This window comes from Leuresthes tenuis, unplaced genomic scaffold, assembly GCF_036924035.1.
Source record: "Leuresthes tenuis unplaced genomic scaffold, fLeuTen1.0.hap1 SCAF_15, whole genome shotgun sequence".
NCBI classification, from domain to species: domain Eukaryota; kingdom Metazoa; phylum Chordata; class Actinopteri; order Atheriniformes; family Atherinopsidae; genus Leuresthes; species Leuresthes tenuis.
Window position 1 is genome coordinate 2204095 of NW_027325369.1, and position 72089 is coordinate 2276183.

The 72089-nt window shown below is 39.6% G+C and overlaps 1 pseudogene; it reads right to left on the bottom strand.

Moving 5' to 3' along the window:
- Positions 1-22083: 22083 nt before the first annotated feature.
- Positions 22084-22759, bottom strand: LOC140270680 (uncharacterized; annotated as a pseudogene).
- Positions 22760-72089: the final 49330 nt, after the last annotated feature.

The following is a 72089-nucleotide window of genomic DNA, read 5'->3' on the forward strand; positions in this document are numbered from 1 at the left end:
ACAACTTTTCTTTTTATTCATTTATTTATTTTCTTGTTAAAATAAGATTTATTAGGCAAACTACAAGACAAAGACATTTAAAAAATATTGCACATTTTACTGGGTCTTACACATTTCCTCTTGTTTTTCAGTTACTTTCAGTGGTTTGCTGTCTTGGATGTATTTAGTTTGTAATCATTTTAAAAAAGAGACATTCGTCTATTTGATGATTTCTTATTTGTTAGATCATTGCAATAAAGACAATGACAGAATAATCAGCAGTTAAAGTTCGTGTTCAAGTTCGTCCACTCGTTGCAAGGGAAAAAAGAGCAGGATCTGAGAAGGTAGAACCAGTCCAGTTGTTTTGGAAAGCTGATGAGAAATCAGTTTATCCGATAGATGATGGAAATTCCAGCAAGAGCTTTAGTTTTAACCGTGTGTTCACTGCTGAAGAGACATCCTACCTCCTCAGCTCGCCCAAAAAGTTTCTGGTCACTCCCAATAAGATCATTGACACCCTGAGAAAGGTTTTAGAATCTCCCGTGAAGCAGCTGAACCCACTAAAAGTCTCACTTCTCGACTCCCCCAAGAGCAGATTCTTTGATGCATGCGGGAGCTCAGCTGCTGTTCAGAACCTGTCTCAAACAGTTTTTCGATATCTCTGGCTGGACAAAACAAAAAGCCTGACTATCTTATTTACAAAAGTGTCAAAAAGAAATAGAAATACATCGGTGTCAACAACCCATAGCCTATTGCAGTAACAATCATCTCTGAGTGTATAAATGTGCAGGGTACTCCAGCCTTACCTCAGTACCACTTCCCCACCACAAACCTTAAAGGACAATAAGAGAGAGAGCCAGAGCAAACAGGGAGAGAGACTTTAAATAGCATCCTCCATCTCTGATTGACTGAAATGGCTGGAGTGTGAGCCAATCCACAAGATGCTCTGGAGGCAGGGCCAGCCAATCCTCCACCTCTCACCTGCAGGACAAAGGGAGGAGAGAGCAAGAGAGACCACACCTTCATACATCTCTCTAAATGTAACACTGACCTTCCACTGCTCATCCATCTAGAGCCTGCTGACATACTGTATCACAGTATGGTACGGCAGCTGCACCAAGGCAGACAGGGAGAGGCTTCAGAGAGTAGTGAAGACAGCGCAGAGGATCATCGGCTGCCCTCTCCCCTCCCTGATGGACATTTACACCTCCCGCTGCCTCAGCAGAGCAAAAGACATCGCCAAGGACAGCTCCCACCCTGGCTTTGATCTGTTTGACCTGTTGCCCTCAGGGAGCTGTTACAGGTGGATCAGAATAAAGACAAACATACTCAAAAACAGCTTCTTCCCAAAAGCCATAACCACTCACACATACACTGATTTCCCAGCCTAACCCCCTCAACCCCCACACTTCTTCTACCCACGTACTGTGCAACATTTGAATATTTAATATTTGATATTCAATAACACTTGAAAATAATGTGAACCCATTTACTGTGAAATATCTGTATATAAAAATTTCTGTACAATATCGAAATACGAGCAGTTTTTATGTTGCATACATCTTTGCACTACTGAAGTTGATATGTATATTTTTTTGCCTACATGTTTGCACTACTGAAGTTGATATGTATATTTTTTTGCCTACATGTTTGCACTGAATGAGGAGTTGCTTTCAATCTCATTGAACTGTGTATAGTGACAATAAAGGCATTCTATTCTATTCTATATGCACTCCTGAAAGAAGAAAAGGTTCTGTGTGTGTCATGTAATACTGAAACCTTATACTAGAGGCACAATTCCATAGGCTGTGAGTGCAACCAGGTTTTGAGTTTTCTTTCTGGCATTAGTTAAAATTTGGAAAGCTCAATTAGCTACTAGTTTTATTCATATAGCAAATATAGCAACTAATGTCATCTCAAAGCACTTCAAAGATACAGTCCAATTCAAGCCAAGATTCAGGGAGAGCAGCCATCTGCCTCAAACGATTAGGGGTTGAGAGGACAGGCAATAGGGGACAACAAGCACCATAACACCAGGCCAGGGATACTTGCTGGGAAAGAATAAACACAAGTTAATGACAACAACAGTCTAGGCCTGCAGCAGCATCTTGGATGTTTCAGGGATCACCTGAGTCATCCTTAACTATTAGCTTTGTCAAAAAGGAAGGTTCTAGGAACTGTCTAGACTCTGTAGTGGCGTGAGATGCTGTGAGACTTTTGGCAGAATCAAACATTTTAACCACAGAATAACTTTGCCACCTTAAACTTAAAGTTAAGAAAATACGTTCTCAGAAAAGGTGCGCAATCTAACAAAAGAATTAGCTATGTATTAACCAGTTTAGAAGTCTCCTGTCAGACACATCAGTTTTGAAACATAGCCTGCTTCCTCGAAATATCATTTGACTGAATTTCATTCTCTCTGGGCTCTGGTGATTAGCTTCATCACTTAGTGTGTGGGTTGCTGTCTCACCACTCTGGGTGGTTGGGAGTTCGCTGGGGATGGCTTTGGGGCTGCAGGTTTCTGGTGATTTCTTGGGGGTGGTAGGCTGGGTAGGTCACTAGGAGAGATATGTATCTGACTTAGTTGAGGACTCTGGTGGCCTGCGAAGGGTGCTGTCTTGCAGTAGTGGGTGGGGTCACTGGAGAGGCCTTGGCCGATGACTGCTGGCTCTGGGCAGGGCGGCTGGGCTGCAGTAACATTGTTACTGTTTAATGATAGTAACAATTAATCAAATCAAATAAGAAATAGTTTGAATTTAAATAATAAATAAAGTTTTTTTTTTCATTTCTGTTCATTTAATTTCATAAAGTTGGCATTCAGTTTGAAGTTTAAAGCTGAAACATAAAAAAAAACAAATGTACCAAAACTAGAGTGGGATTCAATCAAACCATTTATCTACAAAATGTCTTGTGTAAATGAACCGGAAGCACTATACAACAGAAAAACTTTTCGTAACAAAGACAAATACTTTTTATTCCAAACTCTGTTTTGGAAATGGGATATGTATTTTTTTTTTTATCTTTATCAGCGTGACCCTAACACAATTTTGTAGATTTATAAGATCATATTAATCTACTTTCAATGAGCTACCGAATGTGGGAGGAGGTGGTGCAACATCATACATATTTCTTTAGTTAAATTCTAACTATTCATCAATAAAAAAAATGTAATGCTGGAAACACTTATAGAAAACATAGCAGATATTTTCAAACTGTCAGATCAGGCGAATTTTCCTCTGAGTATCAATGGATCCATCAGATGTATCCTATCTGAAGAGAGTATGCATTTCTTTTCCACCACCACTGTGACAGCTTCAGTCTCGGGTGTAGGGACTTGAAACAATAACTTCCTTGATCTATAATCTCCTTATTTTTACTTTTTGTCTTCTATAGCTAATCTGGACTGCAGAATGAGATTTATTTCACCTGTAATTTCACTGAATCAGCCAGTAAGAAGCAGGCAGATATCAAAGCCAACAACTAATAAAAATAATCATTTTAATAAAAGTGATGAAAGTAACTTCCTTATGAAGCTGTGGAGGAGAAGTAAGAGGAGGAATAAAAAGGAAGAGAGATGTAACTCGAGAGACTGATGTGTGAGCTAACATGTCCATCTCTTGAGTGAGTGTGTGTGGTCTAGGTATCCATCAGAGAATGTGTGTGTGAAAGAAGATTACAGATCTGGAAGCTTTGGTTACATTCTCCTCTCTCATCCTGCCATCCTGCCAGACCAAACGGCAATGGATTTGATGGTTTTAGTGCTTTTCCGCTCGATGCAAATCTCATCAACACATTTTAGACATGAAAACTGGGAAGCGACAAACAGAAACCAGAGTGAGGCAGCATTAACACTGTCCGTGACTCCTTCAAGAAAAGAAAAGAAAACCAGAGGCTGAAAATATGGCGTCGGGTTTCACCCGTTAAGAAAATATCCTCAATTTGATCAAAAATTTATAATGTGACTTTTAGAGCAGCTTGAGTTTCCCGGAGCCTGCTGCAGCACTTTATACAGATCTTTTAATGTGGTTAACCCACATTTACACGCTATGCTCTCCACTTTGTGTTCATGTGTGTGAGTGCAGTATGACTTTTGCTCTTCTGCATTAAAAACAAAGCATAATCAAGTATCTGAAAATGGTAATAAATATTCCACTCGGCGAGTCAGGTTTTCAGATTTCAGTTCCATAAAGATGTCATTTTTGCCTCTGTGCTATTTCATGCATCATATTAATAATAATATAGTAAATCAATCTTAAGATTTCAGACAGATCAGAACCAGACTGACTTCTCACAGTCTTCTCACATGGTATATTTCTTACTAATTTAATTTCAGACTTACACAGGCTGTTGGGATCAAACTGCACATTACATGTAGTTCTTGATGACGTCAATCTGTGATATGTCAGATTGCTTGACCTCAAAAAAACAAATGAGAAAAGGGAGAGAAATCGTCAGTTCTGTAGGAAATTGAGTAAGAAAATATTGTAATTGTAAAGATTTGCAGGCTTTATTCTTAACATGCAACGTTTTACAATGTTCACCAATGTGCCCAATACATTTTCTGAATGGTTTACTGGATAAATTTAGCAATTTAATTCATTAGATAATGACACCTAGCCAGGTCTCCACTAATTTTCCTTGGAGCACAAGTACATTTTTGGCTGTTGGCCATTTCTCCTAATCATTGTTTTTTCCTGGTATATTTGAAGACTAGTAAGCTCAAAACTATAAAGCTGTGATATGTTGTGTCTGTGTGTGTGTGTGCATGCATCTACATTTTTTTTTTCCTGTGTGTCTCCGTATTTCTGAAACCCTTTCCACACATGTACTGGTCCTAAAATGTTCTGGAGATGGTCTGGAGCAGTGGCATTTGAGAACACAAGTGTTAATTGGATTTGCTTTATAATTCTTGTGGAGATTTTTCAACCAGTTCGTTAAAATCTCTGGAAAATCAGCAGTTGCTGCAATGTACAAATATATCAGCACATATTCAAGAACATTTGCTGCTGCTGTGCGACTGAAATGTGTTTGCCTTTTCTGCTGACCTGTACGGTGCTTTCAGATTGCTTCCTTCTTCTGTGGATACATACCAGTACATACCATACTCACATCAGGTCAATGAGGGCTTCATCTGCTACTCTCAGTGAGTTGTGTTGTAATGAAAACACAGATTTTTAGTGTAATTCACATATCATATGCTGCCTCCCGCATACTCTGGCTGTTCCCCACATTCCCCTACATTTCCAGTCAGGAGACCCCATCTCCACAAAAAGCCCCAGGCCAAGATGTGGGAACAGGACAATGTGGATAAAAACTAAATTTGTCGACTCTTCCTCCTACAAATATCCAGTGTTCATGTGTGAAAATGGCTCAATTGTTAAACTTGTCTTAGCTTGGCCATGCTTGAATGCTTATTTAGGAATGTTTATTCTTACAACAAAGTCATAACATAAGACATTATGACTTTGCTTTGCTAATAAATAATAACTAAAATATAAAAACCTGATATCTAACAAATCAAAAATGTATTTTAACCACATACAACAAACATGCATGTGCTTAAACATAACCTCCTGTTTACAAACTCAACAGCTGCAGCATGTCACCAGGAAAACCTGACTCTGGTAACATGATAATAATCAGTCAATTAATCAATGCACATATTTACCCAGGAACACCCACACTCTTTAACCATCCCCCTTCTCTATCTGTGTTTACAGATGAGTTATTGATAGCTGCTCTAGGACCTTCTTGTCATCACTACTATCAGTCAGTAGATATTAGCTTCATCTGACCACACACACACACACACACACACACACACAAAGTGTTTGTGATATATATAATCCCTGCAGCCTGAGCCTCATGTTTTAGAGTTGTATTAACAAGAGACGAGTGTTTACTGTGGAGTCTAAGTGTCTTCCACTAAAACACACAAACATACAAGCTCTCGTCTCATCTAACCCATGGTGCATTAATGCTTAAATTTATATCAAAGTCTGAATATACATTAAAGCCTTTGAAAAGCTGGAATTAGATTTTTTTTGCGGTTTGCTGTGAAAACATATTAAAAGTACACTTGTATTATGAATACGGTGCAAACTCATAGCTTTAATTTGAGGGAAATTGGAATTGGGGAAAGTACTGTTCTTAATACATTGAACCCAGTTTTTGCAGGCTACAAGTATTTGGACAATTTATTCCAGCTTTTTTGTGGGCAGGGGTAGGTTATTCTTTTTCTTTCTTCTGTATCAGTGAAGCAGGTAAATGGTCTTAAAAGTGATTCCAGATGTGGCATTTAGACGTGTCATCTATGGCTGTGAACCCAAATCAAGAGGTCAAATGAGCTCTCGGTGCAAGTAAGATAAGTCATCCTGGGAAAGTGTTAAGCCCCTAAGAATTAGGTTAGCTGAGAAATAAGGAGAAATATTCATTAGAGTGGTATGGTGATGCTTTCTCAGTAGGGCATTCACTCAGATCAAATATAAAACAAAGAATATTAAAGAAATTTATTTTTTAAATGAAATAAAAAAAATACTTTATATATCCATCCCTCCATTTTCTATACTTCTAAACCTGCTTAATCCAATCCAGGGTCACTGGGGGGCTGGAGCCTATCCCAGCTGTCATTGGGCAAGAGACAGGGTACACCCTGGATGTGTCGCCAGTCCATCACAGTACTTCATTTATCTGAGTGGGAAAATTATTTTAAATGGTGAAAAGCTTAGCTACATTGTGACATAAAATATAACAGCATCCAGTGTTTCCTTCAGCCATTAACAGAAATAATATTTACGATATAAAAATAAATACTAAATAAAATGATCAAGTCTAATTTGCTGGAAAAAAAAAACATCAAGATTAAAACGTTCAGTTCAATTTATGTAGTAATTTGTTGTCAATAAAAGTCTTTAAAAAATTGGTTAACCACTTTGTTGATTAATTGCAGAACTGCTTTCCAAACATTGAGATAATATGTGAAATCACCTTTTTAGAACGATAAAGTAATTTTGAGCGAACATAAAAAGCGAATATACATTTGTGAAAGTTTCACAGTACTAGTGGCTGCAATGAGACGGTTTTCTGGTGCAGATATTTTCAAAAAATAAAGTTAAATTTGTACTAAAAACAAAACACATGTTATGAGGTCACCTTTCTCTACAATAACAAGTAAAGTTCATTATTTTGTCGGATTTTTATTGACAGTGAGTTAGGCTTCTTCTAGTCCGTTTGTCCATTTTTCCAACTCATCTTGATTGTCAGTGATTGTTGGATGCAGTTACAGGCTCTCTTTCTACTGAGAATGGAATGGAAGATGTTGCAAAGACTAGGTTATAGGAACTTTTTCTATACTTTGACAGCTTGCCTAACAGCAGTAAGAGTGTTTGAGGGCTTTTCTATATAAAACTCACAGTGGCTCTACATCTGAAGGTATTGGTGAAAAAGCATCTGCATTACTGTTCTTGTTCAAAATCAGCCAACCCAGCAATCCACCTGGATGTGGTCAAATTCAGGCTTATACTATCACTGTACACACTAAAATGTAAAAAATAGATAGATAGTCACGAAACGTATCAGTGATCACCACTAACTAGCCTGCAAGAGCCATATACACTAACTATAAGCTTACCATCTTACAGTCTTCTGATATAATACACCTCCAAGGCCTTGGTGTGATGCATCAGTGTATACAGTGAGTGTCAGAGTAAAACTCAAATCAAGTATTGGTGGATTTGAAGAAGACAGAAGACAGAAAGGAGGGGACAACAAACACCATTCAAAGCATACCTGCTGAGACAGAGAAACACAAGTTAATGACAACAATAGTGCCATATGTACATAATGTCATATGTGGAAAACATTCCAGCCGTCACCATTAAGTCATGCAGATGACTTTTTTTGGCACATTGGTCAAGGCACAAACATATATGTGCACTTGTCTAGTACTGAATCTTTGAGGGAGATAATCATTTTCGTTTCTTAAATGCAGCCATCTGACTTTGAGATGGAGTGACACTCTTCCCTCAGCATCTGTTTCATGATATGCCTCTGATCTTTAGTAAGGTGACTTATGGAAACAGTTGTGTCTCACTCTTCACTGACATTACTAGTGAGCTATTGCTTATTTTGCTTGTGTGACTCACTGTGCTCCATTACTCTCAAAAATTTGGAGTGGCAGGACTGTCATAATAGTCAGTCCAGTTATGAATAAATTATCCTATAACAAAACCATGTCATTATCACTCAGAATGAAAACATCAATGGCAGTGACTGATATTACACCTTTCCTGACAAGTGTGTCATAAAACTCAAGAACTCTGCATGCTGTGGGTCCATATCTGCCAGAAACAGCATGGTCATGTCCAATTTGAAGGGCCATGCAAAAGAAAACTAATTTCAACATTACCTTGTTTTGAAACTGCAACGTCTTCTTTATTTGATTCACTGCTTGCTCGTCAACATTCATCCGCACTAACAGCCTGTATAATTGTTCATACCTGTGCTGTTTGGATGTGTTGAATAACACTGAAATGTATGATGGGACTGGTACACTCCCTCCTTACTAGTATGGGAATAATCAGATCTCCTGCTTGCTCATGTTCAGAGGTCAACCAGACAGTTGTTTTAACCCATCCTAAGTATGGCATACCAGTTCCATTGTCAGCAGTCAATGTCAAAGCATCAGTCTCAGAAACATCTCTCAGAGTAGTGACTGGGAAGCATACCTCTTTTCATCTTTCATCAATTATTGACATCTGGGAACTTATGCCCCAGAATTGCAGTTTGCATTTATTCAGGTATAATGTACAAAGACACTGCTTGACCTCTATCAAGGTGACGTTGTGGCTCTGGTGGACTTTAACTAGGGGAGTGTTAACACTATTCTTGACATACAAGTTTTTTTGTTTCTTAAGTTCAAGCCAGTTATGTTGTTGGCATGCTTCGGAATAATGTAATGTCCCCTTCTAGAATAAGCATTGCTTCAGTTCATCAGGTAAGTTAAAACCACATTTTGCAGATTTCAACGACTCTTTGTTAGTTATCGTAGACACCTGTGGTAATCATTTCCTGTTTCAGGGAGCATCTCTGTCTAATATGGGGCAGCTGTAGCTCAGGTGGAAGAGCAGTAGCCCACCAATCGTAAGGTCAGTGGTCGACTCTGGCTTCCCCAGGCAACATGTCGAAGCGTCCTTGGACAAGACACTGAACCCCACGTTGCCTACCTAGTGTAGTGTATGGATGTGTGAATGAGTAGAAAGCATGTTGTTATAGACTAAGATGTGCTGTATGAGTATGAGTGAATGTGGCATGTAGTGTTGAAGCGCTTTGAGTGGTCAGTCAGACTAGAAAAGTGCTATACAAGTACAGTTTATTTGTTTGATTTTGTGCAAATGGAATGCACTTGCTCCAGTTTGTTGGCATACAAAACATTTTCTTGGAGCACAGACAATATGGTTAGTGTGCTGATTGGGTCCGGGCTGAAGCAACATTGGAGCAGATGTCTGAGGCTGACTGGGCCTGGGATATAACTGTTGTATTTAGGTGGGTCATTGAAAGTTTTTTTTTTCTTGTCTAGCATTAGGCAAGGCATAGAGCTGTGGTTGGAACTAAAGTAAATTGTTTGTTTAAACTGAGCTATTCAAACCTTTTAGGGAAGCTATACCTGACTAAGCACCTGCAACCCTGTTATCAGTTAAACATTCCATTTGGCTTCTTTCACTGGGCACATAGTTAATGTCATATCGTCTGATTGCATCTCATTTACACTTGCTGTAATTTTCATTTACAAGAAACAGAACAGAAATAGAAAGAAACAATCAGAGAAAACAATGAAAAACCAGACAACCAGCTGCTACACCTGTAAAAACAAAACAGACGGCATTCCACGGCCTCTGTGTCTGGGGAATCCAGCCTTAGAGCCACCAGGAGCACCTGAAAGCAGACAAGCAGAGAAAAAACAAACCCACAAAAAAGGGCACAAGTAGCAGCAATCACATACAACACAACTGTGGATATAGATGACCTCAAACCACAGGATAACACATCAAATGTCTAGCGAGCATGCTACTGGACTAATGAATGTGTGTGTGTGTGCATGCCACAGGTCCCACATGATAACCATGCTCAGTTATGAGTGTATAATTGTACCGCAGGGACATCCCCCCATCCACCCAGAAGACTGCAGAGGAAGCTCCGGGACAGAGCCCCCACAACCATAGGGCAGAGGCCCCCGGGAACCAGGGGCAACAGCCACCCAGACACGGGCCGTACGCTGTACCAGTCCCAGCACCAGTCACCGCCAACCAAGTACACCCACACTCCCACATAAACCAGATAAGGAAAAAACATGTTCATTCCAGTTATTCATCAGAGACTGAAATGTAAGTTATTAACTTATCATTATTGTCTCGCAGATAAAGGCTCAGTCACCCAATTCAATCCTGTTTCAGACTCACTTCCAAATAAGTTCTTCACATGTAAAAATGTTTGGTCAGTCTTTGGAAATTTCACACAAAATCTTGGAAGTCTGTGGCCTTTCTTACATGCAGTAAATGGCACTGTAATACACATAGACTATGCCGTCAGAATCGTTTCATATTGCGTGCGCAACTATCAACTGAACGTGTCACTCTCGCGTGCTTTGACGCCTGTGTAGCAAACCGTGCCTGACTGTAATGTAGTTTCCTCATTGACTTATAATGGTCCCCCGCTCATGCCACATTCACGCGAGCACTGCTGCACGCCTGTAATCACAGATGCGTAGTGACTACGTGTAACATTCATGCGTTTTTTGGCTAACGCACGCATTAACGCTCGCATGAAGATAATTGGAATCTTTTGTCACGCGCTCACCCGTACGCGGTATTGACGTGCGCAAACTCTGTCGCGCATGACAAAAAGCCGCGTACGTCTATCTATCATTGTGACAGACAGACGTGCACACGCTGCTTCATACTACGCAGCTTCTTGTCACGCGTGAAATACAATCTGCACGTAACAACGCACTCATACTTTGCTGCCTATCTCTATGGTTGTTTAGAAATCAATATCACTTCATACATACACACCCAAGCACACACCCCCATATGCACACACGCACACACACACACATACATATATGTATACAAATCACATTTCCCTGTATTGTTTTCACACATACACCCAATTCAAATGCAAACATCTAAATCAGAAAAATAATTACAGATAAACTAGATTTAAAAAAAAATTGTTTTACATTTTTGTGCATGTTTGTCCATCACCTATATGGGTGGCAACACCCATTCCAAAATCCCACCATTCCAACATCCTGCTATTCCGACATTCAAACGTCCCACCATTCCGACAAGTCTTTCCGTATAAGGAAATGTGCGTTACTCAACAGGTGAGTCCCTTCTTTCTGTTCATGCAATTTATATGTTTAACACATGTTTACAGATAAGCGTTATTAAAAACACAAAGTCTGGGCAACTGGAGGAGGAGAAGCAGACCGCGGTGGTTTTCAATCACACACTCCAATGCCACTTGTTTCAACTTCCGAAGATTTAATCCAGGAAAAAAAAGGCTTACAAACATGGACCGAAATGGCTCCATAACACGCACAAGAATCCAAAAGAAACGAAAGTTAACTAAAAGAAAGCAAATAAACAGCATGAAGTGGTCAAAATTGGTTTTACGCATGCCTATGTGCGTCTGGCACATGCGTCTTCGGGCTCTCTCACGTTGGTTTGTGGATGAAAGCTATATGTTCAGCTGTAATGTCATGTAAAAACAATCTCTACATGACATCTACTCCCAGGTGTGACCAGTTAGGTCCTTAAGATATCAACAGGCTATATAAAGCCTTGCGCAACGGCTGTGTGTTTGTGAGAAAATGCGCAAAGCCCATCCGCGCTTCCCAAAATTGGAGCGAGTACTCATAAATCACGTGAATAACATGAATAAACATTTTTATTGCATTTTGTTGTGTTTTATAGTTTTATGCTGTCATGTCTCTCCTCTCCTATTGACAAGGCAAGGCAGAGTGCTCGCAACTGTGTCCTGTGCAGTAGCCGTGATATCTGTAATTACAATTATTACTTTTGCATACGATGAAAGCGTGCAAAAGACGCATGGGCTCTGTGGAGAGCTCCGCTCCAGCTGGCTGCTGTGACAGCTCACTGACACTGTATTTCTGCTTAATCAGCTTCAGTCTCGCCAGAGTTACATTAATATCTTTATTTTTATAGTTGAAATTTCAGGGGATTTTGATAATAGATTATTAAAGTTTGTTTGCAAGGCTGTGGCCTCTGCATGTGCAGAGTTTGTGCACCAAACTTTAGGGTGTATTTGCACCGACAATTCCGACAATTGGAGGCCAATGTCGGAATGGCAGCATGTAACCCACATATATAACAGTGTATAAAAAATAGCCTGTCGTACTTTTGTTTGGTTTTGTAACATTACATTACATTGCCGCTTGAAATCTTGCCTCTGAAGGTCTGCTTTTTAAGCATGACAACAAATGAATGTGCATGGCTGTCCATATGCAGGGCTCAGACTAAGATACACTATACTGCCAAAAGTATTCACTCACCCATCCAAATAATTAAATTCAGGTGTTCCAATCACTTCCATGGCCACAGGTGTATAAATTCAAGCACCTAGGCATGCAGACTACTTCTACAAACATTCGTGAAAGAATGGCTCTCTCTCAGGAGCTCAGTGAATTCCAGCATGGTACCGTGACAGGATGCCACCTGTGCAACAAGTCCAGTCGTGAAATGTCCTCTCGATTAAATATTCCACAGTCAACTGTCAGTGGTATTATAACAAAGTGGAAGCGATTGGGAATGACAGCAACTCAGCCACGGGTAAAACATCAAGATTGCAAGTAGACATCCTAGCCAAAGGTTTACAAGTAACTAATAAAAAAAAAATACCAATACTAATAAAAGTCCTAATAGCTTGTGGTTCATAGTTTATCAGAAATGACAGACTGACCACATATAATATAGATATTTTTATTAAGTGTAATTCTTCAGTATACAGGTATATGCACACTATAAACTACAAAGCAAATTATTCTTGACAGACTGTTAAAAATTAGCTTTCTTTTGATGGTCATGTTGACTTATTCGTTTACGTTTAAGCCCTCATAATACAGAGCTATGATTCTAAGACCAGTTCTCCAGTTTAGATGTGAGTACGCCTAAATCATAGCTCAGAGATTGCATCTTAATAGCATGTTCCTTCTATCTGTAAATTTAAAAAGTTCTGCTAAACAGCTAAAATAAGTAAATGTTTCCAGCATTTGCTGATTCATTGTGTAATTTATAATAGTATTATATACTTTTATTGTACAATAAGTATAACCGAAAATAATTTTAAAACAAATTCAGTCTCCTCTGAGCCAGCCTCCTTTGAGTAGATAATCTGTACAGATGGCTATTGACAAATAAGTTGCTTTACACGCTGACATAATACAGTATGAATAACTGATGCAATAGATATCACTCCTCATTTAATCAAATAGGTCTTACAGACAATATAATTTTTACATTGTAAATTTGATTAAAATCATAATGTTGTTATGTTTTCTGAAAACAGCCAAGTCTTCAAACCTTTCTTGCCTTTATATGCATCAGTAAATAATTTTGCAGTTTTCACTAAAGTCAGTTCAGTCAGCACAAATGCATGCACACACACAAGCACCCACCCACACTTGTGTGTTTAAGGCATTACTGTGGTTCCAGTCTGGTTAGGATTGATTTCCTACTCTTCACTTTAATAAATGTCTTCCTGAGTCATTAAAGGAAAAGAATGCATCGGCTGCATCGATCTTACACAGTTCATCAAACACTGTATTCACTTTGTAGTCCAAACTTAAGGTTGAGAGTCCATTACAATTATTACAACAGGAGAAACATAGAGAGCATCAGTCAACTCAGTACTGGAATGTTCATTTATTTGTTTGCTGACTGTCAGCTATTTGTCTTTTTCCAATTCCTATTACAGAGCCTCTCTGATTGGGCACTATTTATAAAGTACATGAATTAAAGCAGTTTCATTGATCAATTACAGGCTACTAATATAAAACAATGTTTAGATTGCCACATGGCAGTAAATCCCTTTCCAGCACAATTCACCAGGGACACTCTCTAGAGTTGCAGGACATCTGAATTTTTTGCCACTCCATAATGTCATGATGTGATGCATTGTTTTATGCCAGTGCTACCAACACCTGGGTGAGAAGTGGATTTTACCAGGTACCAACACACACAACAGTACTGTAGTATTGTAGACCATGTGTAATTTTTGACTCCTCAGTACACCCAACCCATAGTTGCTCTTGTGACACCCACCATGTTGACCAAGGCACCTTGACTCCATATTTGAAATACACTGCCACCAATCAGGAGGTGAAAATAGATGGAGACCGTAAATTTGATTCACAGATCAGCTCCATAGTAAAAACCTGCATTTTCCAACTGCAACAAATTGCCAAAATAAAGTCCATTTTGTCCTGGCAGGACTATGAAGAGATTATACACGCTTTCATTACTACTCATCTCGATTATTGTAACGCGCTGTATTTCGCGGTCAGCCAGGCTTTCATTTGTTGTCTTCAGCTGGTCCCAAATGCAGCTGCTCATCTTTTAACCAAACCACGCAGGTGAAAACATATCATTCCTATTCTGGCTGCCTTTCATTGGATCCCTGTGTGCTACAGAATAGATTTTTAAGATTCTATTATTTGTTTTTAAATGTCTTAATGGCCTTTCTCCACCCTGTCTCTCAGACTTGCTTCACCCGTACTCTCATTCACGGTCTCTAAGGTCAACTGGGTATTCCAGAAAGGAGGTTCAACGAACTCTGAGTCTATCCCTGAACTCTGAGTTGACTTACTCTGAGATTGGAAACTCTAAGTATTCGGTTACAGAACAGCTGATCTGCGTTAGTTCAATCAACTCTGAGTATGTTCACCCTGAGTTAAGCGCGTGCATGTCAATTATAAAAAGCCATCATCAATGGAGCCTGATACCATGAGTCACCATGACAAGAGAAAATAAAAGAGCAACTTATTTCACTGCGATTGAGTTGGAGGTCATTCTGCAGGCCTACGGTGAGTTTGAGCATGTATTTCGCCGCAAATGCAATACAGTTGCAGCAGAGAAGGAGAGAGAGACGGCATGGGAAAAAATTGCTGTCCGAGTCAACGCATAAGCTTGAATGTACTATTCCACTGACTTAACATTTAACCGTAAGATCGTAGCAGCCGATAGTTATGAATATAAGTAGGAATGACATCTGATTTTTATTTAGGTGCAATCCAATAGGGGAAAGAAGGACCTGGAAGCAGCTAAAAATTAAATATAAAAACATAATTCAAAAAGGTAAGGCATATATTGCTAGGGTATGATTGTGCCTCACTTTAATTTTAATTACATTTTTTTAATTGACTTAGGCTATTAAACAAAGTTAATATTAATTCAGTGGCTACTTGAAATAGTAAATTAAACCCCTAATAAAATGTTGTTTTTACACATCTTGTCACTTAATACCCCACTTTTTATTCTATACCTATTGAAGTCATTTAAAATGTGACGCTGTAGCCTACACCAGCACTCAATAAAATACTAATCAAAAAACAAAGAAACATTGAGTTCTGCTCGTCCAATAGAAACAAGGCAGAGGCCCGAAAAACAGGTGGTGAGCCACCTCCACCACCTCTGACAGAGGCTGAGGCGCTGGCCCTCAGCCAAAACAGTGGCCGCCCGGTGGCTGAAGGCATCCCTGGGTGAAGCTCATCTGAGCCTGTCACCCCCCCAGGACACAAGTGCCTACATCAGATGCAAGTATACACTTCTTTAAAAAAAAAATAAAACTAATATATATATATATATATATATATATATATATATATATATATATTCCAAGCCTACTTTTAAATAAATATATAACCACCCACCCAACAGTTGTAGATAGTGTGATCTGCCTAGTTCAGCCTCCGACTGAAACAGTTGTAAACCCTGCAGCTGTAAGTATTCCATACTCAGATCTTGGCTCAGATGATAGTTAAAAGTATTCTGAAACAGTATCTTTTCCTGCATCACAGGATGATGATGATGATGATGATAAGTAGGAGGAGGAGGAAACACTCTCTGCTGCCACAGGGAGAGATCCGGACGGTCCTACTGAAGTGTGTCTTAATATTATCTACTGGCAGTGCTCTACCCATTCACATTCTAGAGTGGAATTTGGAGTTTGAAATGTACAATGAAGTGATGAGCACAGATAATGGCTAACTGGGATATTCTTGTCCTTGAACAGAACATGGTTGGGCATCACCAGGAGGAGGGTTCATCAACGTCCAGTTGACGTCCAAGCACAGCTTGACACAGTGAGATTTTCGGGAAATGCCATGTTAAATCTGTATGTGGAACTGTAGGCATTAAATGTCGTCCATATGTTTCCCAGTTACCGGTAAAGGAGTTGTACAGGGTGCACCTGATTAAAAGAAAAAAAAAATAGAAAGAAAAGATTCAAAAAGCCAACCTTGAAATTCTATTATTGGAACGCCAGTTGAGGTGGGTGCATTGTCATGGTGAAACAGGTGAATATGTTAATGTTTGCAACTATATTACAAATCCTAACTGTTGCTTTTGTACTTTTAGGGAATAAAAAAAAATGTGAATTTGTCTGTATTTTATTTTTGACTCAAAAGTAATTTCGGGTGATTAGGTCCCTTACAGCCCTTCCATTCTGGACATCTGCAGGGTGGATGGGATGGTCATCCTATGGGTCATTAGTTTGTATGGCAGAGTGTTGCTCTCCTCTAATAATTGCCATATTATGGAGAACAATGCATGCCACAATCTGGCCATCTCAATCCGGGCTCTAGTCCTGCAGTGGGCCATATTAAAACGTTGTTGGGGCCCCGACTCAGGGTCAGAGTAAGGTGTCAACAGAGAGGGCTGGCATGGATAGCCTCGATTCCCCCAGCAGGTAGCCATTAAACTCTCCTGTAATTATAGAGGACACATTTGAGTGCATTTTAAAATGGAGACATAGAACATTTGTACAAAGCTTTAGCTTCCTTACCACGTGCAAATCTGTTGCTCAGACTACACTCCCGGTAGATCCAGGAATCATGCACAGAGCCAGGTCACTTGGCTTCTACATTTGTGATAATGTAAGCTGCATCACATGATCTTCAGTGCAGAGAATGACATGAGTTAGTTGTATTGTAATGTACATATTTTTTAAGATGGTAGATCACATATCTGGATATTGAGGCTGTGAAAGGATTTTCTATTCACATAGTCCCCTTCATCTAGTGCAGGCACAGTAATAGGAATATGTGTCCCATCTATGCATCCTATCACATTTGGAAGCCCTGCAAAATGACAGCTAATTAAGCTACTGACCCCACTCTGAGGTCGCAGCAGAATGTATGTCATAATTTAAAATAATAGAATATATCATTTCTACATCGGTCACCTGCAATCCTGTGGAATTCCTCTTTGATGTTTCTAAGAGGTTTGTGTCTGGGAAACACCACCATCACAGGCAACAGGCGTTTCAGTGCGATGGTTATTTTCCTCACAGTTGTACAAACTGTTGCCTTTCCGAAGTGCTCTGTCATGTTGTAAAGAAAGCTACGATTTGCAAAAAAACGCAGTGCAATGCATAAAATTTGCTCTGATGTAAGTGCATGTGCTTGGTGTGTGAGGTTGGTGATATATGGCCGGAGAATGTTATTGACATTAATGATCACTTGTGAGGAAAAGCGGTAGCGTTCCAACACATATTCCTCTAGAAATGATAAAACGTCTAATCTGGGTCGGAAGACTCTCTCGTGACGTAAAGCATTTCGAATCACTAAGGCTTCGATGTAAATTGTATTTGGTAGCAATGGGCAATCCCTGTCTACCAGATTTCTTTATGTGGGAGGAGACACGTAGAAACTCTAGGTCTCTTATAGGAAACCTGCCAGCGACCAGGTTATGTTCACAGAGTCTGTTACCATGGTGATTGACTTAGAGTTTCAGTTACCTCTCTTTCTGGAACTCAGTTTCCCTTGTCTCAGGGTTGACTTACTCTGAGTTTTCACATAACCTGCTTTCTGGAATACCCCCCTGATCAGCTGCTTTTGGTTGTTCCAAAGACGAGGCTGAAGCTCATAGGGGATTGGGCTTTTGCGGTTGCAGCCCCAAATTTATGGAACCGGTTGCCTATACATGTTAGGCAGGCTTCTTCACTATCTTCTTTTAAATACTATTTAAAGAGTCTTATTTTCTCCCTGACGTTCAACACAGCATGAGTTGTTGGTTTTGTGTCTGAGTTGTTGTGATGTCTGCCAGTGTTTTATGTATGTTTCACTTGATTATGTTTTATTGTACTAATGTACAGTACTTTAGTCAACCGTTGTTGTTTTTAAACATGCTTTATGAATTAATTTGGCTTGGATTGGATTTGATTGGATTGGACTGCCCACATTAACTGGTAGAAGGACAGTAAGTGTGTGGAAACCAAAATCATTTTGTTGGAAGTGTGATCATTTTGTTGCACTTCATAGCCATTTCAACCCCGCAAATGCCAATTTCCTACATCATTTCAGCTCAGGCCTTGGGTGGCCGTAGCTCAGGTGGAAGAAGAGTAGTAAATCGGAAGGTCAGTGATTGATTCTCAGCTTCGCCAGACCGCATGTAAATGTTAAATGGACTATACTTGTATAGCGCTTGTATTCACACACTCATACAGCACGTCTTAGTCTATGTATAACTATTTGCTTCCTACTCATTCACATACATTCATACACCAATGGATGCATAGGTTGGCAACATGGGGTTCAGTCTTGCCCAAGGACGATTTGACATGTGGCCCGGAGTCAGGCCCGAAGCCCCGACCTTCAGATTGTTGCGTGTATGTATATATATATATATATATATATATATATATATATATATATATATATATGTATATATATATATGTATATATATATATATATATATATATATATATATGTATATATATATATATATATATATATATATATATATATATATATATATATATATACACATACACGTACATACGCTATATATAGCAAGGACTCATCCCCATCCCTATTTCATTATTTTTATTTTTTTAAATAATTATGTTAATCAACATTTCAAAAGTAATGGCTGATTTTGATTATTTAATTTTCAATGAATTTTTATTTATTGTTACTTTTGTAGGTTTCAAGTGCTTTCAGTGAGAATTGTGGGTTTTTCCTTCTTTAACTGAGGGGTACCAACAATTTTGTCCTCGTGTGTATATATATATATATATATATATATATGGACGGAACTTGTTAATCCGGCATTGAGGTGCAGGCTGTGCAAAGAGGCCTCTGAGACAGTCCAGCACATAATAGCGGGCTGTAAGATGCAGGCAGGCATGGCATACATTGAACTCCATAACATAGTGGCAGGAATAGTGTTCAGGAAAATCTGTGCTGAGTATGGATTGGAAGCCCCAAAGTCAACTTCCAGATCCAGATTGATAAGCAAGTGACGGCTAACCAACTGGGCATTGTGATGGTAGACAAAATACAGAAAAAGGCAGTAGTGATAGATGTAATAATTCCAAGTGACAGTAATATCAAGAAGAAAGATTACAAGAAACTCAAAAAAAAATATGATGGGCTGAAGTAGGAAGATGAAAAGATTGGGAATTTAATGCAGCTGTGGTACAAGTGGTGATTAGAACACTTGGCGCCATGATCCAAAAACTAGAAGGGTAGTTACAACAGATCCCAGGAACAATATCAGAGCTCTCTGGTGGGGAACAGGAACAGCCAAGATACTGTATAGAACCCTCAAGTTCCCAGGCCTCTGGTAGAGGACCTGAAGGGAGAGTGAGGAGTTTATTTTATTCATATTGCTATACGTGTGTTTGTGTGTTAAGTTCTTGTTTTCAGACGGGATCTAACAGTAAATGTTGAGACTTTAATTGATTTCCCTGTGATGTGGTTGACTTGGCTTGTATTCTAATGATGGTGATAAATGGTGGCGATGCAGAGTGGCTTTCCAGCTGAGAATGGTTCGGTGAAACAAAAGCAGATTAGGTGCAGACTTCCTTGAAGACAGGCAAAAGGGAGATCATGAAAAGGTACTTGAAAACTTGACTTAACTAGGATACAAGATAAGCTTGGCTGAAGTTGAACCACTTGGGAGAAAAAACTATCTGGCAGCAGGAGGGGAGATGACTAAGGCTTTTGAACATTTGACACCAGATGAGCCACCTCTGAAGACAATTTGGAATCAAGGTACTGTCGGTCACCATGTCCACCAGGAAACAGGATCCAAAAACACACCCTGACAGTTGTCTCAGAGTGAAGGCAGCACGTTAGGCTTCATTTAGGAACAACACAGATTCATTTCTATTAGAAATTAGGGCTCTGGAGGCGTGGGGGGCTGGTCGGGTTCAGCGGCTGGGTTCTTGGAGAGGAGGGTTAGGATCTGCTCCACCTGGGTGCTGAGGAGACCCACCTGGGTTGTCATGGTGGCCTTAAACCGCTCATGGCCTCGTGCGAGTCCCCTGACTCCCTGACCGAGGTCAGGTCGGTCACCTGCTCCTCATGCTGCGCAAGCCGGGATTCTTGAGCGCACAGTGCCATACTCAGCTTGTCCGTGTCTGCTGAGTCCATTCTGGCCAGTGTGTACTGTCACGAAGGGAACTCTCGAAGAGCACTTGGACACAGAGTACAGGTTCAGCTGACAAACTTTATTCTTCAACAAAAAAAACGGAAATCCCAAAGAACAAAAAACACCTCAAAAGAGGGATGACCGGGAAAGGCTCTATCTATACTGTAGGAGCTATGGAAATACGAAACGGCAAAAGGCCAACCTAAAAATCTCTCTGAGTGAGAAAATCTGAAAATTATAACAAAACAAGAAAATGTCTGATTTATGTCAAAGAGCTATTAAATACTAAATGGCAAAAGGCCAACCAAAAATCTCTCTTGATGAGGAACTAGAAAATGACAACAAAACTCGTCTCTGAGAAACAAAAATGGCAAGAAGCCAACCAAAAATCACTCTTACGAGGTACTAGACAGACTTGACGTAACAGCTGCGCCGCGGTCACAGTTGCTGATCGCTGCCACTCTAGTCAATGAGAGTGCACCCACCGGGTGCAGTGTCTCAGCAGAGTCTCAGCAGTGGCTGTCGCTATCATTCGGTTACACTTCTATTCTTGACGGAGCCGTTGCTGAACAAGCTCAACAGAGCAGATTGCACAAGCACAGGAAATCCGAGACAGAATCAACAAAATAAACTTCCGTCTTCTTTCAAAATTAAACATAATACATAGTTCATGTAGCCGATCGCAACTTTACATCTACATTACGTCATGTCCAGTGGCACCAGGGCAGCAGTCAATCGATCAAAGATCAGTGTGGCAACATAGACGACGAAAGACTGATAGTTGAAGTTGAACAACACACAATCATATATGATATAACACATCCTTTTTATAAGGACAATGGAAGGAAGTACAAAGCCTGGCATTTGTGGGAGTTGTGGGAGTGGACTACTACCTAAGATTATAAAAATGTGAATTTAAATTAACTTTACAGAAATTACCTCTGGGTAGTGGTAAAATGTTTAATTATTCATCAAATTAATTACACATTGAAATTACAATTACTTACATATGTATTGACATTTTTAATGACGTTAAAGTATTACTTTCCTTTAGAAGTACTTGACTGAATAACTTTGACACTTTTGTACTTTCAACCATGTTTTTATTCTAAGCTTTCTGGAAAAAAGAAATGCATAGAAAAGATTTCACACAGCTATGGTATCAAAGGTGTTTACAAATATGTACTACTATTATCACTACCTATTGAAAATGTTACTACCCATTGTTAAATACTCCTGGTATAGTCAGGTGTGGGGTAAGTGCATGAACTTTCAGTCTCTACCTTATGCTAATGTTAATTGCTGACAGGTCATTGTATCTACCACCCCCCACTGAGTTCACAGTCAATGTCACTTACCCTTTTGTGAGGGAGCTGAAAATAATACAACACAAGACTAATTTTTAAATGTTTTATTTACAGTAAATGATTACATCTTTTTGGTGTCAACATTTTGTGGGTGGAGGTTGATCCTGCAATGCAGCACGCTCCACCTGGAGGACAGAATGCCAAAAGCATTCTCAACCACCATCCTTCCCCTTGACGGTCTGTAGTTGAAATAATCTTTTGGTGAGTGAGGTTCTGTCCATGATCTCAGAAGGTATGGCTTCAGTGGGAAGGCTGCATCACCCACCATCATATGTGGCACATCACCCAAGTTAGCAGTGCCAGGCAGAGAGGTATTGGGTGGGACATTCAGTGTGTTTCCCGGCATTCCTCTCCCCAGAGCTGACCCAGCATATACGCCACCATCACTTGTCCTTCCAAAATCCCCCACTTGAATGACCCTGAACCTGTAGTTCGAGTCCACAAGTGCCAAAAGTACTATGGAGAAAGTGTTCCTAAAGTTGAAATACTGACTCCCAGTCAGTGGTGGGGTTTGGATGGTCACTTGTTTCCCATCTATAGCTCCCAGGTAGTTTGGAAAGTTCGACTTCTTTCAGAAGCTGTCAGCCACTTCCTCCCATGTCTGTTGTGTTCGCCTGGGTAGGAAACTCTCCATCATTTTCTCAATGGCAGCACACACCATGTGGACTGAGTTCATGACCGTAGTGTGCACCAGGCGGTATATATGTCAGACTCAGCAGTGAATCTCCAGAAGCCATGTACGTGTGAAGGAAGAAGCAAATAAATATGTTCATATATATATATATATATATATATTAAGAATTTAGTTAGAAACAAGCTATTGGCCCAGTTGGATTAATAGAAACTTGACAATTATTTTATTTATTTTTTTATTTATTTATGCACAAGCTTATCATTTAAAATAATGTAAACAACTATAACCCGAAAGGCCTTATATAAATAACCTCATCCATAAAATCAATAATCAAACACCACATTTGTTACAAACAAAGGCAAAAAAAATGGGAAACAATTAAATGGAAAAAGGAAAGAAACAAAATCAACTATATATATATGTATGTAAAAAAGACATGTACATACAAATGAATAATGTAAAATAATAAATATACAATAAATGTGGGAAACAGAGTGGATTAAGACAATAAATAAACAAACAATATAACTATAGATAACTTATTATGTTTGATGGCAGGTAGTTTGACTGAGGCTTTTTAAATTATGTTAAATGGATACATTCTTTCAGATAGCCAGGTAGCTGATTCCAGAGACGTGGACCTTGATAACGTATTGCAAACTGCTCAAGAGCAGTTCTAAAAATTTCTAGCAGCTATGAACTTGGTTATTAGACACAAATATATGACAGAAACTTGGAGGTAAGAGATTCATTCTTTGCTGGAACACAAATGAGCAGATCTGATGCACATTTATATCATAAACATTCAAAATTGAAAGTTTTTGAAACAGAGGGCCTGAGCTCCCAAGTGGTTCAGAGAATGTAACTATTCTAACAAATCGTTTCTGTAAACGAACAAGGTGTCTGAGGTTTGTTCTGTTAGTGCTTGCCCATACAAGACTGCAGTAGGAAAGAAAAAGATATATTAAAGTGCAGTAGAGCGATATAAGAATCTTTCTAGGTAAAACAGCAACGTTATTACAAATAAAAAAAAAATAGATTTTTCATCAATGTAGACACCTAAAAGTTTTTTTTTGATATTGAGGGATATTTTTGAGTATATTGAGTTCGACATTTGTTTGAATAATTAGGTCTTCATCATTTGGATTCAACATAAACATATTCGTATCATCAACAAAAATAATAAAAAACATATTTTTTTAAACCAGATGTAAATCATCTACATAAATAATAAAAAGCAAAGGACTAAGAATAGAACATTGCAGTACACCACATGATAACTTCCTATTGCTATATTCAGAACCATTCCAAGAAACAAACTGTTTACAGTTGTTGAGATAGTCACAGAACCATTGGAGCTCAATACCTGTGATTCCATCCAACTGCATTTTTTTAACCAGAAGGCCATGATAAACCGTTTCGAATGCTTTGGACAGGTCTATAAAAACCCCTATAATAAATTCATTATCATCCAAAGCCCTTGAAAATCGATATAAATTAGTTGAACAGTAGAGTGTTTTTCTCTAAATCCATATTGATGAGAGTAGAGGAGATTGTTTTAATTTACATACTCATATAGTTTGCTGTACACAATTCTTTGAAGTATTTTGCCAAAACAAGGCAGAATAGATATTGGTCTATAATTTGAGAATTTAGCCCTTTCATCAGATTTATATACCGGGATGAGTCTGGCCCATTTGAATTGCCTGTAGCAAGTGAACAATTCAATATGTGAAGAAGAGGTTTCAATATAGCAGGCACGCATTTCCTGAGAAGACTTCAGTCCATCATGACCAGCTCCCTTAGGTTTGAGTTTGGTCACAGTGTCAACAAGCTTAGCTGACTCAATCATCCTAAACCTGCATTGTTTGGGAAGAGTCTCTATTTCAGGAAATGTCATAGAGCTGTAAGGCATACTGGCAGCAAGAGAGGGTCCAGTATTAACAAAAAAATCATTAAATCCATCAGCACTTTCTACAGGGTCAGTTACTAACTTACTTTCCGGTCCCCCATGAAATTGATCACATGATATTTTCACATATAAGAGTCTTTTTCATAATCTCATTAATAGTTGACCAAATTGACTTCATATTATTACCAGACTCATTAAATTTAGTTTCATAGTGTTGTCGCTTAGCAATTCAGAGGAGATGATGAAGTTTATTCCTATAAGAGGAATAAAACTTAAAGTTCACTGAGGACGGGCTGGTAAGGTATGTTTTATGTTTATGCTTTTCTCAAAAGCAACTTACAGGTAAGCAGATAGGGTTAGGGGGTCTTGCCTAAGGACCCCTACTGGAGGTAGTACCTTTCATGCAGGGGATTTGAATCCAGGTCTCCTACACGGAAGGTGGCAATCATACCACTACACTATCCAGTTATAAAGTTTATGCTTTTTCCTTATAGATTTCTTTAGCTCCTTAGTGAGTCAATATGTAGATTTATTGGAGCACATTTTTGCATTCTGGTAGAGGAAAGCAATATCAAAGAATTTAGAAAGTAATTCAAGGAGTAACAGTGCGTGCTAAGTGGAACAGGGGGAGGTGGTCAGAAAGATCAGCAATTAGGACACCAGATATCCCATGTCATCAACTGAATTAGTTAGTATGTTATCAATAAGAGTTCTATTTGTAGCAGTAATTTATGTAGGTTTGGTGATCAGAGGGTAAAAGGCAGAGGCATTCAGATGGTCAACAAAAACACATGATTGGGGGTGGATAAGGTTTATATTAAAGTCGCCCAACAGATAACACAGTTTCTTATCTGATGATATTTTACTCATGATAGTAATCAAACAATTTATAAATAAATTATCGTTAAGATCTGGGGGCCTATAAATGCAACCAATAATAACTTTGGTCTTCAACACGTCAGTAGTAAATTCAATAAATACAGCTTCAGCTTCCTTCCCAAGGGAAGTTGTAAGATCAGGACGAAGAGAGAATTTAAGTTCCTAGTGCAAAAACAAAGATACACCACCACCTCCTGTCTTGTCTGAAACAAGGAATGTGATTGTAACCCTAGATGTTCAACTGGGACTCTTTCTCACTTGTCAACCAGGTTTCTGTTAAGGAAGGTATCTTTAACTAAATAGAAAATAAAGAAAAATAATCAGTAAGCTCATTGAAATGTTTACTGGAACTATTACTGAGGGTCAGCATTAACAAATGATAAAGATGTTGATTAGAAAAGGTAATAAAATCAGGTTTCTCATCACATAAATATGAAGCATTCAGCATTTCATCCATAGAAGTCATAATGTAAAAAGTAAAAAATAAGTTTGAACCGACAATTAATTAACAGTTTGTTAATTAATTGTCAAACTGTTGCTATCGCCGAATATCTCTAATAAATGCAGACCTCAAAATAATTTGTATAGCCCTCGCCAAAAGAATAGAAAAAAATAACTAACCTTATAATACATCCTGACCAGACAGGTTTTATAAAGGGTTGACACTCATCCACTTACACACAAGGTCTCATAGTCTCATAGACTATTCTACAACTACAACTTGGAAACCACAATCATCTCTCCAGATGCAGAAAAAGCATTTGATCGAGTTAATAGAAAATTTTTATTTGCAGCATTACACAAATTCAGGTTTGGTTCAGACTTCATCAACTGGATAAGGATATCATATAGCTTCCCAAATGCATGTGTCAGGACAAATTATCAAATTTCTCCAAGTTTTAGTCTGCTGAGAGGTACAAGACAGGGTTGCCCACTTTCCCTCACTTTTTGCTATTTTCATCAAACCTTTAGGAGCTGCTATCAGACAAGATAGAAATATTAAAGGCATCCAACCCCAAAATATTGAGCATAAAATAAGTCTTTATGCTGATGATGTATTACTTTTCCTTCAGAACTCACAGACGCCTCTCACTCACACGATCACACTCATAAATAAATTCTCTGCACTTTCCGACTAATCTATCAACTGGTCTAAGACCACAGTTCTGCCCATTAACTGTAGGTTCTACAATATACCTGCGATCACTTTACAGTCAGGAAATATTAGATATTTAGGCATAAACATTTCCTCCAGGCTCTCAGAGCTAACAAAGCTAAATTATGTACAACTATTAAAGACAGTAGAGGACGATCTCACTAGTTGGAAGTCATTACCCATATCACTTATGGGGAGAGTTGCATCCATTAAAATGATGATACTACCAAAAGTTAACTATTTGTTCTCAATGATCCCCATAAAACCATCTGCTACTTGGTTTAAGTCACTAGCAGTTGATGTGTTATCCTGTGGTTTGAGGTCATCTTTATCCACAGTTGTGTTGTATGCGATTGCCGCTACTTGTGCTTGTTTTTGTTTGTTTGTGTGTTTGTTTTTTCTCTGCTTGTCTGCTTTCAGGTGCTCCTGGTGTAGCTAAGGCTGGATTCCCCACAGAGATTGTGTATTGTCTTCTGTTTTGTTTCGTAGCAGCTGGGTGTCTTTCTATTTTTTCTTTCTATTTCTGTTCTGTTTCTTCTTCTTTGCGCTTCCTCTTTCCCTGTCCCCCGGTTCGGTTTGGCTCTATTACATCTCAAATATTGTCACGTAAAATAAATAAATATGCAGTTGATGGGCACCCTTGGCAAAGCAAATCTGTTTGGCATAAAAGGTATTCAGATTACAATTCTGCTGCCATAATGCTGAACAGGACAAGGGGGAAAACATTTTTATTTTATTTGTGATGACCACCTTTTTTCCATCCAATTTTATTTGTAATGCATGTATGTCCTTTTTTTCTTGAACACTTTACCTATTATAGTGAAAGTGCGTTTTTATCTAGTTGCTCGTCCGTGACGTAGTACTGTAAGCAAAACTGTGGACCAAGTTCTGAAGTGTGGTATTTCTACACAAAGGTGGATGTACCTCAAAACGAGTCAGAAGAACAAGGTTTAAAAACTTCTCTGGTTTTGCTTGAAATATGAACATAATTCTCATATGAACCTATGTAAGTACATAGCTATGCTGATTACCTTATGGGCTGCACGGTGGTGTGGTGACTAGCACTGTGGCCTAACAGCAAAAAGACTTCAGGTTTGAACATCTGTACAGAGTTTAGCAAGTTACTTGACCTTTTTCGTTCAGCCCCAAAACATGCATGTTTAGTTAATTGGTGATTCTAAATTGACGAGTGTAACAAAGGTTGTTTTTTGATGGTTGTTTTTTCTTGTATGTCCTTTGTGTTGGACCTGCTATAGACTGGTGCTCTTTCCAGAGTACCCCGACTCTCACCCCGTGGCAGCTGACTCTCACCCCACCCGACCCTGAATAGATGAATAATGATGGTAAGTTTGGAAAGGTGGATAATTACCTTACATTGATAGCTACTTCCAACTTCTGCCTCACTCTGCAGAAAAGGGACCAGTCCAAGTTCAAGTCCTAAAATTTGAATAATGTTATTCAAAAAACCAAAAGCTGATTTAATTTGCTTAAAAAAAAACAAGTCATTAATAATGGGTACCACATGTGTATTTATTTCCCTTTAAGGTGTAATTCTACAGTTGTATTTATACCTTTCAGAAATGATGCAAGACATTTATGAATATCATCATTTCTTTCATATCACCAGACACAACTGGCTAAAGCTGTCCATTTTTATTACATTTTTTCATGTTACAATGTGCAACAGAGGCTGAAAAATAAAGATTTTAGTGAACATAGATCATTCAGTCAGATATGTTTTTCAGATACTCTCAGGTTTCAAAATCGTACTTACACTCAGAGATAAAGGGCCTTGCAACAGTGATTATGATCTTTGTTTGTAGACTCAGGCTTAAATAGTTTTTCTTCAGCATGATTAAAATCGAGTGCTAGTCAAAGGGCTCGTATTTTAGCGGGGATTAGAATCCATGTTCAATCAAATATTTAGTAAATTGAATACGGACAATATGTAACTTAATCAGGATTAAGCTAGTTTGTTGTAGAACATGTACAAAAGAGGAACTTTCTCTAAATCAAATGCAACCTTCAGTAATAGACTAACATTTGTTCCATTTAAAATCAGAATGTCTTTGCAATTTTGATATTACACGTTTCATTTTCAGAATATTGTGCAGCCTTACTTATTTCACAGCCACAACATTTAATAAATATCAGCTAAGCACTTAGATTTTTTTTACAATGTCAACATCAACTGTCAAAATTCTGCCTGACATTATTTAAATATTGTTTCAGTCAGATTTTTCTGCATGGGATACAATCAGGAAATGATTTATAGAAACAATGTTATCTTTTTTTTCCTAACAATCTAATCTGAAAACAACATTGTATCAACTGGAGCCTTTTACTGTTTCACAAAGAATCATAAAGTGAATGTATGCAGTTCTGACTAAAATTTCAATTTAAAATATTTTGTTTAAGTTATTTAAGTGGTTTAGCTTGAGGGCTGAACAGTGGTGTGGTGGTTAGCACTGTCGCCTCACAGCAAGAGGGTTCAACTTCCGGCTGAGGCCTTTCTGTGTATGCGTGGGTTCTCTCCAGGTACTCCAGCTTCCTCCCACCATCCAAAAACATGCATGTTAGGTTAGTTGGTGACTCTAAAACTGTCCTTAGGAGTGAGTGTGAGCGTGTGTGTGGTTGTTTGTCTCATTTGTCTCTGTGTGGCCCTGTGATGGACTGGCGACCTGTTCAGGGTGTACCCCGCCTCTCGCCCAATGACTGCTGGGATAGGCTCCAGCCCCCCCATGACCCGACCGACGGCTTAAGCGGTTATAGAAACTGGATGGATGGTTTAGCTTGAATAATGCATACATATTATTATAATACAGAATGGCTTATAGATACGAAGTCAGATCAATCAGATTAACCAGAACAAATCTTCTGAATTGGCCTTTCTAAAGTCAAATCTGTCTAAATGTGAATTGAAGTGAATACTTACGCCTCTCCAATTGAAGAGCAAAAAATATAAAACAATCATAATACTTCCACATGCCATGGGAAAACGAGTGAAAGAATAATTCCATACAAAAATCTTATAATTCCCCTTAAAGGTCCTATATCCATAGTGGGAGCATGAACAGAAAAAAATGAGAATTCCAAAAGATAAACCACAGCTGTTTGGCAAATAATTAGCTCTTTAATTGCTCCAGGTTATTTAAGACAAACCCATGGATGGATGAATGGACGGATGGCACAAACTAGATTTGAGGTATACCATGGCAAATTGTCCACATTTAGTGAGAACATTATTGATCACATCAAATCATGTAATTTCTCCGATGCCCTCTTCTGAGCACAACTAGATAAATAGGGATTCATACATGATAGCAAAGAAAAGTGGAGAAAGCATGGGCTGCAGTTCAAACAAACAACATGCTATCGGGTATGAAGTTAGTAGCCTCACCCAGTGCACAACGTAACAGTCAAGGCCAAACCTGCTTAGAATCTCATAAAAGTACCTTCATTCAAACCTATCAAATTAATTTTTGGCATAGGAGGATACTCTATGCACAGACCTGTGAGACTCCAATTCTTTATTTTTCTGTGTCATTCATGTATTTATTTATTTGAGGCCTGTTTTGTTATCATTACTTAGGGGTACTTATTACATTGTTGTTATTGTAATTTGTTCATTGTTCAAAAGCTACATTTTTAAATCACAAAAAAAAGAGAACTTCCCACAGGAGGTTTTGACCTCTAGCATTTAGAATGAAGATTTTATCATTTAGGTGACACTGACATGGTTGCAGACCAAAAATAGCATAACCTTCTATACCCTCTGAGCATGAGCAAATCATTCATTCATGGAAAAACATTACAACAAGCAAATCAAACTTGCAGACATAATTATTTTTTGTTATTTAACCCCTTGGTGTCTTCCAGTGAAATTAGTCCATGAATCAGCAGATATATTGGAATCTGTCAACCTCCCACAGACAAATAGGGGTTGGAAAAACAATTTTGTTGCATTGAAATGATCCACCTGTAAGCTCAAGTCAATTTAATTAATTTAGAAGCAGCTAGAAAGCATGTGTGCACGTGTGTGTGGTGTGAGAGTGTGTTGTTCAGTTGATGGTTCACCCTTGTTTTTGCTTTGTGTGTGTGGCCTGTGTAAAATAAAAAGCAGCCTCTGTTACCTTTGACCCCAGTCGAACCAGATGCTGACCCTTTACATTTAAAACTTCTTAAAGGCTCTTACTTATCCCTCTGTATTATTGTTTGTCTTGTCATTTATGGTTTTATTTATATTCTTATTTTCTTCTCAACAGAAAGATTTAACTTACAAGCACACTCAAAAATGTAAGACAGTTTTCCTTTTTCTTAGTTGCTTTGCTTTAATGCTGGCTTTTGTCAACTTTTGTCAGGTCATATTGTGATTGTGATCTTTTCTTCTTTTTTCATTAATTATTAATTTTTTGTTGGTTGCTTTGAATCTATTTGTTGTTGTTAATTTTGTACAGTTTAGTTGGACATAAACATCCAGATGATGAAAAAAAAACTATGAAAACGTGTTTGCCTTCAACAGGTGCACAAGGTGAGTTTATCATCAAATACACAAACGCACGGTATCCAGGAATCTCTGCCATACCTACTGTAATTGTTGCCTGGTAACAGGTTGGTACCCTTTGTTATGTTTACTAGAAATGTTTGTGGTAAATAAGGACAAAAGGGAGTTAGGGGAGGAGAGGAGACTGAAGGGGTAATGGACAAGAAGAAGGAGGTGATCAAACAGAGAGCAATTGACAAGTGAGCTAATGTCATGAGGTGATCTTGGGGAAAAGTGACCTGCAGCTAAAATCTATCATTATCTAAAACAAAGTGCTCAGTAGCCGCCGGCCATCCCCTTTCATAACTCTGAGGAGTCATTCTCCCTCTAATTTTTCCAACCCCCAAGGCTGGAGTTAGCATTTGCCAACCAGTTTGTGATAATTACTACTTTGAAATGTCAGCACACCAAAAGGTGAATTGGGTGCCATTCTGGGGCATTGTGCCAGCATCTAGCATGCTAATAGGTAGACAACATAAGTCCGTCAAATGAAGCAAGGACTGCTACTTCTAATCACTGGCTAGTTGTTAACTGTTAGTTTGAGGTGATGGGTCACAGTATGACTAGAAATATAGCTATATTTAGCTAATAACTCACAGCTGAGTGCGTGTAATAGTCTTTTGAGACAGTAATTAGCAGCTGGTAATTACAAATTCAATTCTAAGAGGTTTTTCGTCGGTAGTTTGTGAGATTTTAGCAAATATAAGGCTTTGCAGATTTTAAGTTAAAAACTCAATTTCAACACACGAAAGGAACTTTAAGAAAGTAGCCAAGGCTTAGATTAAAAACGTCTGCACGAGAGGGGACATGTCGAAAATGCAGAGAAAAGCTAATAGAAAACTTGACCTGGGGCTGCACGATGGTGTGGTGGTTAGCACCGATGTTCACAACAAGAGGATTCTTGGTTTGACTCATACCTGGAGCTTTTCTGTGTTTGCATGTTCTCCTCGTGTATGCATGGGTTCTCTCCGGGTATTCAGGCTTCCTCCCAGCCCAAAAATGAATTGACTCTAAATTGTCCCTAGGTGTGAGTGTAAGTGTGGATGGTTGTTTGTCTTGTTGTGTGGCCCTGTGATCGACTGGCGATATGTCCAGGGTGTACCTTGCCTCTTGGACAATGACAGCTGGGATAGGCTACAGCCCCTCATGACCCTGAGTTGGATTAAGCTGGCATAGAAAATTGATAGTTGGATGGAACTTGACCTGAATGAGGAGTCAGGTCAACAAGCCTCAGGTTCGACTACAGTAGCAAGAGCAAAGTGAGAGCGCCCAGCAAGCAGATAATAACTGGGGCTAACTGGGCTGAGGGCTATATCATTACTCAACTCACTCAGACACTTGTCAAGTTGGAGATCAACAAGATCGAGACAGATCTTTCATAGGTAACTACCACCTTTAGAGGGGAGATAGCAGAGCTGAAAGCTGAATATAACAAAGCAATATCAGTGCTTAAAGGCCAAATGGGCAGAGTAAGAGGAACAGATATGAAAACTAGACCAGAAAATGATGCTCAGCTTTATGCAGAAAAGTACAATAAAATTTCACTTGCCAAATATCAGAACAATACAGTACTCTGAAAAAAACTCTAAAGTAATAAAGTGAGAGGGCTATTCATAAGAATAGCAGGACATAAAATCAGACACTGGCACCCCTGTTACTTCACACAACAATATTAACACATCTTGCCAGTATTATGAAGACTTGCACAGCTCTCAGACAAGAGGGCTGCATTGGGATTGGGTCCTACTGGGTCCAACTCAAATCCGGTGGGAGCGGGCAGTATGAACTTTGCTGCGGGCAGGAGCGGGCAGCTAAAAAAAAAAAAAAATGATGTGGAATGACAGCCTGGCCTGGATAGTGTAGTGGTAAGATTGCCACCTTCTGTGTGGGAGACCTGAGTTCAAACCTCCTGCATCAAAGGTACTTCCTCCAGTAAGCAAGGATTAGGATCAATTGTCCATCAATGTCTTTATTAACAGCCTATAAGATTACATGTTTTCTCCTGCAGTATGGGAGAAGACACAAAATCAATGCATTTCTATTATTGGGCGGGCATAAATTCTCAAAGTTTTGCGGGTAAGGGCAGGAGTGTAACACACATGTAATAGTCAGAAATTCAGCGGGCGCGGGCGGAAGCGGGATGAAGTCCCGCGCAGGGCTCTACCTCAGGCTATGAAACAGTTCCTCAGTGCATGCCAATTACAAACATTATCAGAGAGTAATCAGAGTTCTGTAGAAATGGAAATTACAGAGGGAGATGTGATTAACGATTAGATTAACTTCCTAAAAAATGGCAAATAGACCAGATGAGAAAAAGATATTAAGTTTGGCAATATAATTATCACTATAATTATCACTACTCAATATAAAAAGCTTGGTTCAAACTCTAGCTTTAAGACTCAGTCCTCTTGTAACCAAGCTATTACATCCTGATCAACCCAGGTTTATCCAAAACAGGCACTTGTTTAATAATTTCAGACGCCTCTTTAATACTCTTTCAGTATTACCCCAGACATACAAAGAAAGACTTGAGTCTAGGTGCCTAAAGGCACATTCCTATGCCGACTTGCTAGGTGCTTGCTCAGATTTGAGGTGGAATTTTTTTGCTTTAGATAAAAAAAAATGTATTCCCATGCCGAGTGTACAGCGGTCGCTAATGCTGCTCTCTCCCGCGCTCCATATTATCTCTTGTTGATCCACAGTTGCAGGCAAAGTCTCAGTCTTAGTTCTGCTGGACCTGAGTGCTGCCTGTGACACAGTTGACCATGAGATCTTATTACAGAGGTTAGAAGACTGGGTGGGAATCTCTGGTAGTGCTTTAAACTGGTTCAAGTCATATCTCGAGGACAGGAAGAATTTTGTTGAAATTGGTAACTGTCTCAAACCAAATAGCTTTGACCTGTGGGGTTCCTCAGGGGTCTATCCTGGGACCCCTATTGTTCAATTTGTACATGCTCGCATGAGGCCAGCTAATACGCAGCTACAATGTGTCCTACCACAACTATGCAGATGACACTCAGATCTATGTGTCATTGATGGCAGGAGAACATGGGCTTGTAGATACATTGTGTCACTGCATCGAACAGATCAGTGTGTGGATGCAAAACAATTTTCTCCAGCTAAACTCAGACAAAACTGTGACCCACAGAAACGAAAAGAAAGTGTCATCAGTCACCTTGATACTCTCTCTAAAACCTAATAATCAGGTTAGAAATCTAGGGGTAATATTGGACTCAGACCTGAACTTTAACAGACACATTAAATCAGTTTCATCAGCAGCTTTTTACCATCTGAAAAACATTGCCAGAATCAAAGGAATAGTGTCTAAACCAGACCTAGAAAGACTAATCCATGCATTTGTCTCCAGCAGGTTAGACTACTGTAACGCCTGCTCACTGGGCTCTAAACGGGCTGTAAGACAGCTGCAGTACATCCAGAACACTGCTGCTCGAGTCCTGACCAGAACCAGGAAATGAGACCATATTAGTCCAGTGCTCAGGTCTCTGCACTGGCTTCCTGTCGCTCAGAAAATAGACTTTAAAACAGTTTTGCTTGTGTACAAGTCTCTTCATGGTCTAGCGCCAAAGTACATCTCTGACATGTTAGAGCCATATGAACCAACTCGGTTTCTGAGAACGTCAGGGAGGGGTCTCCTGCCAGTACCCAGAGTCAGGACTAAACAAGGTGAAGCTGTGTTTCAGTTTCATGCTCCTAAAATCTTTAACAGTCTTCCAGAAGATGTGAGACAGGCCTCAACTCTGACAATGATTAAATCCAGGATGAAAACAGTTCTATTTAACTGAGCATATTAAAACTGAAAGTATTTTATCTGCAACTTTTCACTTTTAAATGAATTAATTGATTATTTTTTATATTCATGGAATGATTTTATTTGCCTTCTTCTGATTTTATGTAGCTGTAAAGCACTTTGAATTGCCTTGTGTACAAATTGTGCTCTACAAATAAACTTGCCTTTCTTGATGGCAATGTTAAAAGTGACGATGCATAACTTGGTACATAATTGCACTGAGCTTGTTTACACTGACTGAGAATTTTGTTAACACATAGTTCTGTTTTAAAGATGTCAAGTTGAAACTACAATCTGGGCTGTCTTTTTCTTAGATTTTCTTTTAGTAGATCTTGCCTCTCACCAAGGTTGAGGTCAGGGATCTTTGGGTTAAATAGGTTGGAGACCTCTGCTGTAGCATCTTGGCCCAATTGTCACCATTTTGTTGGCTAGCAAAGGACGTTGGGCTGGGCGAAATGAAAAATAGTATTATCACTATTTTATTTTCTACAATGATCAATCTCAGTCTTGATTGATTATGAAATAGAGTTTAATAATAATGACTGCAACATAAAACAAATACAGTTAAGCTTTAGAACAGTTTATCACCTAAAGTTAAGTGACACCATCTTAACACTGATTTGTATTGTCCTTGAGAGTGTTCTCTCATTTCATACCCACATTAATAACATTACCCGGACAGCCTAATACTATCTACGCAACATCAACCGTGTCCGTCCATCCCTTACTCCCAACTCCACTGCTATCCTGGTACACACTCTGGTCACATCCCATGTGGATTATTGCAACTCCCTGCTCTTTGGTCTCCCCCACAAGTCCATCCATAAGCTCCAATTGGTCAAGAACTCCATCAATCACTTTACGCCTGTTCTCCAACAGCTTCACTGACTTCCAGTCAAATTTCGCATGGGCTTTAAGATTCTGCTTCATAATTTCAAGGACATCCATAACCTTTCTCCCTCATACCGCTCTGACCTCATCCATATCAACACCCCTTCCCGGACACTTAGGTCAAGGTCTTCTATCAACCTCATTGTCCCTCAGCTACTCTGCCCGCACATCTCCAGATTTTTTTAATTATTTCAAATTATTTTTGTTGTTTTGTAAGGTGACCTTGAGCGCCATGAAAGGCGCCTCTAAATAAAAATGTATTATTATCTATGCAATTGATATTGGATAAACACGAAGAACAGGAATCTGCCCGATTACCACGGAGGATAGTGAGACAATCAAGGCTGTCTGGTCCTACTGCTCCTTAAGAGGGAGTCCTGATGAGGTGTAATGTCGAACAAGTGTGAAAGCAGGAGCCAACAAGACTCCGCCCAAGCCTTCCACGGAACTTGCTCAGCCCATAGTAAAACTAAGAAACCAACACAACACCACATCCAAGCATGATCATGACAAGTTGTCTCTGTAGATGGATAAACTAAAAAGGTCTGATGCTGATCATAAAGATCAATGTAAATTTAAACTAGATCTAATTTTGCGATCATTTCATCGCCCAGCCTTAGAAGGACACCATATACAATATGCTTCACTTTGCCCTCAATCACATAGAGAATGGCAAAACTTATTTTAGAATGGTATTTATTGACTTCAGTTTAAATTTCAATCCAACAATTCTTACCGACTTAACTTCAGGAACTCTGCTTCAGGTCCTCCCTCGGTAACTGGATGTAGGAATTCTGATTAAAAAAAATCCCAATCTGTGAAGTTAAACAATTTCACCTCATCCACACTGACTCTGAACACACAAGAGTGTGTACACCAGTGTGTACTCTATTCATTCATAACTAGCTTCAAGATGATTAATTCCACATTCTAGTTTAAAACTGAAGAAGTGATGAGATGAAACGTCGAGTGAGAGGTCAAACTTCAACATGTCCAGTCAGATAACATAAAAGGCAGAAAATGCCTGCCTTTTTATTAGAATATTAAAAAAAAGCCTGCTTGTTTTCTTAGATCTTGCACAGCTTCTACCACTGCACTATGGAGAGTGTCTTATCAAAGTGTAGTATGTGAACTGCACCCTTAACCTGACAGGAAAGCCCTGCAGCAAGTCCTAAAAACAGCTCAACATATCATTGGTGTCCTGGTATCTGCCTTCACAGACATTCAGTTTTTACAGTGTCTATGACAGTCACAAAATCATCAAGGGCCCAACACAGCCTAACAATAGAGCTTTTTTTTTTGTCTTCCCTTCAGAGACACATGACAGGAACCTTAGGCCCTGCACCAGCAGGCTTAGAAAAATGCTTCTACCACAAAATCATACCCTTCTTTCAAGTTTTTTATGTTTATGCATTTTTGTGGGTACTAGTGACTTTTATTCAACAGTAGATGGACAGAAAAGGGGTCAGAGAGATCGGGAAGACATGCAGCAAAGGACCCCAGGTCAGAACTCAAACCCGGGCCAGCTTCATCGAGGGACACCCACCTTCTTCAACCATGGCTCTTACGTGCTCTAGCCTGTCACTCCCTACGTCGGATCTAAGCGTCCTCCTTCCCATCCCACCCAATACATAAACACATGGACTGTGACAACCTTGGGTCTCAAAATTGTTCCACGTGTGTGCAGTTTTTGCATAGTATTTATCCATTTTTTTTGCTGTAAATGTGGTTTGAACATCACTTTATCTAGGATTTGCACCAATGGGTGGATGGAAAATGTATTTTGTCATTCTTGTTTTTTGTATTTATATGTGCAGTGACAGTAAAGAACTTAATCTAATCTAAAATAAAAGAAACTAAGAAAGTAGACCACCAGGGGTGTTACAAAATCTGGTGGGGGTACATGACAGCAGATGTAATCATACTTAGTAACACAGGTGACTGTGTTGATAAACATGCAGCTGTCTGCACCAAGGTCAAAACAAAAGTTCAATTTACAGTACATTATAGATGCTTTACTCTGGCTTTTTGCTTTGCAAAGTTATCTAGTCCATCCTTCAGATTCATCTTGCAGGGCTCACTTTGTTTTCACTTGTTAATAGTTCTCTCTGGAAAACTTTTGATTTCATATGCAACCATTCCAATGTTTGTGTCTTCTGCAGGAGTGCGCACCCACAGGATGTTCAGTCAAACCTCCCTAAGTAACATTCAGTGTGAACCAAGTCATAAGAAAGAATAGATGCTGTCATTTTTATGAATGTGAGTCATTAGTGAGTTTGTTCAGATGTGTGTGTGTGTGTGTGTGTGTGAATTGAAAGACAGCTTTGACCAGATGGGCTCTGTAGATCAGGTTACCTGTTTCTAACATAGCATCTGTCCACCCTGTCAAACAGAGAGAGGTGGGAAAAATCCCTGAAGAACAATTAACAAATGAGGGGAGGAAACAGGTCAAAAGGGAGGGTTAAATCTTTTATACACAGTTTTCTGTAGGTTTGTGATGTCTCAAGCATGTTAGTACATCACTTTGCATGCTGATGATTAAAAAGAAGTTTAATTCCAGCTGTTTACGTGTACCATTGGAAAAAACATTTCTTTGTGAAATTCACTATGTATAGAGGCACTTGAGAATTTCACATCATTTAAGATTTCTCTTCAACTCTTGTAAATCTACAAACATAAATGTTACGCAGAAATTTAAGCTTTGAAATTTCAGTCAAAGTTAGAGCCCAAGCCGTCGGGAAAAGAGACTCCAAAGCAGACCAGAGGGAATAAAGGAAAAAAATATTTATTTAACAAGAAATGCAAGTGGTGGAGTCTTCCAGGCACGGGAAGATTCAGCAGAGGGGAGGAGATGGTTAGACCGGTCTTCCTGAGCTGAGATGACTAATTCGAGAGAGAGGAGTAAATAGTCCTTACTTGGTTGGAGTAGGAGTCCGGGATGGAGGAGAGGGTACAGGCTGTGTCGGTTGGGGTCAGAGCAGAGGCTCGGTGGGCAGGCAGGTGTGGAAATGTGGCTGACGGGGTATCCAGACAGAGAGTCAGGTACAGGTTGGAATCAGAAAACCAAGGCATAGGAGCAATGGGTCGAGACAGGCAGAAGCTGTGAGAACAAGGGTTAGTCAAATAACTATGAGAAACATTATGGCAGAGCATAGGGTGATCCAATTTACCACTTAGTAAGTGAGATGACCTGGCAAAGCCTGGTTGCTCCTGCAGCTCTTATAAGGCAGTCTTAATGAGGGATGATGAGGAGCAGGTGTGGTGGCAGGAGCAAACCAGGCTCTGCCCCAGGCACTCCAGAACACCTGCTCCGCCCACTTTAAGACTCAAAACACAACACAGCCATGCATGATTGTGACAATTTCCAAGCATTGTCGTAAAGCCATAGAAAATATATTGTCAATTCTAATATTGCACCATGCGTCCTGAATTTTTGTCTGCTGCCCCTTGGTTGTCAGTGTCGGGGGTCTGCTTTAGTACTCAGCTGAGGTGTGGACTTAAGTCACATGACTTAGACGTGAGCCAAACTCCAGTCACAAATTTGATGACTTCAGATTCTACTTGATAAAAACGAAACAGACTCGCAAGTCATCTTGGACTTCAAATTTAATGATTTGTGACTTCACTTAGACTTCTGCTTCCAGTACCAGCCCACAAGTGCTTTGGAAATTATTTAATCAAATAAATATCTTGAATGATAAATTTGTATGGCAACTGGCAATAATTATTCCAACTGAGCGTAGCGCAAAAAGCATTACTGCATATTTCAGGCTAATTAGCAATCACCTAACTTTACTATCCACACAATTGTAGTTCCAAACCACAGGTAACCCAAGAACTTCGTGATCTACTACTGAATGTCCCCCACAAGTCAGGAAGAATATCAACTCCTTGCAACTTAATGACTGAGCTCCATCATATCTTAAAGATCACATTGGAAGATATTTTCCTAACAGAGCACTTCGCTCCCAAACTGCAGGTTTACTTGTTGTTCCCAGAGTTTCTAAAAGCAGAATGGGAGGCAGAGCCTTCAGTTATCAGGCCCCTCTCTTGTGAAATAAGCTGGCAGTAAATGTCCGGGAAGCAGACACCCTTTCCACTTTTAAGATTAGGCTTAAAACTTTCCTTTTTGAAAAAGCTTATAGTTAGGGATGGCTCAGGTAATCCCATAGTTAACTACACAGTTAAGCTGCTATAGGCTTAGACTGCTGGGGGACCTCACCGGTGACACCTTTCCTCACTTTGTTCTCTTTTTCCCCCTGTTTAATTTCTCAAATGATATAATGTACATGTGACATTATTGTGGTTATTAACTTGTGTTTCCCTGTTCCAACAGGTATCCTTTGAATGGTGTTATGGTGTTTTTCGCCCCTCTTTTCTGTCTTCTCAAACCCCAGCTGGTCGAGGCGGATGGCCACCCTTCCTGAGTCTGGTTCTGCCAGAGGTTTCTTCCTGGTTCTGGTTCTGCCAGAGGTTTCTTCCTGTTAAGATAAACTTTAATCATCATCTGCAAACCCGTGAGTTTGCTTAATTCATTCTGATTGGTGTTTACATTCCACCGCTGGCCAGCGCTCAGGACACGCAACGCACACCCGCCGACCAGATATTGTCTGTGGAGAGGACATACCCGGACTCTTTAGTTATTGTCCTTGGTGACTTTAACAAAGAAACTCAACCACGACCTCCTTAAATATAAACAGTTTATTAAATGTCCACAACCAGAGAAGGGAATACTTTGGATCACTGCTACACCATAGCTTTTGCGGCTTCAAAGAGCCGCAAAACTGGCTTCATTGGACTAGAAGGTTGGATGCAAGCAGGCAGGGTTCAGATGTCAAGGCTTGGCAGAGGTGGGGCAAACTTGGTGAATAATGTAAGTTTACACTGAAAATTTGAATGGCTTGTTGTATGAGGAATTTTCAAACATAGACGGGCTAAAACAAAATGTCAAGTTTTTTTTCTGACTTTATAAGATGGTAGGGACTTTACACAGCCAGATGAATGCTTTGAAGAACAAAAAAAAGGGATTTTTCCATAGTTTGTAGGCTTAGCTTGAGAAGATCCATGAGTTTATCTGAAGACCACAGAAAACCCCCCAAAAGAAAAGGAAAAAATAACTAGACTTAAATCATCATGCAACAGATCAGTTACTATTTTTTGCCATAATTCCTTTTTTTATGTTAAAAAAATGTGTAGTTGTATCAAAAAGAGTTATTTGCAAAGAACGGTTATGCAAAGTTACTGCTCTAAGCACTGCTCTCAGTTCTTACAGCATTTCAATTACTACACATAAGTGTAATTGATCCAAGCTTCACTTCCAGGCCCTATTCCCCACAATAATAGTTGTGCGTGCATTTATTTATTTATTTATTTATTTATCTACCTACCTACCTACCTACCTACCTACCTACCTACCTACCTACCTACCTACCTACCTACCTACCTACCTACCTACCTACCTACCTACCTACCTACCTACCAGAGCATTTTAGAAATTCAACCTTAATTAAACAGGGATTATAACATTTAAGAATAAGTCTGACAAAAGTATCAATCAGGGTATCTGAAATAGGAACAATTTCATTTTGAATATGGGTAAGCTATTATTACTCCAGCTTTAACAAAATGCAGACAAAAAAGTCTGGAAACAATGAGGTGTGTTTTTGTCATCCTCAGCTGTTCTGTGAACATTAGATTGTAGCTAAGGGCTGTCATTTCTTGTTCTTTCCAGGAAGCAGGAAATGGCTTCACAGTGTTGTGCAACTTTAAACTTTACAAGAACTAGTTTTGTCTAAGTCCTAAAACAGTCCTGAAATTAAAAAGCTCCTGTTCATTTCTCAGTTTTTTTTAAATAAAACTGATTTAAAAAAAGGGAAAACTTTTTTTGGGCATGGCCTATGTTATTTGATTGAGCTTATCATTGTACCTAAACTCTGACAACTCTGTCATTTTTGTGGGTTTAAATAAAACAATGTCGGCCTCAGAAGTGCCTTTCATAATACCACTCTTCTACCACTTGTGCTATCCCTATGTATCACTATGTAGACCAGTGAGCAGTGCCTGGCCAACAGGTCATTTGGGTCATCAGGTGGGAACCTCCTTCCATCGATGTTTCGTCTCGTTGGGCCCACGACTCCTCCAGGAGGCTAGACAATGATCACTGGAGTCCCAGAGTCACTCCCCTAATGCCAGCCATCACTGCTCCTCACACCACAACAACCATCTTTTTTTTTTCACAACCACAACCCCAGCCTCTCACCAACTGCACACCAGTCATAATGGGGTGGGGATACAAACCCTGGTTCGGGTAGGGGGTAGAAATTGAAGAGGCAAAGATAAGTAGGAATGGGATTCAAACCCTGGTTCGGGTAGGGGGTAATGAAAGTAAAGAGAGTGCCAGAAGTGGAGGAAGACAAGACAGACTAGGAGATTCAGCAGACAAACTCACCTAAACAGTCCCACAATCACTAAAAATCCCAGCAAAAACAAAGCTATACAGGCCAACCTACCTAAAATGGCTGCCTGGTTTCAAAAGGCTCACATGGGCCACACCCTCCACTTAAATACATCCTGAATTTCTTCCTTGCTTCTTCCAAGAGTCTGCTTACCCTAAGTGCTCCCCCTGCTTGCGCCCCAGCTACTATTGCTTCTTCTACTCCAAATCCACTGACTAAACTTTACTGCCTCATCTGACAAGACAGATGCTATTGCTAGATGCTAGATCCTTCACTATTTTCCACACACTCTGTACACTTACACCCAACTCCCTCAACAATAAAACAACAGACTTTGCAACAAATCCTCTACATCCGACTTCCACTGGACAAATCCTAACCCTCCATCCTCGCTGCTCTGCTTCCGCCCCAAGCTCCACATACCTAAGCTTTTTCATTTTATATGGTTCTAACACTAATTCCTCCCAAGGAACAGTCAGCTCTATGAAATAGACTCATTCTACTCCTAGACCACAAGACTATATCAGGCCTAAGATTTGTAGAGGCTATTTCCTGGGGAACAACTAGCTTGCCCTAATCTACCTGCATCTCCCTGTCACAAGCATCCTCTAAGCCGCCTTGCCTCCAAATTGTCTAATTAACCCCCCCCCCCCCCCCCCCGAACAAACTGAATTGCCACTCTCTTCACCTTAAACCCTCCTAAATTCACCTGTCCTCATTTATCTTCAATACCTGCAGCGAAGTTACTTAATACTTGGTTATGTCGGCACATATACTGGCCTTGTGACAGACTAACCTTACAACCTGACAAAATGTGCGTTAGAGTTGCAGTACCTGAACATGACAAACATAACGGGTCGCCATTTACCCAGAGTTTTAGGTTCTGGGGAACTGGCAATACATCATATCTTGCCCCTATCAAAAATCTAATACTCCTTTCCTCCATATTCCACAGCTCTTTCCAACTAAGCTTTTTCTTCTCTACACTTTCCCAATTCAACCACTGTCCCAGCTTAGCCTGTGTCACTGCCTTTGTACCCCTTAACATTTCTTCCTGTCTACGAACCTGCTCAACAACTAGCTTTCTCTTCTCCTTGGGACCTGCTCTACTCAACACCGGTTTGCCTGGGCCAAGCCCCAAGCCTCCACGGCCTATTTGAACATTACCCACAATCTCTGTATGTCTAAGAGTTGCTTCTGCTTCCTGAGCTGCCATTCTTGGATTCCATTTCCTCCCCTTGGTTTGGTTTGTAACCACCTTACTAACTACCACATCTTTACTGCCAGCTAACAGGAGCTCTGTCCTAAGTTTAGTACATTTAAATTCGTCTACTTGACTAGATACTGGGAGCTGGAGTATGCCTTTCCCATAAAGTGCCACAATACTTAAGTATCTAGGAACACCTAGCCACTTCCTAATGTAAAAGCTAACTAATCTTTCCATTTTATCTGCAACAGATAATGGAATCTGATACACAGACAGTGGCCACATCAACCGAGGAAACAATCCAAACTGCAGACACCAAAGCTTCAACTTTTGTGGAAGCCCTAATTCATTTATTCTATCCTCAGCAACATCTTTCCGAAACTGTACTGCCTGCTCTCCATCATTTAAGTCTGTCTGGTACCACCTACCTAAACTCTTTACTGCCTCTTCCCTAATTATTGGAATTTTTTCTTCATCTGTTACAAACTTTCTATCACTTAATTTCCATCTACTTATTGACATACTTCTAGACTTAGTAGGTTTGATTTTCATACCAGCCGACTTTAGATTTTTATTAAGTATCTCAAGTATTCTCCTCATACATGGCACTGTTGTAGTCACCAACGTCATATCATCCATGTAGGCCCTAATTAGTGTAAGGCACATGCCATCCTGAAGTCTCTCTCCACCTACAACCCACTTGGAAGCTCTAAGAATTATCTCCATCGCCATTGTAAATGCTAATGGAGAAATTGTAAACACTGCTATAATGCCTATTTCTAGCCACTGCCAACCTGTTGTGAAACCTGTTGTACTTAGGCACAGTCTAATATACTGGAAATATGCTCTTATTAAGTTACCAACTACTACAGGCACTCTAAAATAATCAAACGCTTTCCAAATAAGGCTGTGTGGCACTGACCCAAATGCATTTGCTAAATCCAGAAATATAACATGCAAGTCTTTTTGTCACTCTTGGCTGTCTGAATCTGATGCTAATCTGATTAGTGTGCTCTAAACACCCTGCGAAACCTGGTATTCATGCCTTCTGCACAGAAGTATCTATGAAACTATTCCTTTCTAAATAACTAGCTAATCACTGTGCAGCTACACTAAAGAAAATCTTCCCCTCTACATTTAGGAGAGAGATCATCTGACACTGACTCAGGTCCAAGGACTCTTTCTCCTTTGAAATAAGAACGCTTCCTGCCCAACGCCATGCTCTAGGAATAAACTGTTTCTCCCAAACTATTCTTAATTACCTCCACAAAAACTTTAGGATATCAGGTGCACTTTTATAAACCCGGTAGGGGACTCCAATTGGCCCATGGTGCCCATGGTGCCTCCTCAACCTCTTTCCACTTAGGTGGTCTAACATCCATCTTATGAGCTATCTCTCCTAATGGTGGCTTGTCAGTTCGAAGGCCTATTACTCTACACTGCTCAAAATCTGAATATATATTTCTTACATACTCTTCCATCTCTGACTTTGTTGTTTTAAGCTGCCCTCCTTTTCCTGGTTAAACAACCCTTGAATGAGTCCCTGTAAAACACAGTCCTTACATATTATATCTTCTTTCTCTTATTCCTAAGATATTCAGCTCTTCTGAGTATTGCTAGCCTGCTTCTCAATTCTCCCTGCAAAATATTAATTCCCTCGCTCTCTTCTACTGTTGCTCTTTTCCACTGCTTTCTTAAGTTTCTTTTTTCCTTCACCAATTTCTCCACTTCTCTTTACTGTCTAGACTTAACTAACTGTACTCTTTCAACTCGCTTTCTATCTTGCATCCCAAATCTTTCTACACCATAGGAGTAAATTATATCTTCCACCTTCTCGCCCATCTTCTCTAGCCTATCGTATTGTTAAATAAAACAATAATGATTCTTTCTTATCATAAACTGTGGAGCTCAATCAGCTTACATTTCTTATATATCATCCATCTATTTTCTACATCTGCTTAATCGAATTCAGAGTTGCTGGGCAGCTGCCATTGAGTGAGAGATGGGGTATTCCATGGACATCACAGGACCACAAAGAGACAAACAACCATACACACTCATTACAAGGGTAAATTTAGAATCACCAGTTAACCTACTATGTATGATCTTGGATGATGGGAGGAAGCCGGAGTATCCAGAAAGAACCCATGCATGCACGGGGAGAACATGCAAACTCCCTTGCCTGGATTCAAACCAGGAACCCACTCAGGGTTATTGGCCATAGGGCGTACCGGTGTCTATGAACTTTACCTGACATAATAGATAGTGTGTGGTGTAAATCTAGTTCTAAAGTGTTGGAAAATTATATTCTATCCTGATTAATTAACCACTATTTTACGGTGGTGTGGTTTGAGCATGCAGATCAGCTTTTTCACAATTTTCATAATTACAAATCAGGTTACCAGAGTTAAAGTGTTTTAAGTATAAGGTGACCAGACATCCCCGATTTCCGGGGACAGTCCCCATTTTGGGTGACCTGTCCCCGGTCAAAGCAGTCCCTAAAAATGTCCCAGATTTTGACACTGAATAGGGGGACATGTGCGCAGACTCACACACCAATTATTACGTTTGCCATTTAATGCATCACCAGAGAAGATGTCGTATGACGTACAGATGCGGCAGCATCAACAACAACAAATAGGTGGGAAAAAGGAAAAAAAGGAGACCAGCGGCCGTGATAAATGGTATGTTGTGTTTTTACTTATTTGTTTTGTGTGAACTGGCAGTAGACTTGGCTGTGGGTGTGTGTGAAGTGATGTAATATTCAAGTAAGTTGATGATAATTATTGATGATAATTAAGAGTTTAAGTTAAAACAGTTATCTTGTCTGGGAGTTAATTAAGGGACAAATACTTTAAAACAATCATCATCTCAATCTGGGTGAGACAAAGGGTTAATGCAGAGTCTATTGTGTTTTTTTTAAACAGTTCTGAGACATAAAATTTACCATCATAATTCTCCCTTTTGATTATTAATTAATCACTAACAGAAAAGAAACTTGATTTTTTTTAAATAAATGAAAGGGAAGGGGTGTGGAAGTAGTCACAACTTAAGTATCTGACACACTAATTCATGCAAATTTCAAAATGTATTATCATGGCAGTTGTTCAGTGGAGAGAAAATAATAACAATGAAACAACACAAAAAAAAACAAACATTTACAAAATGTCCTTATCAGAGTGTGAGTCTGAACTGGAGTAATGATAGGGGTCAGGAATGTGAAGAGGGGTTGAATTTTGATCAACATTACTGGCGTTCACATGAACATATGTGAAGGAATGAATCAACTCCAGAGCTCAACACAACAGACTTAACATCTGACAACATGTTAAGTTGGGCGTCATGTGGGTTGGGTGGCCCATTGACTATGACTGTGAGTTGTCTGTACATATCAGAGCTTGGATATTTAATTCCACACCAATATGTGCCTGCATCAGTGGGTTTGACATCAGTGATGGTGATCTGCGCTCCGTTGGAATTTGGAAGTTTTGTTATTGTGAAGCGAAGATTTCTGTTTAGAGCAAGGGTTGTGTCAGTGGCAGCAACAGTCAAGTGCCAATCGTGTGGGCCGCAGGGGTCTCTGCATAAGTACTTGTCATATTTGGCATAGGACGCGTGAGTCCGTCCTGATTGCCAAATTTCAAGGTAAACGAGGCAGGTGAATGTTGCACTTTGTTATTCTGTCAAAGTGACAGTACTGGCAGGTTTGTAGGTGTAAGTCTCCATCAACTGCCCCAAACATGACAGGTTCAGAATCAGGTGATGCATGGTGTAGTCTAGTGGAACACGTCTAGTTGGTGTTTGTTGAATCCATGGAGTTAATTCCTCATGTTGTCTGTTCGTTCTAATGTCATCCGTCATTGAGTCTTTCCGTCCTTGCGTTATTCAGGTTGGCAGCTTAGCTCCTCCGTTGGCTCTGGTATCTTCCTGCAAGGGAAGGTGTGAACCCACGTTGTCCTCTCGGCTATCTTCAGTGGTATGCGTCGTCAGAATGGACTTCGTCATCGTTTGGAATTCTTAGGTCCTTTGTCACCACCCAGTCATCATGCTGTAAGTTTGCAGAGAGAGAGAGAGAGAGAGGAGGATATGTTTTTTGCAATATTGTAACATACTGTCCTCACATAGGCTGGTGGAGGGGAGTGGCCTGGTTACTGGTTTTATTCCCAGAGATGGAGGTCTGCCAAAAAGAATTTCAAAGGGACTCATGTTTACTCTAGATCTTTTTCTCATTCTCATTGGCATAAGAACAATAGGCAAAGCTTTTGTTCATGGCAGTCCTGTTTCCTCACAACACTTGGCCAATTTTGATTTCAGAGTGCCATTTTCTCGATCGACAACACCTCCACTGGCAGGGTGTTATACACAATGTTGTCTGAGGTTAATAGCAAGAAATTCACTGATTTGGGTTATTGCAGAATTGACAAAGTGAACCAGTGTTGGGTTATGGCATCCATCATTCCCCCTTTTCACACATGGTCCAACCCATGTGTCAATTTCGCGAAATGAGGGAAGAAGTGTTTAGGCAGGCAAGGTTTATTATCGGGTTCTTCCCACACTGCTTCTTTTTGTGTGGCACTGCAGCGTCTCCACAGCGTATTTTCCTGTGGTGTGGCAAAGGACTGTGTTGCTGTAAGAGAGGTGGGAATAGTGACAGGAATCGATACAAACAAAGGAGCAGTTATAGTGGGTTGGAGTGTAGCTCTTTTTTAAGCAGCGTCCGCTCTTGCATATCCGAGTGAGTTGTTAGTGTGAGCAAGGCATTTGCAAACAGCAATTGACTTTGGGAGCAAAATGGCATCTAGAAGAGCTGCGACTTTGTCATGATGGAGAATGGGGTTGCCGTCAGATTTTAGGAATGGTCTGTGTTTCCACAGAGTGCCAAAATCATGCACAACACCAAAAGCATATCTGGTATCAGTGTAGATGGTTACTGCTTTGTTGTTAGCTAGTCTGCATGCCTATATTAGGGCTATCAGTTCTGCTGCCTGTGCAGAATGGTGAGGGGGGAGTGAACTGTGAGACAAGAGTGTCATGATTAGTGACAACAGCGAACCCGACTCTGTTGTGACCCATTTGTGGGTCACGCGAAGCTGATCCATCTACAAAGAGAATGAAATCAAGGTTTATTAATGGTGTTTCTTGTAGTTGCTCAGGTTTCGAACAAACCTGTTGGAGGACAGCAACACAGTTATGTTGTTCTCTGTTGTTGTCTAGGGTGGGGAGGAGAGAGGCAGGTTTTAACACATTACATCTTTTGACAGTGATGTTAGACATTTCTAAAAGTTCTGTGCTGTATCATAGCCATCGTGCTGTGGAGAGGTGAAAAGTCTTTTGTTCAAGTAAAATCATCGACACAGCATGTGGGGCCAGGAGAGTTACATCAGAATAGGCCACAGTATCTCTGGAGGCCATAACTGCCTTTTCAGCTGCCGCCACAGATCTGATACACCTTGGGAGACCTGCAGCCACGGATCCAGTTTTGAAGAAAAATAAGCTACAGGGCGTAGTTTATTTCCGTGATCCTGCAACAAAACAGAAGTCATAAAGTGAAAGGTCTGTTAGGGTCAGACAGGCCCAAAGTTGGGGTGCTTTGAAAGGCAAGTTTTCGTTCAGTAAAATATTGTTCTGCTTAAAGGGGAAAAATGTTTTCACATTCAAAATCACTTTCATCTGATATTGTTTTTCTACAAGAGACACATATTCAGCCAACTAATCAGAGACGTTTAAGATCTTCATAGGTTTCACAGGTTTTCCAGTCAAATTTTTCTTCCAAGGCTAGAGGGGTTGCAATTCTTATCCCCAAGTCCATTCCATTTATTTTCAACTCCGTATCTTCAGAATCAGTGGGGAGTGTGCTTGTCACCAGTGAAATTAATTCCATTCCAGTCGCTCTTTTAAATATTTATGCCCCAAATTGTGACTGCCCTGATTTTTTTGCAAGATTTTTGACATTGTTGTGCAATGCAATAATCGGGATGTAATTATAGGAGGAGACTTCAATTGTTATCTCAATCCCCTGTTGGATAGGTCCTCCAATAAAGTTGCTTCTCCTTTTAAATCAGGGGCGGTTCTAAACGATCTCATGAAGTCGCAAAATTTAGTTGATATTTGGAGGCTTCAACATCCTTTCGATCGTAAATACTCATTTCTTTCTCCCACACATTGTAGTTTCACCAAAATTTCCTCCCCCTCTGGCCAACTGTTAACTGACCCTAAACTTATAAATTACACTTTTTGCAATTATTACAGTAATTTGTACTAGTTGCCAAAGTACTAGCTAATCGTCTCAACAAACACGTAACTCACTTGATCCATCCTGATCAAACTGGCTTCATCCCTTACAGGTTTTCGTTTCCCAACACACGTCGACTTTTAAACCAGACCAACCTTCCTGTCTCTGTGGTTATCTCGTTAAGATGCTCAGCAGGCATTCGACCAAACTGAGTGGGAATACTTCTTTGCAGTTTGGCTTCGGTGATAAATTTATGATGTTATTAAAAATGCTTTATGCTCACCCTAATTACAACAGGTCTACTCCTTTTTTATTGCATCGCAGAACCAGGCAAGAGTGTTGTCTCTCATCATTACTGTTTGCATTGGCCTTGGAACCCCTTGCTATCTCCATTAGTACCCATCCTTTGATCACCGGCATTTCGGACTATGCTACAGACAGTCCCATTGGCTTGTACGCGGATGATGTTATCTTGACTCTTTCAGATGTCACAGTCTCGCTTACCTCGCTTCTTACTCTAATAAAGAAATTTGGTCAGTTTTCCGGTTTCATTATTAATTGGCACAAAAGTCTGTTTATGCCTCTGTCGGATGATCTGGACACTGCTTTTCTTAGTAACCTGCCATTCAAAGTTTCCACTAGTTATTTTGAGTATCTTGGGATAAATATTACAAGGGACCCAAAGCTCCTTTTTAAACATAACTTTCTGGATCTGATCAACAAAATTAATCAATGATGGAGAGGTAGAAACTGAAACTTTCCTTGATTGACCGCATTAACGTTGTCAAGATGGTTGTCCTTCCAAAATTTACTTATCTTTTTCAAAATATACCCATTTATCTTACTGTCTCGTTTTTTAAGAGGATAGATTCAATTATCATATATATATATATATATATATATATATGGATAGAATAAAAAGCACTATGTGAACACATGAATAAAAGACCCCAGCCGAGGTTAAAAAGTGTTTCCATCAAATGAAGATTGTTTAATATTTTGATAATTATTTTTGAAGACTGACTGAGCACTTGATACATTTCCACTTTAGCAATTCCCATGACTGAAAGTTTATTGGCTTAATAGCACCACTCAACCTATACCCTTCTCCCATCCCCCAGGTTATAGAAACCATTTCTCAGCTGGTTTTTCTCTTTTAATTTTATTTTTATATCTTTCTTCCAAATGTCTGTTTTTCTCAAAGATTAATGCAAATATCCATTTTCTGTCCTTTTCTGTCACCTATCATCTCTCCTTTTTGCATCTCTCCCCTCCTACTATCTCTCTTTCTGTCTGTTTCTTGCCCAGAAACCATCATTATGCAGCTGATTGCTGCATTTAGTCTGGTAATTGAAATAATGAGAGAAGATTACTTTGCCACTTTTAGTCACCACATCTAATCCACCAATCAGCTGTCAGCAGCAGGTCAAGATTAAGATGTGTTTGTGTGTATATGTGTGCAATGTATAATTTATAGATATGAATGTTTGTTGCTTATACAAGGATGTTTGTGTCTGTGTTACATCTGTTGCCAACGGCAGGAAATCAGAAAGAATCAATGATGCTGTGTTCCCTCAACATGACCGACACAAACAACAAACCAGTGCTGGGTATGTGTGTGTGTGTTGTTTTCCATCTCATGTCCATATTTTTGTTCTTGCCTTTTGATTTAACGTGTTTATCTGCTGATTTTTCTTACTTGGCTAATCTGTGGTTCATGTTGAATAACGCTTTCTGTTCATGTAGCAACAAAGTCTAAGTACAAGGTACTCTTACTGGCTTCGTTAGAGGTTTCAAATTAATCTACAGTGACATGTTTTATGCTTTGGAGTCATCTTAAAATTGAGCCAGGTCATTTATTTTCTTTTGGGTATCCTTTTATTTCTCACAAGCACAGTTAGAGAGCAAAACTTTAAAAAGCTCTTTAGAAAGCTTTAGAAATTTCCCAAAACATTAAGGGCTCAAATATCTAATACCATAGCCATACGTTTCATTAGGTGTCTACTGTCCTTTTTGACAAAAACATTGAAGCTTAGCCAGGTTGGTTGGGGAACATCAGTCTATAGCCTGATAACCTGCCAAATTTATCATAGTATCTCATAGTCATAACAGTTATAAAGTTATTTAATTACAAGAGCAGTCTTTTTATAATTGTATATAAAAATGAATACACCCAAACATTTTTTGCATGTGTAGTCTGAACCTATGTCGCCAGGTCTTTCTCATTTTCCTCACAATATACCACGAGCAGCAACAGCCAACATGACCTGAAATTATGTGCAACAGTATCAGCTGATTGCCTGTTTCACTCTTCTAAACTCTAGTGAAAAATACATTTAAATCTTCAAACACATGACCAGTTGAACTGAAAGCATATTTCCTGGGTGGGATCGTTGCAGGAATATAAATTACTGCTTCAGTCAGCCTGAAGAGGAGAGGATTTGCATCACGGTGATTCCTCCTCCCGGCACTTGCCAAGAGTAAAGTAATTCTGCAGATAATGCTGTTTATCGTGTGACTTGATTACGTCCAGTTTGTCTGTTAGAGTACAGAGAAATATGACATAAATGTAGGTTTAGATTGTTCTGTGGGTCAGTAATGCAGGTTAACTGAAAGCTGAGGCCATTTTTGAAAAAAAGAGTACAAGACTGACAAGGAGAGTTGAAGTGGAAGGTATGTTATTGCTTTCAATGTTTTAAAGGTGTCTATCACCCTACTTTGTCACATTTTGACCTGACCAACACAAAATCAACCATATATTCAATTACCTGTTCGAACGTGCGTGACCCACATCAAAACTACACACATAACGGCTGGCAATGGGAAAATATTTAATCTCCTTATTGTGGAAGATGTACAAGTGTCTAAAAAGCCCAAACATACACACTAATTTTAGGGTAAAAAGGTTGTAAAAAACTAAGCATTAATTATTATGAAATTCTTAATTCTGTCTATATTAGCACTGAATTTGGCCTCATGCTGGATAGATAAGGCCACACTTGAGGCTGCTATACTGAAATTAAAATGGTGTTACAAAACTGCAGACAAAAAAAAAAATCAATAAAATGAAAATGTTCTTGCACGGTGGTGTGGTTAGCACTGTCGCCTCACAGGAAGAGGGTTCCAGGTTCAACTCCCAGCTGGGGCCTTTCTGTGTGCATGTTCTCCCCATGTATGTGTGGGTTCTCTGCAGGTACTCCGGCTTCCTCCCACCGTCCAAAAACATGCATGTTAGGTTAAATGGTGACTCTAAAACTGTCCTTAGGAGTGAGTATGAGTGTGCATGATTGTTTGTCTCATTTGTCTCTGTGTGGCCCTGTGATGGACTGGCGACCTGTCCAGGGTGCACCTGCCTCTTGCCTGATGACCGCAGGGACAGGCTCCACCAACGGGATTAAGCGGGTATAGAAAATCTATGGATGGATGGAAACACAATACACAATGAAATATGAAGACAATTAAAACAATTTGCAGCTCATGGAATAAAGTAAAAAGAGTGCAATTACACAGGGACTTAGCATCAATACTTCAACCCTCAGAAATATTGTCTATTGTATTACAGAGGTTACCCGATTTCCAGAACAGGTGGTTTTTCTTGATCCTCCAATCAGGATGAAGTGTTCAGCAAGAGGATGACAAATTATAACACAAGATCACAGTATTGCCTTTGTTATCCTCATATGACAATACCAAACATAATGTAGTTTGTCAGTTTTTGGAAGCCATCAGAGGAAAAAAAAAAAGAATAAATAAATTAAATTGTCAGGGGGAAAAAGTAGTTTAGAACAACTGCAAGGAATGGCATAAAAGTAAAAGTGTTAATTACAGATGGGCAATTAGGGGTGTTTTGTAATTATGTTTGTTTTCAACATCTTGAATACCTTTTGAAGGTTCACACAAAGGGAAGACATTTTAAACTCCCTGAAGAAAAAAAAATGCAGAAGAGAAGTGAGTTTGTGACACTTACCTTCAATATTACGCTGGATCATCATCTGTGGGTGCTTGGCCGTTGTTTTGTCGTCTGGCACTTTGTGTCCTTAGCACGTCTCTATACGTCTTTAACGTACTACCATTATAATTCACTTGAAATTAAATTATCTTTGATCACGAAAAGTGTGCATTTAATGTAGTAAATGCTCATGCACACTCCGATTACCAGAACGGTGGTTGTTTGAGGTACACACAAAGTGAAAAATATATAGTAATAATAATAACTAGAAAAAGTTGTTCCTGCAAAACAGAGAATGCTGATAAGCTGAATGGGAATAGTGCTAAAAAAGCTAAAAATAGTGAAAATTTAGCAGAAGTCAAGTAAGTAATAGCTAAAATGGCTGCAGTGTAATATGCAGCAGAAGAGTGGAAGAGAGATGTCCTCACAGTTAAAGGAATGTGAGTAAGCAACTGCGGCTTAAGGAGCCCATACCCAGTAGAAAGAGCAGAAAATGGCTGAAGGGATACTATGACCTCCTGAGAGAAAACTAAGGGCGGGGGAAATTATTTGTTTTCAGTACCATAAGATAGCACGTGATACAGTGAGATCTTCACAAGTCTATAACTTTTTGCTCGCTGCAGTGTTGAGTATGGCCACCCACAAGTGAAAACTTCTCAGAAGTTGTTATCCCTTTAAGTTATATTAGTTTACTATCCAACTTTGTAAATGTGTACAAGGTAACACATGTAAATAACAAAACACGTATTTTATTAAAAGTATGCACACACTGTTTATGGAACAGCAAAGAATATTAGTACCTCTGCTGAGAAGAATGATTATTAAACTGATAACACACCACATAGCAGGTTTTCCCCGGTTTGATAAGCTTGTAATAATATAAGCTGCAATATTTATCAATGTTGATGACAAGGTAAATCTGGTCTTGTTGGTTTGTCATCAGACTGCGTTAACTGCTCATTTTCAAACAGTTGTAATATTTGCTAAGTTTTGTCTCAGTTTGTCATTGGGCTTGAGGAGGACACAGGTCGATATGCTGGAGGATAGAATAAATGGGAGCAGCAAATCACTGACCAGAGTGACTACACTTCTGCAATAAAATCTGTGTTGAAGCAATCAAGCGACTGGAGAATCAAAGGAAAATGAGAATCAGAGGACGAGGGGCTTTTGTGGCCATAGATGAGAGCAAATTCAGACACAAAAGAATAGTATAATCAGTTTTTCTTTGTGTGATTCTTCAGCTGTTAAAATCATGCTATAGGTGGAAAGATTGGTCTTGCATACTGGTCAGGCAAGAGCATTACAAAGTTCCTTTTCTTATTGTTTCACTGTGTTCTGAAGCACACATAGACCTGCAACTCCACATAACCCTGCAGCAATGTGTAACATGACTGCATGTTCATCTTATGTTCGACAGACACAGAAAGCAGAGGATATGTAGCCACATTTAAAAATGATCACATCTTTATGAAGTTTCGTCAGAAGTGCACTGTTCTGTCATAATAGGTGAGATTTCTGTTACCTCCAGTGATGATTTAACCTGGTTGTTTTGGGGGTTTTTTGCACTCTGTCTACACAATTAGCATAGCATGGGAGAACTTACTCATATTGCCAGAGGTGGAGGCAAAGTTCTGATCTAGCTTTAATACTTATTGGGAGGTCTTCTTGCCCCAAACGTCATGGTCTAAAATGAACATTTTCAAACACTTTTCATTATATATTTTGTATTGGCATGACATTTTGCATATTTTTCAGTATGGACATGGACAACATGGCAACATGGCAACATGGCAACCAGGCAACGATGATCGTGGCTCTTCGGACGTTTAAAAGTGAAGATCTCTCTTCGGTGACCTGTCTTAGGTCTCGTCAAAAATCTATCTTGGAGATGATTGCTTGGTGGTTCCATTCAGTATCAGATGAATCATTAGAGAAGTTTTGCTCATGCTCATGCTCATACATAGCATATTGAACGGTCATGGTGAAATTATAAAGAGGAGGTCCACCTTTACCAGGAAAATTTGACAGAGAAAACCTTTAAGATGAACTTTGAGTGGGAGCAAGGTTCATAGAGTGAAACACTGACTTGGAAAAGAGCACAGGGCTGGAATTCATGGACGCTTGTTTAAAGATATAGGAGTATGTTATAAGGTGTAAAAAAACATTGTATTATTGATGCTGATGAGGTGGTTTTCATGTGGTTACAGTTTATGACTTTTGTTTAAAGTCAGTTATTGTTTTAAATGCTTCTTCCATGTTATATCAACAGGTTATGATACAGTACATACTACCAGTAAGAGCCATAGCTGGAAGCATCCTATTTTTCCACTGTTTCTGTTTGGGTATGTGTGTTTGTAGTTCAATAAATAATGCTTTAACACTGTGGAACATGGATGGTAATAACCTTATCAAGCCATGGAAATAAATCAGGCTTTTTTTTTTTTTTTACAGTACAATTTCACCATACTTATTGAGTACAGTGATGCTGTATTTAGTAATGCTGAAAAACTTAGATGAAACTAGTTTGTGTACTGATTACATGGAAAAGGGAATAATCTTTCTTAAGTTTCTTTATTAAGAAAGATCAAGTCAATCCATATTTATTTACATAGCACTTTACAACATCCAAAAAGTGACCAAAATACTTTACAGTGAAGATAAAACGGGAATAAAAAAATAGAAAACACAAAACAGAAAATGTAAAAGCAAATAAAAACAAAATACAAATCCATGCAGAGAACAACTGGACAGATTGGTGCTGGCATTGTCTGCATGAGTTGTAGATAAGTACAGCAACTCTGATTTTCTGACCTTTCAGTTCCCCGCTGAAACATGTGAACTGGCATCAGTAGTTAAAATTTTACTCCTCGTATTTCAATTCAGCGGCATTTTGATACTTAACTGCCCTCTTGTATTTGTCTCTGCAGCATTTGTAAGGCTTCCAGTATAAAACAAGTTTAAGCTACACCTATTTCAAACTAAGGAATACATTTTATACGTTGTCTATGTCTGTCATTTAACAAGCCAATTATAGACAATGCTATATACACATTTATGGTGTGAGGAACGGGTCATAGCTGCTTTATCGTTGGTAAAACTTCCTTAGCCAGAGGTAATTGATAATCACAGCTCTACTGTTAGAGAAAATACTTGAGAGCTGAAAACCTAGACTTTGGGTAAAAGAGAAGTCCTGTAGGTAAGATTTCATATTTTTTCTTTTTATGCCATGAAGTTTTCCAGCAGCAATCTGATGTATAAACGTAAACTTAAATTTGATTCTTCTAGTGTTGCTGCTTTTTGATAGTAAAGTGTGCCAACTCAGTGTAGTGTAGTGTGTTGTCTGGATATCTTTATTTGTTTTTAGAGAGGTACACCTGTGGTAGTGTTTGCCAGTACTAGAACATGTTCCACAGTTTTGATGAGGAGGGCTTCATTGACCTGTCCAAAGCAAAATTAAATTCATAATTTATTTTTTGGAATAAATCGGTTTTACGTAATAATCTGCATTCGGGTCCTCTCTCACCTACATGCCACACCTCGTGACAACAAGATTGTGGGTTGTATAGCTCCAGTTATCTCTCAACCTCAAAAATGTATCTATCATCGTCCTTTTTACAAATGTGTTTGATATGTGAAAATACTACTATAAAAGCAGGGGGAAAACAAAGTACTGGAGCACCAAAGAAGAAGAGATGCTATGGGACAAGAGACAGGATGCAGTTGTATGAAGCAAGAAATGTGTTTTATTTTTATGGAGTGGCAGTGCTTTGATGACATGGGATGGCATATTCCACGTTACCAGGCATTACTGGCGTTTGTGTCTGGTGCCAGTGTGTGACCAGGGGGGTATTCCAGAAAGCGGGTTATGTGAAAACTCAGAGTAAGTTAAGCCTGAGATAAGGGAAACTCTGAGTTATCCGTTCCAGAAAGAGAGGAACCGAAATCTCTGGGTCAGTCACCATGGTAACAGACTCTGTGAACATAACCTGCTCGCTGGCAGGTTTACTAAAACAAACCCGGAGTTTTTACCTGTGTCCTCCCATATGAAGAAAGCGGGTAGACATGGATTGCCAATTCCTACCAAATCCAGCTGACATGGAAGCCGTATTCATTCCAAATGCTTTACGTCACGAGAGAATCTTCCGACCCGGAAGGCGTCTTATCTTTTCCAGAAGAACATCTGTTTGAACGCTACCGCTTTTCCTCAAACAGTATAATTAATCTCAATAACTTTCTCCGGCCATTTATCACCAACCTCACAGACTGTGGACGTGGACTCACGTCAGAGCAAATTTTATGCATTGCGCATGTCTTCTTTTTAAAATGGTAGTTTTCTTTACAACAACGGGGATGCAGAGCACTTTGGAAAGGCAACAGTTTGTAGAGCTGTGAGGAAAGTAACCCTCACACTGAAACAACTGTTACCAGTGATGGTGGTGTTCCCCGGACACAAACCTATTAGAACCATCAAAGAGGAATTCCACAGGATTGCAGATGACTGATGTAGAAAATCATCCATCCATCATCTGCCACTTCTCCGCAGATCGGGTCGCAGGGTCAGCAGCTTGAGCAGAGAAACCCAGATGTCCCTGTCCCCGGCCACTTCCTCCATCTCTTCTGGGGGGACCCTGAGGTGTTCCCAGGCCAGCCGAGAGTCATAGTCTCTCCAACGTGTCCTGGGTCTTCCCCGGGGTCTCTTCCCAGTGGGACGTGCCCGGAACACCTCATCAGGGAGGCGTCCAGGGGGCATCCTAACCAGATGCCACCTCATCTAACTCCTCTCGATGTGGAGGAGCAGCAGCTCTACTCCGAACCCCTCCCTGAAGACCAAGCTTCTCACCCTATCTCTAAGGGAGAGCCGAGACACCCTGCGGAGGAAGCCCATTTCGACCGCTTGTAGCCGCGATCTTGTTCTTTCGGTCACTACCTGCAGCTCGTGACCATAGGTGTGGGTAGGAACATAGATTGGCCGGATGTGTGCGGAAACAGCCTATCATATCCCTGGAGGTCACCAGTAACAGGCGAACAGCAAATTATTCAGCAGCTGTGTAGTTCAGTTGCAGTGGTTGCCGTGTGGGTTTGTTTACAAGGGAGTAGCAAGCGGTGAGAAGCCGGGAGGATGGTCGAGGTGGCCGCTGTGTAGCGGAAACTGGCACTGTTAGTATAGTAATCCACGGTAGTACCGTCGTGTAGAATTTCTAGTATAGTAGGAACCGTAACGATTTGGCACCATGGGGTACCGTGGGTATCGTGCAACTCTACAAACATCTAATACTCCTTTCCTCCATACTCTCCAACTAAGCTTTTTCTTCTCTACACCTTCCCAATTTAACCACTGTCCCTGCTTAGCCTCCTGAGCCACTGCCTTTGTACCCCTCAACATTTCCTCCTGTCTGCGAACCTGTTCAACAACTATCTTTCTCTTCTCCTTGGGACCTGCTTTACTCCACACCGGTTTGCCTGGGCCAAGCCCCAAGCCTCCCCGGCCTATTTAAAATATTACCCACAATCTCTGTATGTCTAAGAGTGGTAAATCACAGTGTAGTTGTAAGTCATGAACTAAAAATTATCCCTTCCTGTTTTCAGTATGCAGGAATAAGAGAATTTGCATACAAATCTGTTTGGGGTGTGAAAGAGATTATACTATGTTGCTGATTAGATGAGATCCTATATGAGATATTTATAATGACTTTTGTGGTCATGGAGTGATATCGAAATTTGCTATACTGCCCACACACCATCTCGCAAAAAGTCCCAGGTTTGTATAGGAAGCATTATCAACTTCTTATCTGTCTTCTGACTACATTTGAAGTAGGGTTGGTGAATAGTCAGACTAAGAAGTCCAAGAGGGAAGCATGTGATTTCCTTTTGCCAGTGGGTGACGCTAATGGGACAGCCAAAGATAGACATGTAAATCAGTACAGGAATTCAGTTGGATGATATGTGTCATTTCTGGTGTTCGAAATTCGAAGGACCGCCACACCCACGCCCATTGACAAAAACTCCGGCTTTTGATAACTTTGAATCACACATATGCATACATATATATACATGTGTAAGAGCTGAATTTCTGTAACATTTTAGAGGGTGCTCTTTAACTGTTTTGGCACATTCATAAAATATTTTCATATGACTATATTCAGGACGTAATCTTCATGAAACATGCAAAGAGGTTGACTTCATGGTGAAGCATCAGATATGCCATTGATACGTTTTGTGAAAATACACAATTTTGATAGTTACATCATGAAAAACTTATATATCTTCTGACAAACTTTTTTGTCACAAGTAAACTGTTCAGAAGTTGTATGTCAAAATCTAAAAGATATCACTTCATGTTATAACTGGGTGTGGCTATGGACATATGCACATAGATCTGTTCAGAATCTTGTGAATTTGGTGACATTGGGATGATAACTATATGATTTATAATATGTTTTGTGGTCATGGAGAGATATGGCAATTCACCACGCCTTTACAGTCACGTCCTCCAGTGACAATTTACAGTTCTGTGAAGGAATCTTCATCAACTCTGTCTTCTGAGCACATTGGCTATAGAAAAAATTAACAATATCAGAATAATAAGTCCAAGATGTGACTTCTTGTTGTTAGTTGGCAGTGCAATGGAGAAGACAAAATATTGAATGTAAATCTGTTAATCTCAAATATGATCTTATGTATGAAGTTTGTTACAAATTGGATGTAAAATGTAGTAGATATATAAATTCCCTGTTTCGTGGTGAAAAATCAAAGTTTGAGAGGCTACCACTCCCCCAACCACTGAGAAAAACTCAAGCTTTTAAAGAAATTTCATCACATATGCCTTTAGACTATATGGAGCAGTTTTTAGACTTGTATGATGAAATGTAAAGGAGGTGTTTCTTAAAATGTAACGTGTAAAACACCAAAATTACGTCTTTGAACTTACTTGACACACCTTCGTCCTGTTAAGTCAGCTACAGGTAATTGCCAGCGGGTTCAAGTGGGTCTCTCTCGGTTCCGCGTCTCACGGCTTTAGTTTTGGGTGACTTTCATGGACTTTAAAGTTGCCTGAACCGGTCGCTCTTCTACGCCGGTGGGTGGGGGCTTCTGGTGGCCCAGGAGATGGAACTGGGTGGTATAGAGGAATTCACCGCAAAAAATGACAAAATTGTCATTGTCGGGGCATGACGTAGGCTTACGCTACACTTTCAGCCAATGGTATGCCTGAAACTGTTGTAACTGGGCGTGCTTTGTAAGACATTGAGACTTTGGATGAAACAAAGAAACTTGATTTCTCCATTCCTCCGTCTCATGAACATTGGTCTCAAGGATTCTGAAAATATAACTTGTTAAGATATAAAGCTTAAAGATATAACATAAACGTAGAATATAAAGACACCAAATAACAACATAACATAACAAAGGAAATGATTATGAGTCTCAAAATTCAGATGGATATCTGTAAAGTTATGACACATGAATAACAAACCAAACAATGTTATTTTCCTGTGTTTAATATGGAATATAATAAGAAACAGCAGGAAACATAGGTTAACAGTTGCATTACTTCTCAGTGCTGCATTTGATACGATCGATCACAGCATTCTGTTACAGAGACTTGAACATGTTATTGGGATTAAAGGAACTGCATTCGGCTGGTTTAAGTCATATTTATCTGATAGATTCCAGTTTGTTCTTGTAAATGAAGAATCTTCCTCACACATTGGCGTAAGTCATGGAGTTCCTCAGGGTTCTGTGCTTGGACCAATTATTTTTACTTTGTACATGCTTCCATTAGGTAACATTATTAGACAGCATGGCATAAATTTCCATTGTTATGCTGATGATACTCAGCTGTACTTATCTATTAAACCAGATGAAACCAATAGGTTGGTCAGACTACAAGCCTGTCTTAAAAACATAAAGACCTGGATGACTCAGAACTGTCGGCTTTTAAATTCAGACAAAAATGAAGTTGTTCTCTTTGGACCTGAGCGGTTCAGGGAGAAATTGTCTAGTTATATAGTTACTCTAGATGGTATTTCCTTGGCTTCTAGTTCTACAGTGAGGAACCTTGGAGTTATTTTTCACCAGAATTTATCATTTGACGCACATATAAAACTGGTTTCTAGGACTGCCTTCTTTCACCTTCGTAATATTGCTAAAATCAGGAACATCCTGTCTCAGGGTGATGCAGAGAAACTAGTTCATGCATTTCTTACTTCAAGATTGGACTACTGTAATTCCTTATTATTGGGCTGTCCCACATATTCTCTGAAAAGCCTCCAGCTGATCCAAAATGCTGCAGCCAGAGTTCTGATGAGAACTAACAGGAGAGATCATGCTTCTCCAGTTTTAGCTTCTCTTCATTCAATTCAGAATAGAATTTAAGATTTTTCTCCTCACATATAAAGCTCTTAATGACCGAGCTCCATCATATCTTAAAGATCTCCTTGTAAGATAGTTTCCAAACAGAGCACTTCGCTCCCAAACGGCAGGTTTAGTTGTTGTTCCCAGAGTTTCTAAAAGTAGAATGGGAGGTAGAGCCTTCAGTTATCAGGCCCCTCTCTTGTGGAATAAGCTGCCAGTAAATGTCCAGGAAGCAGACACCCTTTCCACTTTTAAGATTAGGCTTAAAACTTTCCTTTTTGATAAAGCTTATAGTTAGGGATGGCTCAGGTGATCCTGAAACATCCCATAGTTAAGCTGCTATAGGCTTACACTGCTGGGGGACCTCATCTGTCACACCTTTCCACACTTTGCTCTCTTTTTCCCCCCTCGTTTAATTTCTCAATTGATTTTATGTACATGTGGCATTATTGTGGTTATTAACTTGTGTTTCCCTGTTCCAACAGGTGTCCTTCGAATTGTGTTATGGTGTTTTTCCCCCCTCTTTTCTGTCTTCTCAAACTCCAGCTGGTCGAGGCGGATGGCCACCCTTCCTGAGTCTGGTTCTGCCAGAGGTTTCTTCCTGTTAAAGGGAGTCGTTCCTTTCCACAGTCGCCACAGGCACGCTCAGGACGGGAGATTGGACTGAAGACAAGTTTCGGTGCAATCTGTTGGTTTCCTTAGCTAGGATATTATTTTTTGAATTTGCTCTATATGAATTAATTGAATTATGATTACAATGAATTGAATTCCAATTGGCTTGAATTGGACTATATTACTTAAGTGCCTTGAGATGACAATTGTTGTAATCTGGCGCTATATAAATAAAATTGAATTGAATTGAATTGAATTGAATTACTTCATATAAATGTCAAATGTCATATAAAAGTTGTTGACCTCATTTTGGGTTCAATCCAATTCGATTCAATACTATAGACCACTAGGGGGCAATGTGGCTCCATAGGCCGATTAATCATTTTCCAAAATAGTGACATCTTCGGTATTCTTCCAAGTACGATTGTGAAAAAGGTCTTAAAATGCAGCTTGTGATTTCACTGAGACCCTGAAAGAACTTATACAAAGATACAAAGCATATTTAATACAGTTTCAAGATTCAGCTGAAAGTGAATCTGAGTGCGGTCATTTTAAGAATTCCATGCAGCGTCTGTCTATGGTTTGGATCAGAGTCAGGGCAAATGTCACCGTTGGTTTTCTCCAATATTCTGCAAAACAGGGTTCTTTGTTTGTTCAGCTTAGTTAGCACTAAGTCGCTAATGCGTTGATCTAAGTTTATGGCGCAGGTCTGAGGAAAGAGGGACTGAGAAGCTTCCCCAAAATGCTTTCATAGGTTAAAGGTCATGTGTAAATTAGAGGATCTCTGGTCCTTACACATGAACATCTCTACACAGAAATGTGGGATATTTCCAAAATCTTAAATTTGTATTAAATTCCATACCTGGTACCACCTACCTAAACTCTTGACCGACTTTTCCCTAATTATTGGACTTTTAATTTCCCTCTGCTTATTGAGATACTTCTAGATTTAGGCAATGCAATGCAAGGCAAGGCGAGTTTATTTGTAGCGCACAATTACTAGGTTTGATTTTCATACCAGCCCACTTTAGATTTTTATTAAATCTTGCAAATATTCTCTTCGCACTGTTCTAGTCATCAATGTCATATCATCCATGTAGGCCCTAATTGGTGTAAGGCACACACCATCCTAACGTCTCTCTCCATCTACAACCCACTTGGAAGCTCTAAGAATAATCTCCATCGCCATTGTAAATGCTACTGGAGAAATCATACACCTAATGCCTATTTCTAGCCTCTGCCAACCTGTTGTGAAACCTGCTGTACTTAGGCACAGTCTGATATCCTGGAAATATGTTCTTACCAAGTTAAAAACTACTTCGGGCACTCTAAAATAATCAAACACTTTCCAAATAAGGCTGTGTGGCACTGACCCAAATGCATTTGCTAAATCCAGAAATATAACATGCAAGTCTTTTCTCAATCTTGGCTGTCTGGATCTGATGCCAAATAATGCTCTAAACAAAAGTGTGCTCTAAACACCCTGTGAAGCCTGGTATTCCTGTTTTTCTGCACTGTAGTATCTATTAAGGCTTCCGGGTTCTGGCTTCCTCTGCTGGCTCTCTTGCTTTGCTTAATTTATTGATTTTATGCTGGATTTTTTTTTCCTTTTTTTCCACGTAAGCCTGCCTGCGATAGCTTTTGGAAACTTATAAATCTCTGGGATTTAAGTGTTTTTAACAGAAACAGAAACATTTTATATAGTTCTTTATCTTCAGTGCTCTGTGTGCGTGGCCTACACACAGCTGAAGCCTGATTTACAGCATCTGGGCACGTAGCACTCAGCTAAAGCTAAATAGCCTGGAAAGGTTCTAGCCGTTAGGCTAACTAGCAACAAGATGCCTCCCTTCTCCACAGATGACTACTTCAGCCTCCAACAGAAGATTGCAGTACTGGAGACGAAAATTAAGGTATTATTAGGTAAATGGACTATGTGGAAATGAAACAACCTTGCCATTGATTCAAAACAGTGAAGCTAACACACAGCTAAGGAGCACAGATAACACGAGCAAGAAAGCAGACTCTGTGCATTATAATAAATCATCGAACCCTCCCTGGAACTGTCTCGATGCAAAACCAAAAAGTAAATCATGTGGCTATGGACATATGCATATGCAAGTAAATCAAATGGGAGGATGTGAAACTGACTGGTCGTCACTTCCTACGAGACAGAGGAGCTCTTCTACCCCTGTACATGGGATGACACAGGACTGGACAATGGGAAGGGTAACAACAAACCTCCAAAACAACCTAGTGTGAAACTGCAGAACAGATGTGCTCGGTTACATGCTGCCATTTCGACATTGGCGACACTTAATTTTTTATTAAACGTCCCGCCATTCCGACACTTTTTTCCTCCTATGGTCGGAATGGCGGTATGTTTTTTTTTTTTTTTATCATACCGCCAATCCGACAGTTCCTTTTAATAGCCTATGTTTTACCCAAAACATTTTACACTAATGAAGGCTGATATACCGGCGCGCGTATTTTAATAATCTATTATCAAAATCCCCTGAAATGTCAAATATAAAAATACAGATATTAATGTAACTCTGGCGAGACTGAAACTGCTTAAGCAGAAATACAGTGTCAGTGAGCTGTCACAGCAGCCAGCTGGAACGGAGCTCTCCACAGAGCCCATGCGTCTTTTGCACGCTGTCATCATATGCAAAAGTAATAATTGCAATTACAGATATCACGGCTACTGCACAGAACACAGTTGCGAGCACTCTGCCTTGCCTTGCCAATAGGAGAGGAGAGAAATGACAGCATAGAGCGTATAAAACACAACAAAATGCAGTAAAAACGTTTATTCATGTAATTCACGTAATTTATGAGTACTTATGGGAAGCGCGGATGGGCTTTGCGCATTTGGCACAAACACACAGCCGTTGCGCAAGGCTTTATACAGCCTGTTGATATCTTAAGGACCTAACTGGTCACACCTGGGAGTAAATGTCATGTAGAGATTGTTTTTACATGGCATTACAGCTGAACATATAGCTTTCATCCACAAACCAACGTGGGAGAGCCCGAAGACGCATGTGCCAGACGCACATAGGCATGCGTAAAAACAATTTTGACCACTTCATGCTGTTTATTTGCTTTCTTTTAGTTAACTTTCGTTTCTTTTGGATTCTTGTGCGTGTTATGGAGCCGTTTCGGTCCATATTTGTAAGCCTTTTTTTCCTGGATTAAATTTTCGGAAGTTGAAACAAGTGGCATTGGAGTGTGTGATTGAAAACCACCGCGGTCTGCTTCTCCTCCTCCAGTTGCCGAGACTTTGTGTCTTTAATAACGCTTATCTGTAAACATGTGCTAAACTGAAAGCCTTGTCGGAATCGTGGGACGTTTGCATGTCGGAATGGTGGGATGTCGGAATGGCGGTATGTCGGAATAGCGGGATGTCGGAATGGCAGTATTTCGGAATGGGTGTTGCCACCCGATGTGCTCCACTATCGAAGGACTCTGGATCTCTATTGGATGACCAATAGAGATGTGTCCAAGCAACAATCAGAGGTTCTGAAACGGGACATTATTGGATTATTAAACACAGAGAGCTCGCTGAATGCAACAATTTCTACCTGTCGCTGGACGTCATCCAACTTACTCGATTGACTTCTTAAAAAGTACTGATCAATGCGGCCACATTGCCCTTCTTTTACAACACATCTATTTCCTCCCTGATGAATTTTAAGGCCAAAGGGAGTCATTTATAAATTTTGTTTTGAATTGTTGAATGAAGTGCAGGATGACATTGTATAGGTGTTCTTGGGAGGCTGTGGCTCCATGGACGGAGCAAGGTCTCTATAGCTGTAGGCAGAGGAAGACAATGTTGTACATTTTTCTGAACTGAATTTGTATAAATGTTCGGTGCATTGGCTCTGTCTAGACTGCCGTCAATCTGATCCCTCTTCATTCCTGACCACACTGAGGTGAAAGGCTAGTCTTTTTACTAGCCTTTCACCTCCTTGCTCTCTGTTTCTTTTTCAGCTGTTTTTGAACAGATCTCAAGAAATCCCTTTATCCCTCCCTAAAGGCTTTCATCTACATGTTTAGCAGCTTTTTCAGATTATTGGTGGGAGTCATTTTTACTCCCCTGGATTTGTTACATGAATGATTTACAGCCTTCTGGATCTTGCACTTGGAAACTAAGCAATTTATTGCTTCAGAAATCACTCTTGGAGGGGAAATGATCACTACCACAGTCACTACTCAAGGAGCACGAAGAACTGCCATTCGTACTTACTCATAAGTCAGTTACTTAATTTTAATTAAACTTTCTCAATAATTCAAGAATCATGTATGTTTTGGAGTGGCTTTGTAGTTTATATTATGGTTATATTATGGTTCAAACCATGTGAATTCTGGTTTCGACAGGTCGGGGCTTTGGGGAAGGAACAATTTGACATGTGGTTGTGGTTAGTATGGGATGCGATCATCAATGATGGCTGGTGGTGACATTGACTGAATGGGATAACTTATACAATATAAAAACCAACTGATCCATCCGTCCATTCCTCTTACATTTAAACAACAAAAGTACCACAGGAAACAACCTTGTCTTTATTCAATTTAGTATCACAAATATCTTTGAGTAGTTTTCCTCATTTCTCCTGTTCAGGTTGTTAACTCCACTCATTCCAACTGTGTTCAATCTCCTCAGCTGTTCTCATTTACCAATCTCTCCCCTCTGCATTTAAGCTCTCTAGTTCTCTCAGTCATTGGCTCCAGTAAGTAAAAGGATATTTATGACCATCTATGTAAACACTGTACATCTGGCAGATATAAAATGGGTGTTTAGGATTAAATAATTGAATGAAATCAAATTAAATTGAATGAGTGTGAATAAAAAGGAATAAGAAAATGATGAGGATTTGTATCTGAACAGAGCTGTACAAAGAAAATGTGTATAAATATTTACATATTGCACATAATGTAATTGACATTAATTGTACAGTTAAGCCTGCTGACAGAGAGTTCATGTATATATAAGTGAAATATTGCACAGGTCCACTTTGAGTGTGTTTGTATCTGGATTTGCACCAGGTGAATGCGAGTTTAAGAGCCTGGTGGTTTGGGGAAAGCTTTTGTGGTAGCTGGTTGTTCTGCACCAGATGATACAGAACCACTTGCTTAAGGCCAGCAGTAAGAACAGTCCAGGGTGGGGTCCTTGATAATACTGTGTGCTTCTGACAGGCAGCACTTGTGTCTGATGTCTTGGAAGGAAGCAAGAGTAGTCCCTATTATTTTCTCTACTGTCTTCCAACTCAAACAACTGGGGTCTGATGGTAAAGAAGTTGGGGAGCAAGTTACTGTGGAGAAAAAAACTAAGTCATCAGGACAGCCTTTTATTGGAAATTTTACACAACAGTATACAAACACAGTAGATTCTTGGATTCTCTTATATCTTATATCTCTTATAGTCTTTTGTGAGAATGCGGCCGAAAAACACCCTCAATGCAGTGCCACTGTTTCTAAGTCTTGCTCAAACATTTTCTGTTATTACCTCAGCAGAAAACAACTTGACCTTTCTCAGAGACTAAACACCATCTGGAGTGAACAGTAGCAAGTGATTTGAAAAATCAAATAAATTTATTAATGACTGCACGGTGGTGTGGTGGTGCGCACCATCACCTTACAGCAAGAGGATTCCGGGTTTGATTCCCACCTGGGGCCTTTCTGTGTAGAGTTTGCATGTTCTCCCCGTGTATGCGGGGGTTCTCTCTGGGTACTCCGGTTTCTTCCCACCGTCCAAAAACATGCATGTTAGGTTAACTGATTACTCTAAATTGTCCTTAGGAGTGAGTGCGAGTGTGTGTGTGGTTGTTTGTCTCTATGTGGGCCTGTGATGGACTGGCGACCTGTCCAGGGTGTACCCTGCCTTTCACCTGATGATTGCTGGGATAGGCTCCAGCCACCCCCGCGACCTGACTGACGGTATAGAAAATGGATGGATGGATGACTAATAATTTATATAAACTATCACCGTACATATTAAGTACATGAAACACTAGAAAAAAGGAAATATTGAATGAATTTGAAATTATTTTTAAAAAACTTAACGACTTAAACATTACCAACACTAAAAAAAAAACAACTAAAGAATGTAAAAAAAAAAATGTAAAAAAAAGGAATTAATCAGTAATGACGACATTATCAAAAACCTTAAAGCTGAAAATACCCATCCTCATTCAGCTCAACTGGTTACCAGTAAAGTCCTGCATTTCTTACAAGTCCTCCTCCTCACCTACAAGTCACTTCATGCACTTGGACCTCAATATCTAACTGATTTCCTATGCTCCCCTGTGGTCCTCCCCGCACCTGACTAAACTCTTTTGGGAGAAGAGCCTTCTGTGTGACTGCCCCCACAATGTGGAACAGGCTACCCCTCCATATCCACTGAGCCCACTCTGGGCCTGTTCAAAAAGTACCTCAAAGTTCTCCAAGGCTTTCAGTCTCAGTCCCCCACCCATTCAGCGACCTTGGGGATCTTGAAAGGTGCTATATAAAATGAATAATAATAACAATTATGATGGGGCTGACCAACAAGATCTTAGATGCGATTATGACACACAAGCACAAAAAAGGGGCAGTCAAAGGAGTCTGCCAAATGAACAAAGAGATGAAGAAATTAGCCGACTGTGTTGTCAGATTATGGGATGTTAGGCCAGCTAACCTGTAGTTCATCTGTCTGAGATATGTATGTGTGCATTTGCAAGGAAAGAAGAGAGGAGGATATCGACAGACAAAGCACGTGATTTCTGAACATTGATAAAACTTAGCTGTCCTCTTTTCCTCACATGTAAACTGAGTCATACTATGAACAGTTGATTCACACATTGCACTGGACAATGTTATGACTTGTAAAGCCAAATCTAAGCAGACCCTAGTAGACATAAATGGAGTCAGTTAAAGGCAAAAACTATCTAAAACCTCTGTGGAGAAGAGAAGAGGTAGGTTATTTCTGGTGTTCAGGGCAGGTGAGCATCCCAAGATTAATCCAAGCAAAATTATGTTAACTGAATAGTTTGTCTTACTGTCTTGTGTTTTCAAAGTGGCTTTGAGAGAAGGCACCGGTCATTTTCTGCTGGAGCCCTAGAAAAGTAAGCAGGCAAGTAGGTTTTTCAGGTAGAGCTGATACGCACAATGGAGACAGATACAAAGCACTGTCATAGGAACCTCTACCAGAACACTTGGAGTAAACAAGGAAGCATAGGAGAAGGAGGGTTACACGCTGGTCCTTATGAACAGCTCCGGTAATGAGGCTGATGAGACACAGGTGTGGCAACAGAAGAGCAGCGCCTCAGACTCTACCCAGGAGAAGGAACAGTCACGCACTAATGCCCAACCCAACCTATGGCTCAGGAAAAAACACCCAAAACAAAAGACAACCAGTGAAACCATAACAGACAGCTTAAATGGTAAGTATTACTTACATACGTGAACAAAAATATCAAATAAACAAGTAAATTAAGCAAATTAATTGAATAGTATATGTCAAACAGGGAACTTATGGAGAGGACTCGGAATACAGGAGTAAGCTGACAAAACTTTATTTTTCACAAAAACAGGGAAATCCCAGGGAAAAAAAGGAGGGATGATCAGAAAAAAGCTCTAACTTAGCTAAGGAGCTATGAAATACAAAAAGGCAAAAGCCAACCAAAAATCACTCTTACATGGAACTAGAAGATAACTACAAAAAAAAATTGTTTCCGAGGAATGAAATTCAAAAAGGCAAAAGGCCAACCTAAGATCACTCTTTTGAGGAACTACAAATACTTGACAATGACAAAGTTGCTTTTGTGCAAGACGATAGACATGACACACTGGCACAGGACAAAGGGAGACACAGACCATAGGCACAAATTGAGGGAAATGGAGAACAGGTGGACACAATCAGGAATCAGGGAAGTTAATTAGAGTGGTGACACATGAGGAAGGGCAAGGAACCTGAATCAAAGAGATTTAATTTCCAAAATAAAACAGGAAGTCACAAAACAAACGTGGAGACAGGACAAAAACTCAACTTGACATGACCGGTGTGACAGTATAAGAAACTGCAGCAGTCTGGCATCACTTGTGTTATCTGGCTTTGTTCTTAGACATTATGTATTCATATTCTATATTTTACTAAATAACCTATGTTCCTAGTTTGTACTTTTCCACTCTGCTCATGCAACACAATGTACGTCCTTGAATGGTCCAAGACTTTAAGATGACATAACAGGACAAAATAATTGAGTCAGATAAGGCGTCTCTATTAGGGCAGATAGGTCTGGTACATTAGATACACGCCTAAAACAACACTCACACACACGTTGATTATCACATTCAAAGAACATGACGAAGATGGTGGTTGACCTGTTCATGTCACTAATAACTGGCCAATTATACTCAGTCAAGTGTAAGTACAACCTCTGTGAGATAAAGGTGAACATAAATATGAAATGTTTCTGGATATCGGGTCTCGGGCTGACGGATTTCCTGTCACTCCGAGTCCAGCGCTGACATGCAAATAGAGTGATCATTATCACTACTAAAAATAAAACTGTTACCATTTTTACTGTCATTTCTACCTTTTTCCTAAAATCCTCTCCAGTCCACCCTTACTAGGAGTTACTCCCACCAGTATTATCCTTCAGTTACCCCATGAACTTATTAATCCTATTCATAAGAAACTGTAAAGGTCTCATCGGGTGTAGTGTTCCCCAGTATAAATGTGCAACACTTTTCTCCTAAAATAGGGCAAACACCTCCTCTGTCAGCCAAATCCAATCTAAAGCTTGTCTATTCTGCCAAGCCATCCTGCCTATCTCATGCAGTTTTCTAAAAGATGCACTTGAATAGTTTAAGATTCTGACTGGTTGTCATACATATAATTAGTCTGCTCTACATTTTTGTTAATTGTGTCCCAAGACAAAATAGAACCTCATTCTGTGCTGTAAACTCAAAAGGGATCCCTCTTGGCTATCTAATTGCATCTAGGTAAATGCACTTTCTGAGGTTTAAACCTACCTTATATAAATTCTTGTTGTGGGATAACAGCATAGTCCCTGAACGTATGACTCTCTGGAACAATGATAGGCAATGATCCAGGAGCATTCATGCATATGAGGCAGTCTCTCAATGCCAATTCCTTCCTCATATAACATGCCCATCGATACCACATATTCTGTAGTTCTTTCTCACTAAGCACCTCATATAGCTGCAACACTCATCTGACTAGGCATGTGTAAATAAGTTCCCTGTGCTCATAGAGTAAAATGACGATCATATTTTCTGGTGCCAATCACATAAAGTCCCCCTGATGATCATACCAGACATCATTATCATTACATCATTATGGTCATAATGACCCAGAGACAGAGTTGACATAAGTTTATTAGAGTATGCCCATTGGTGATAGCTAAAGACAACGTTTGGGTCATTACACC